The sequence below is a fragment of the Pan paniscus genome, chromosome 19 (genome assembly GCF_029289425.2).
Source record: "Pan paniscus chromosome 19, NHGRI_mPanPan1-v2.0_pri, whole genome shotgun sequence".
Classification (NCBI taxonomy): domain Eukaryota; kingdom Metazoa; phylum Chordata; class Mammalia; order Primates; family Hominidae; genus Pan; species Pan paniscus.
In genome coordinates, this window is record NC_073268.2 from 98,339,215 (window position 1) to 98,405,857 (window position 66,643).

The 66,643-nt window shown below is 59.0% G+C and overlaps 5 protein-coding genes across 19 annotated transcripts in view; 1 reads left to right on the forward strand and 4 right to left on the reverse strand.

Annotated features, from left to right (window-relative positions):
- Nucleotides 1–274: 274 nt before the first annotated feature.
- On the forward strand, nt 275–10,974 carry GCGR (glucagon receptor). Of its 4 annotated transcripts, XM_057300253.2 has the most exons (14): nt 287–635; nt 5,639–5,875; nt 6,659–6,761; nt 7,735–7,842; nt 7,920–8,041; nt 8,132–8,238; nt 8,314–8,470; nt 8,561–8,720; nt 8,796–8,856; nt 9,089–9,158; nt 9,483–9,571; nt 9,713–9,851; nt 9,922–9,963; nt 10,380–10,970. In XM_057300253.2, the coding sequence occupies exons 2-14, from the start codon at nt 5,816–5,818 to the stop codon at nt 10,593–10,595; spliced, it is 1,434 nt and encodes a 477-aa protein (XP_057156236.2). In that variant the 5' UTR covers nt 287–635; nt 5,639–5,815; the 3' UTR covers nt 10,596–10,970. The 4 variants fall into 4 exon arrangements, with proteins under 4 accessions (XP_063454882.1, XP_057156236.2, XP_063454884.1 ...); XM_063598812.1 differs by having other exon boundaries at nt 275–635; nt 5,639–6,761; nt 8,314–8,720; nt 10,380–10,973; XM_063598814.1 differs by lacking the exon at nt 287–635 and having other exon boundaries at nt 2,251–5,875; nt 8,314–8,720; nt 10,380–10,974.
- Nucleotides 10,975–18,766: 7,792 nt separating this feature from the next.
- MCRIP1 (MAPK regulated corepressor interacting protein 1) lies at nt 18,767–29,642 on the reverse strand. 7 transcript variants are annotated; one of them, XM_055101080.2, is made up of 7 exons: nt 29,567–29,633; nt 22,733–22,868; nt 20,846–20,901; nt 20,634–20,752; nt 19,762–19,863; nt 19,559–19,661; nt 18,767–19,257 (listed from the first exon to the last, which is right to left on the reverse strand). In XM_055101080.2, the coding sequence occupies exons 2-6, from the start codon at nt 22,745–22,747 to the stop codon at nt 19,597–19,599; spliced, it is 357 nt and encodes a 118-aa protein (XP_054957055.1). In that variant the 5' UTR covers nt 22,748–22,868; nt 29,567–29,633; the 3' UTR covers nt 18,767–19,257; nt 19,559–19,596. The 7 variants fall into 7 exon arrangements, with proteins under 7 accessions (XP_054957055.1, XP_034799016.1, XP_054957057.1 ...); XM_034943125.2 differs by lacking the exon at nt 22,733–22,868 and having other exon boundaries at nt 29,567–29,642; XM_055101082.2 differs by lacking the exon at nt 19,762–19,863 and having other exon boundaries at nt 29,567–29,638.
- On the reverse strand, nt 20,856–31,866 carry PPP1R27 (protein phosphatase 1 regulatory subunit 27). Its single transcript, XM_003831110.4, has 4 exons — nt 31,095–31,866; nt 30,834–30,984; nt 29,567–30,185; nt 20,856–20,901 (listed from the first exon to the last, which is right to left on the reverse strand). The coding sequence occupies exons 1-3, from the start codon at nt 31,282–31,284 to the stop codon at nt 30,062–30,064; spliced, it is 465 nt and encodes a 154-aa protein (XP_003831158.1). The 5' UTR covers nt 31,285–31,866; the 3' UTR covers nt 20,856–20,901; nt 29,567–30,061.
- Nucleotides 31,867–39,552: 7,686 nt separating this feature from the next.
- Nucleotides 39,553–57,702, reverse strand: P4HB (prolyl 4-hydroxylase subunit beta). 2 transcript variants are annotated; one of them, XM_003831108.5, is made up of 11 exons: nt 57,122–57,702; nt 55,976–56,182; nt 51,981–52,114; nt 51,670–51,807; nt 43,748–43,852; nt 43,444–43,569; nt 42,827–43,027; nt 42,270–42,390; nt 41,960–42,141; nt 41,543–41,629; nt 39,553–40,487 (listed from the first exon to the last, which is right to left on the reverse strand). In XM_003831108.5, exons 1-11 carry the CDS (start codon nt 57,264–57,266, stop codon nt 40,407–40,409), a joined length of 1,527 nt encoding a protein of 508 aa, XP_003831156.2. In that variant the 5' UTR covers nt 57,267–57,702; the 3' UTR covers nt 39,553–40,406. The 2 variants fall into 2 exon arrangements, with proteins under 2 accessions (XP_003831156.2, XP_063455561.1); XM_063599491.1 differs by having other exon boundaries at nt 39,553–41,629; nt 57,122–57,433.
- A 6,797-nt stretch (nt 57,703–64,499) lies between these two features.
- ARHGDIA (Rho GDP dissociation inhibitor alpha) overlaps nt 64,500–66,643 on the reverse strand; it is a 3,889-nt gene continuing 1,745 nt past the window's right edge. For 2 of the 5 annotated variants that reach the window (XM_034943147.3, XM_003831109.5), the window contains exons 2-6: nt 66,535–66,643; nt 66,336–66,419; nt 66,109–66,185; nt 65,951–66,014; nt 64,500–65,853 (exon numbers count right to left, since the gene is read on the reverse strand). The exon at nt 66,535–66,643 is cut by the window's right edge and continues 108 nt beyond it. In XM_034943147.3, coding sequence (XP_034799038.3) covers nt 65,654–65,853; nt 65,951–66,014; nt 66,109–66,185; nt 66,336–66,419; nt 66,535–66,643 — 534 coding nt within the window. In that variant the 3' untranslated portion in view covers nt 64,500–65,653. Of the gene's footprint in view, nt 65,854–65,950; nt 66,015–66,108; nt 66,420–66,534 lie in introns of all 5 variants that reach the window. The other 3 variants (XM_034943145.3, XM_008956492.4, XM_057300231.2) reach the window with 2 other exon arrangements.

Here is a 66,643-nt window from a genome sequence, read left to right on the forward strand (position 1 = left end):
GTGGGGGTGTCGGTCTTTCCAGAAAATCAGGCAGGCATCAGGAAAGAAGGGGCGAGAACCCGGGGACGCGAGAGGAAGGGGGCGAGGGGGCGCCCAGGGAGGCGGAGGGAGCGAGAGGAAGGGGGGCTGAGCCACGGCCGCCACGGCCCCCACGCCCGCCGCGCCCCTCCACGTCCCAGGGCGTCCCCTCCCGGAGCTGGGACCCACTGCGACCACCACCTGCTGGGCCAGGGTCCGCGGGCTCAGGGGTCTGCAGGATTAGGGTCTGCGGAACCAGGACCCGTGGGACAAAGGTCTGTGGGGCGCGGGTCCGCGGGGTGGAATTCAGCGCGCCGAGTCTGCGTATGGCCGGGGTACGAGGCGCTCGCCGGCGCTCCCTGCGCAGGGTGGGCAGGACCGAAGCTCGCCGGGAGGCTGCGCGGAGGGCGGGCGGGGACCCTCGGCTGCCGCTCCCACCCCCGCGGGGCCGCCCCCGAGCCCGCCCTCCGCCGCCGCCCTCGCCCTGCGTCGCCGCCGGAAAGTTTGCACCGACCCCGATCTGGCAGCGCCGCGAAGACGAGCGGTCACCGGCGCCCGACCCGAGCGCGCCCGGAGGACGGCGGGGAGCCAAGCCGACCCCCGAGCAGCGCCGCGCGGTGAGCACCTGGGCCGCGGCCCCGAGGGGACGTTCGGGAGTCGACCCGGTGGGGACAGAGACTGCGGGGCGGGCGCGGCGGGGCCGGGGGCGCGGGGAGCGGGGAGCCGGCCGGGCGGTCTCCGGGGTCCGGGCTGGTGCGCTCCTCAGTCCCGTCAGACACCCCCGTTCCCAACCCCGGCTCGGACACCACCCGGTCCTGCACCGTCGGGCAGGTCCAGGGGTCTCAGCCCCTCCCCCGTTCTCTGGTCCTGGGGGGCGCGGCTGGGGGCGGGGGTGTCGCTGGCCGCCTGGCGCCCTGCGGCGGCCACACTGCAGCAGCCACACTCCCCACTCAGGGCCCCGCCGCCCTGGGGAGCGCACAAAGCGCCGCGGAGGCGTCCCCGAGGCTCGGGGTCTCACCAGCGCTGTCTCCCCTCGGTGGGCTCCTGCCCCGAGGACTGCCCGGTGGCACCGGCGCGGCCCAGGATGGGGTGAGGGGTGTCTGCGCCCCGCCTGGCCGCTCCTCTTCCGCGGCCCACACTGGCGACTTTGACCCCGGCAAGCGGGTCACTGCCCTGCCCGGCTCCGGCCTCTCCGGCGCCCCACCACCCGGCCGACTCGGCCACCGGGCTTATGCTCCGACTCTGAACAGACTGACCCCGGCCCTCTCGGCGCCCGCATCCTCCAAGGACCGGCCAGGGCTGCTCTCTGCCCTTGGTATTGGGGACATCAGGGTTGGGGGGTCTGGGTGCACCCAGGCCGGCACCCAGGCCTGCCCCGCCCCCACGGGGTGAGGGCGCACGGATAGGGCTTTGTCAACAGCCTGTGGCCCCTGATCCCGCCCCGGTGCCCTGACCTTCCACTACCTTCTCTGGTTTCACAAAAACATCCCGGCTCCCATCCCGGAGCTCCTCAAAGCGTCTGAGAGGCCCCTTGCGGACGCCCTGGGAGCCCCGCTGCCTTCCAGGACCAGTGGCCGCTCCACCCATCCTGGGGGCCCAGCTCCAGGTCTGCGGGTCCCTCAGCCGCCCCCAGTGGGAATCGCTGGAGCCTGACGCAGCCAGGAGCGCCCAAGAGTCACGTGTTCTGCCAGGGAGGACATGGGACAGGACACGGGGTGCCAGCCCTGCAAAGCGGCCGGGGCAGTGGAGCTCAGGTGGCCCTAAGCCCTGGTGGTGGCTGGTGTGGCCCGGCAGGCAGCTGTGGGAGGGAGGAAGGGGGTGGCATGCGGTGGGGGTCTAGGGAAGGCGGGCAGGGCACCTCGGGAGCCCCCCCATTGGGCACCTCAGGAACCCCCCACATTGGGCACCTCGGGAACCCTCCCATTGGGCACCTCGGGAACCCCCCACATTGGGCACCTCGGGAACCCCCCACATTGGGCACCTCGGGAACCCCTGCATTGGGCACCTCGGGAACCCCTGCATTGGGCACCTCGGGAACCCTCCCATTGGGCACCTCGGGAACCCCCCACATTGGGCACCTCGGGAACCCCTGCATTGGGCACCTCGGGAACCCTCCCATTGGGCACCTCGGGAACCCCCCACATTGGGCACCTCGGGAACCCCCCACATTGGGCACCTCGGGAACCCCCGCATTGGGCACCTCGGGAACCCCTGCATTGGGCACCTCGGGAACCCTCCCATTGGGCACCTCGGGAACCCCCCACATTGGGCACCTCGGGAACCCCTGCATTGGGCACCTCGGGAACCCTCCCATTGGGCACCTCGGGAACCCCCCACATTGGGCACCTCGGGAACCCCCCACATTGGGCACCTCGGGAACCCCCGCATTGGGCACCTCGGGAACCCCTGCATTGGGCACCTCGGGAACCCTCCCATTGGGCACCTCGGGAACCCCCCCTATTGGGCACCTTGGGAACCCCTCCCGTAATTCTCAGCTGACTCCAAGGCCTGAGAAGGAGCTTGGTCACCTGGACTGTGAAGGTGGAGGGTGGGGTCCCTGGTGGGTCGTCCCACCTACCAGCTGTGTCGCCGGAAGGGTAATACGGAGCACTGTGGCCCCGGGGAGCCCCGAGTGGCAGCTCCACAGCTGGGAGTTTCTGTCCACTCCTTCAGTCAACATTGATCCTGGGCTGACCAGGGCCCGGGGGTGTCAGTGTCTCCTCTCGGGGGAGAGGGCTGGGTGAGATCAACAGAGGAGCCTCCCTTCTTCCCTTCAGGCTGGTGTCACCTTCAGTGATGGGGCAGGGTCCCCACTTGGGAAGTTAAATCGTCGTCCCCATCCCAGGACCACAGCAGCCTCAGCCGTGCTCTCCAGGCCAGGCTCTCTCATGGGTGCTCAGCTGGAAATTGGTCCCCCCCCGGCTCCACCCACCCCTGTTGGGATGAGGGGCTGGAGTTTCCCTACCCATATGGGACCCACCGCCCGCAGGGAACGGAGGACCCTCACACTTCTGCACCTCCTGCCTCACTATCAGAGACCCAGTGGAGAATTGCCCCCCACCTCACCTCTTGTATTCAGAGGCCCTGACCCCTAGGGATCCGGGACTAGGGGTGCCCTATGGGGAGCCCACCTGTGGCCTGTGGATGCTGAGCTGTCGGGGGAATCCTCCAGGATCTCCAGCCCCACCTTCCCAACCTTCTGTTGAGGCTGGGGGGACACAGAGCCCCACTCCCTCTTCCTCCCCACTCCTGGGTCCTGACTGTTTCAAAGAAAGGCCTGGGGGACTGGGCAGCCAACCCCTCCCTCGGCTCGCTGGGGTCTCCAGACTGGCTGCCCGGCTGGAAGGTGGGGCCCTGGCACGCCAGGACCTCATGTGTGGAGGCACTGGCTTGGGGGTTGCTCCCAGTGGCTCTAGAGTCAACATGACAGGCATTGAATGGCTCCTGTTTCTCTGGCAGAGTTGGGGCAGAGCCAGGCTTGGCCACGCTGGGCTCTAAGGGGCTGTCATTTTGCCCAGGGAGCTCCTGGCTGGGCGGTCCTCCCCCCAGGGTGAGCACGCGTCCCCCCAACCCCCACTTCGAGGCCCCCAGGCAGGGAACAGCTTATCAGCCAGTGTCCTTCCTCCTTGTCCCCTGCCTGCATCTCCATCTCCACCATCCACCCTGCTCCAGCTGCCCCTTGTCCCTCTCCCCGTCCCCTGCCCAGAGCCCCAGGTCTCTCCTGCACCCCTGAGCCTGCCCACCTAGCAGTGCCCCTCGTCCAGGGCCCCTCTGGGTTGGGGGTGCACACAGCCGGGAGAGGCGGCTCCTGCTGCTCCTCACCCAGCCCGGCTCAGTGGCCGGAGCCGCCCAGGGCAGTGGCAGCAGATGGGGCTGTTTGATCAGGATCAGGGAAGATAAGGCCCCTTGCATGACCCCAGAGCTGGGGACGCCAAAACTGCCCCTCCTCCCCCACCCGCCTGCCGCTGTCTCCGCCAGGGAGAGGCCCCTACTCTGTGGGTCCTTCGCCCCAGCACCAAGCCTGCATGGCTGCTCACCTGGCTCAGGAACTGGGGATCAGCGACACATGGGTCCTGCCTCCCATCGGCCCCTACATGAGCCCAGGGTCCAAGGGCTGCGGTTGGGAGCTCTTTAGCAGTCTGTGACGCAGGTGCCTGTCCCTGTCATTCAGCTGTCACACTGCTTGGGGCATCTCAGGCCCCGTTAGCGGGGCAGCCCCAGGTGGAGCTGGCCCCACGCGGGCTCACCCAGCCGCTACCTGGAGGAGGCTAAAATCCAGGCTGTCCCGTGGCAGCCAGCAGTCCAGCCCTGCCCGGAAACCCTCTGCTCCAGCCGCAGCCTTCGCCCATCTCCTTGCCCCTCTCCCCGGCTTCCCCCTGGCACTGCCTTCCAGCTGGCTGGCCCTCCATCTGCCCAGCCATCCATCCACACCTCTTATTCCATTTGAGGGTGCCCCAAAGAAGAGCCCGTCACAGCCCGGGGGCTCACAGCCAGCCACTCGCGGGACCCCACACATGCACGCGGACCCACGGGAAGACCCTCCCTGCTTCTCCCACAGAATTCAGTTGGTGCAGAAACTGGGCTCTGTAGCAACGAAAGGCCGATTTGTGTAGCTGTTGCCACCCCGAACTCCCAGCTCAGATGCTGGCTGTGGCGTGGGGACCAGGGGCTGTGACTCCCACAGCCCTGGCAGGCACCACGGGGGATGTCCTCCCCACCCTGTGCCCCCACCCTAGGCCAGCTCCTCCTCCGAGCCGACGCCCGCAGTGCTAATCTCAAAGGACTGTGCAGCCAGCCTGTGGCGTCCCATGGGATCCAGGAAGCCCAACCGAGCCTTGCACGGCACCCATGAGGCACCTAGGCACCCCGGTGCTGGGCAGGGGGCACGCATGTGACACAGACCCCTGAGTGTGGGCCCCACACACTTGGCCTGGCACAGCTGCAAGCCAGCCCAGCCACTTTGCTCGCCGTGGCACTGGGGCCAAGTGATGGAAGGTCCAGGCACCGCCACCCTCACGCTTGGCACATTGGCTCAGGTCAGCCTGGCAAGCCAGCTTTCCCAGGGGCTAAGAATAGGTGAGGAGGATGGTGAGGAAGCGGCCGGGGGCTGTCAACTGAGGGAGGAGGTCATCATCTGGGGAGGCTGGTCCCCCACCCAAGAGCATTGGGTCAACCTGCAGGAAGGTGGCTGCCACCAGCAATGAGACGAGGGGCTCTGCGACCCTCAGAGCTGCCAGCCAGCCAGCCCTGGGTGGCAAGAGTGACTCCTCCTGGGGTCTCCTCCCTATCGCCCTCTTTTTTTTTTTTTTTTTTTTTGAGACGGAGTCTCGCTCTGTCACCCAGGCTGGAGTGCAATGGCTTGATCTCGGCTCACTGCAAGCTCCGCCTCCTGGGTTCACGCCATTCTCCTGCCTCAGGCTCCCGAGTAGCTGGGACTACAGGCGCCCGCCACCACGCCTGGCTAATTTTTTGTATTTTTAGTAGAGACGGGGTTTCACTGTGTTAGCCAGGATGGTCTCGATCTCCAGACCTCGTGATCCACCCCCCTCGGCCTCCCAAAGTTCTGGGATTACAGGCGTGAGCCGCCGCACCCGGCCCCCAGCTCCCTCTTTATCCCTAGGACCCTGAGGCTCAGAGGGGCAGCTTCAGGGGAGGACACCCCACTGGCCAGGACGCCCCAGGCTCTGCTGCTCTGCCACTCAGCTGCCCTCGGAGGAGCGTGCACACCCACCAGGACTGCATTGCCCCAGCTGTGCAGCCCCTGCCAGATGTGGGAGGCAGCTAGCTGCCCAGAGGCATGCCCGCCTGCCAGCCACAGCGACCCCTGCTGCTGTTGCTGCTGCTGCTGGCCTGCCAGGTGAGGACTCACAGCACCCTCAGCACCCAGGGGCCCTCCTGTGAGGACTGCACACTGATGGCTCTCTGCCTGCCTGCCTGCCTGTCTGTCTGCCCGTCTGCCTGTCTGTCTGCCCGTCTGTTGGCCTGCCTGCCTGCCCGTCTGCCTGTCTGCCTGTCCGTCTGCCTGTCTGTCCATCTGTCCATCTGCCTATCCATCTGCCTGCCTGTCTGTCTGCCTGTCCGTCTGCCTGCCCGTCTGCCTGCCTGTCTGCCTGTCTGTGTGTCTGTCCACTGTCCATCTGCCTATCCATCTGCCTGCCTGTCGGCCTGCCTGCCTGCCTGTCTGTCTGCCTGCCTGTCTGTCTGCCTGTCTGTCTGCCTGTCCGTCTGCCTGTCTGCCTGTGTGTCCGTCTGTCCATCTGTCTGTCCATCTGCCTGTCCATCTGCCTGCCTGTCTGCCTGCCTGTCCGTCTGCCTGCCTGTCCGTCTGCCTGCCTGTCTGCCTGTCTGCCCGTCTGCCTGTCTGCCTGCCTGTCCGTCTGCCTGCCTGTCTGCCTGTCCGTCTGCCTGTCTGTCCGTCTGTCCATCTGCCTATCCATCTGCCTGCCTATCTGTCTGTCCGTCTGCCTGTCTGCCTGTCTGCCTGTCTGTCTGCCTGTCCGTCTGCCTGTCTGTCCATCTGTCCATCTGCCTGTCCATCTGCCTGTCCATCTGCCTGCCTGTCTGTCTGCCTGTCTGTCTGCTTGTCTGCCTGCCTGTCCGTCTGTCTGTCTGTCTGGTTGCTTGTGCATGTGTCCCCCAGCCACAGGTCCCCTCCGCTCAGGTGATGGACTTCCTGTTTGAGAAGTGGAAGCTCTACGGTGACCAGTGTCACCACAACCTGAGCCTGCTGCCCCCTCCCACGGGTGAGCCCCCCACCCAGAGCCTTTCAGCCTGTGCCTGGCCTCAGCACTTCCTGAGTTCTCTTCATGGGAAGGTTCCTGGGTGCTTATGCAGCCCTTGAGGACCCCACCAAGGGGCCCTGTCATTCCTCAGGCCCCCACCACCGTGGGCAGGTGAGGTAACGAGGTAACTGAGCCACAGAGCTGGGGACTTGCCCCAGGCTGCAGAGCCAGGAAATAACAGAACGGTGGCATTGCCCCAGAACCGGCTGCTGCTGCTGCCCCCAGGTCCACATGGGTAATACCACCTACAGCCCCGTGGAGTTTTCAGTGGGCAGACAGTGCCAGGGCATGGAAGGTGGGACCCAGGGGCCTGGGAGGGCTCGGGTGGAGAGTGTATATCATGGCCTGGACACTTGGGTTGCAGGGAGAGGATACGGCTGGAGGACTCACCCGGGAGGCAGTGCCTGGGTTCGGATGAGGGAGGCAGCCACCACTGGGCAGAGGGGGACAGGTGTGGCAGCCACCACTGGGCAGAGGGGGGCAGGTGTGGCAGCCTCCACTGGGCAGAGGGAGCAGATGTGGCAGCCACAGGTTTGGTGGTGCACCTGGGAAGGATGAAAATGGCATTGGGGTTCAGCCCCCAGAGAGGGAGGTGCTGAGAGAAGGTCACGGAGAATGGGGGACCCCAGTGTGGGTTTGGGGCACATTTGAGATGGGGGGTCTCCAAGGGAAGGTGTCCTGCAGAGCTGCAATTCAGGGCTGGGCTGGGCGTGCTAGCGGAGGCTGGTCCAGGGGAGGTGGATGGTCAGGTGAGGAAGGTGGAGGTCAGATGGGGGAGGTGGAGGTCAAGTGGGGGAGGGAGCAGCCCAGGCCATGTCCTGGGGGAGGTGACGGCCGAGCTCAGGCTTCCAGAGAGAGGAGAGAGGCCTGCTGAGGGAGCCCCTTCTCCCACCCTGCCCTGCCCTGCTCTGCCCTGCCCTACCCTACCCTGCAGAGCTGGTGTGCAACAGAACCTTCGACAAGTATTCCTGCTGGCCGGACACCCCCGCCAATACCACGGCCAACATCTCCTGCCCCTGGTACCTGCCTTGGCACCACAAAGGTACCCATAGAGGGGAGGAACTGTGGGAGGGGCGGGCCCGGGGTGGGGCTGACCCCAGCCTCCCCCCACACCCCCAGTGCAACACCGCTTCGTGTTCAAGAGATGCGGGCCCGACGGTCAGTGGGTGCGTGGACCCCGGGGGCAGCCTTGGCGTGACGCCTCCCAGTGCCAGATGGATGGCAAGGAGATTGAGGTCCAGGTCAGTGGGCGGCAGGCAGGCGCGGTGGGGCTGGATGGGAACGGGCATGGGGGCCCCCGCCTGGCCCTCACAGGCCACTGTAACTCGCAGAAGGAGGTGGCCAAGATGTACAGCAGCTTCCAGGTGATGTACACAGTGGGCTACAGCCTGTCCCTGGGGGCCCTGCTCCTCGCCTTGGCCATCCTGGGGGGCCTCAGGTAGGATTCCGCCAGCGCCCGGGGCGGCCGCAGAGGACAGGGAGGAGGACGGGCGCTGACTGGCTGTGCCCACAGCAAGCTGCACTGCACCCGCAATGCCATCCACGCGAATCTGTTTGCGTCCTTCGTGCTGAAAGCCAGCTCCGTGCTGGTCATTGATGGGCTGCTCAGGACCCGCTACAGCCAGAAGATTGGCGACGACCTCAGTGTCAGCACCTGGCTCAGTGATGGAGTGAGCCCCCCTCGGCGGCCCCAGGCAGGCGGGTGGGTGGGCAGCCAGGCAGGTGGCCACGTAGCCGCGCTCACACTGCACCTGTACCAGGCGGTGGCTGGCTGCCGTGTGGCCGCGGTGTTCATGCAATATGGCATCGTGGCCAACTACTGCTGGCTGCTGGTGGAGGGCCTGTACCTGCACAACCTGCTGGGCCTGGCCACCCTCCCCGAGAGGAGCTTCTTCAGCCTCTACCTGGGCATCGGCTGGGGTGAGTGGGCTGGCATGAGAGGGGGTTAAGGCAGGCTGACCAAGCCTTTGGGACCACAGCTGCTGCCCCCCACAGGTGCCCCCATGCTGTTCGTCGTCCCCTGGGCAGTGGTCAAATGTCTGTTCGAGAACGTCCAGTGAGTATGAGCGGCTGGACAGCCTGGGGGAGGGACCGGGGGACTGGGGTGCGGGGCTCTGGCCTGAGGCAGGGAGGGGCCGGGGATGAGCCTGGTGCCTGGGGAGGGGGTCATTTGTGACCTTCTCCTTTCCTGAGACCCGAATTAGATCCTGGCAAAATCGGGACGGGGGTGCTGAGGGGTGGAGGGGCTGGGGGCTGTGTCCCAGTATGTGAGTGGCCTGGCCTCACAGGTGCTGGACCAGCAATGACAACATGGGCTTCTGGTGGATCCTGCGGTTCCCCGTCTTCCTGGCCATCCTGGTGAGGAAATGAAGAGCCAGGAGCGCACCCCAGGCCCCTCCTCCCTTGGCGTCCTGAGGCTGCCCCAGGAGACAGCAGCATCCTGTCTGAGAGCGCTGGGAGGGAGCCGGCACCCAGACAGGACACCAGGACACTGGCCAGCACCCTGGACACTGAGCCAGGCTGTTCCTCCCTGGCTGTGTGCCCACCAGCCCCAGGGCTATGTGGCCCAGGGCCTATCTTGCTGCCAGGCCCACCTGCAGGAGGGTCAGGTGGGGCCTTCCAAGGGCACAGAGCTGTCCCCTGGGGCTCGGGATGCCCCTGACTCGCACCCTTCTCACACAGATCAACTTCTTCATCTTCGTCCGCATCGTTCACCTGCTCGTGGCCAAGCTGCGGGCGCGGCAGATGCACCACACAGACTACAAGTTCCGGTGGGTGCCGCGGCGGCTGGCGTCTGGAGAGCTGGAGACCCTCAGGGCCAGAGGGCAGCTGGGGGTGGGGACTCCAAGCTCCACGTGGATGGTGCGGGCCAAGGGTGGGAGCGGTGGGTGACTCAGGCGCTGCCTCTGCAGGCTGGCCAAGTCCACGCTGACCCTCATCCCTCTGCTGGGCGTCCACGAAGTGGTCTTCGCCTTCGTGACGGACGAGCACGCCCAGGGCACCCTGCGCTCCGCCAAGCTCTTCTTCGACCTCTTCCTCAGCTCCTTCCAGGTGCCCGCCCGCCCGCCGGCTCCCCCGCCCGGGGCGCAGTGTGCCACCCCTGACCACCCTGTCTCTCCAGGGCCTGCTGGTGGCTGTCCTCTACTGCTTCCTCAACAAGGAGGTAGGTGGGAATGGGGGCATCTGAGACCATCAGCACTGGCCGTCAGGGTCAGGGGCAGAGAGAGGCACAGGGATGCCAGCCCCACCCCTGCCCGGGGGTTGGAACACGTGGGGCCCAAGCCTTTCCCTCCCCCTGCTCTTATTGGGTGCAGTTGCCATGGCGCTGGGTGTCAGGCCCCCAGGACAGGTTGGCCTCAGCCCCATCGCTACGGTGTCCACCGTGGGGGTCCCCAGGTGTCTGCAGACTGCTTTCCGTGGCGATGCTGGGTGGCATAGCTGTGCCCAGCAGGGAGCTTGTGTCGCTCTGCACCCCTCAGAGCGGAGACTGGGCATCTCCGATGAGGCCCCCAGCAGGTCCCGGTGGGGTGGAGAGGACAGGCAGGCCCTAGGACTGGCCTGCCCCGTCCCCCTCCCCAGGTGCAGTCGGAGCTGCGGCGGCGTTGGCACCGCTGGCGCCTGGGCAAAGTGCTATGGGAGGAGCAGAACAGCAGCAACCACAAGGCCTCGTCTTCGCCCGGCCGCGGCCCTCCCAGCAAGGAGCTGCAGTTTGGGAGGGGTGGTGGCAGCCAGGATTCATCTGCGGAGACCCCCTTGGCTGGTGGCCTCCCTGGATTGGCTGAGAGCCCCTTCTGAACCCTGCTGGGACCCCAGCTAGGGCTGGACTCTGGCACCCAGAGGGCGTCGCTGGACAACCCAGAACTGGACGCCCAGCTGAGGCTGGGGGCGGGGGAGCCAACAGCAGCCCCCATCTACCCCCCACCCCCAGTGTGGCTGTCTGCGAGACTGGGCCTCCTCTCCCTGCACCTGCCTTGTCCCTGGTGCAGAGGTGAGCAGAGGAGTCCAGGGCGGGAGTGGGGGCTGTGCCGTGAACTGCGTGCCAGTGTCCCCACGTATGTCGGCACGTCCCATGTGCGTGGAAATGTCCTCCAACAATAAAGAGCTCAAGTGGTCACCGTGCATGTCCTGGAAAGCAGGGCTGGAAATGCTGGGGCCAAAGCAGTGGGGGATGGAACAGCGGTGGGTGGTCAGCGCCAGTGCGGGCTGTTGAAGGGTCCCCCTGCTGTCCCAGTTCACACAGAGTTGGCACTGGAACCCCAGAGGATCCCGAAGGCAGCCAGCCTGTGCCCATCTGAGCAGGCCCTGGCCACCTTCCCATCCTGGTTCTGGCGGGCAGTGCCCCTGGACGCTTTGGCCACCAGAGGGTCACCATTCACCAGCAGAGACGTGAGGGGCACAGTGGCTTAGGCGGCATGAGGCATCACAGTCCCCTGACCGACCCCATCAGCACTGGATTCACCCGAGGGCGTCTTCTCCCTGGAGGCCGTGAGGACACTGGCACCTGGCTCATCGGCCCGCCCTTCCTCTGAGCCTCCTGGCCTCCGCTTCATCTCAGCTCCAGCCCCCTCGGGCAATTTGCAGGCCACGTAGCAGATTGAAGCGGGAAGAAATGGGCCTGAACACTGCCGCGGGTCCAGACGACGGAGGAGCGCAGGTTGCCCAACCTCTGCACAGGACCCGGGGTGCGCCACACAGAGAGGTCCGGCCTACGCCAGTCCTCGTGCCACACAGAGAGGTCCAGCCTACGCCAGTCCTCTTGCCACCTCGTGGTGGGTGGGCGCCCTGCTTGCCAGCCAGGGAGCACCAGGAAAGAGCTGCCTCCTGCGTGCTGGACACAGGAGGTGCTTCAGGGTGGGGTCTCCCATTGTGTGGGGCCCAATCTGAGTCTAAGGGCCCAGGGACCACACAGCGGGGGTGGAGACAAATTCAGGGTAGAAACTGTGAGGGGCCTGTGGTCAGCCCCCGGGGGGTCCCTGCAGCAGGCACTGTGAGACCTGCTGATGTGTGTGCATGGGCTGGGGAAGGAGCCAGTCAGGTGCCCCTGCTCTGAGGAGCTGCTGGGAGGTGCTGCTGGGCCCTGGGGGAAGGGGTGCTCACAGCCCCTGCCTGGGCCACGTGGGCTGGAGCCGCTCAGGCAGAGCCGGACTAATTGGGGCAAATGAGGGGACAGGAGGCCTCTGAGGAAAGGTAAATAGAATTACTCACCCGCCAGGCACTGGGGCCCTCCTGGGGGGGCCCTCACCCTGCCACCCACCACAGGGCCTGCATGCAGCAGGGAGGGAAGTGAGCTGATTAGGCAAGGCTGGATCCTTCTGGGGCCCTGGGGTTGCTGTGATTGGGACGGCAAGGCCAGGAGACGGTCCCCTGAGCTGCACCTGCTGGAGGCCTGTGATCTCAGACCTTAAGGCTTCAGGCCAGCTCTACGCCCCTCCGGCCTCAGGTCCTGGCTCTCCTCCGAGCCCTGGATGCCCGGGTGCCTGTGTGGGCACGAGGCTGCTCCGAGTCAGCACACGGAGGTGGACATTCTCCTTCATGCCAGCTGAGCTCAGGGCTGGTGACTGCCCTGGGGAAACTGCCCCTCACCTGGGACCTCCTGACAGCCCTCCCCGTTCCCGAGTCCCTCTGCCCTTGTCCTCTTTCACCCCTGTCCCACCCTCATCCCTAAGGGAACTGGAGCAGGCTGGTGGAGTTGGGCGGAGTTGGGGACTGGCAGGGGGTGGACTCACCCAGGCAATAAACACTGGCCCTAACCAGGCAGTCCTGAAGGCAGGTAGGTGGAGGGACTGTTTTTTTTTTTTTCTTTTTTGGAGATAGAGTCTCACTCTGTTGCCCAGGTTGGAGTGCAGTGGCAGGATCTTGGCTCACTGCAAACTCCGCCTCCCAGGTTCAAGTGATTCTCTGCCTCAGCCTCCCGAGTAGCTGGGATTATAGGCGTGTGCCACGACACCTGGCTAATTTTTTTTTTTTTTTTTTTTTTTTTTGAGACGGAGTTTCGCTCTCGTTGCCCAGGCTGGAGCTCAATGGCGCGATCTCAGCTCACCGCAACCTCCGCCTCCCAGGTTCAAGCGATTCTCCTGCCTTAGCCTCCCTAGTAGCTGGGATTACAGGCAGGTATGTGATGCCCGGCATCCCAAAGGGGTATCTGCAAGAGTTGGGTGCTGTGTGTGCCTGGCTGGGAGGGAGATGACCTTGATCCCCTGGAATCTGGTGTCTGTGGACACAAAAATACTACTAAAATGAGAGTGGAGACCAGGAAAAAGGAAGACACGAACTACATGAAGGACCAAATGTAGGAGAGTCAGGGGTGCGTCACAGGAATAGGGGAACTTGAGCCAGACAGAAGGCTCAGCAGAGACACCCTCAAGGGGATGAAAGGGATTGAGTGCACTAATATTTAGAGGAGAGGGTTCAGGACTTGATTAGTGACTAGTACATAGAAAACTAAACAAATGAGGCTGGGTGCAGTGGCTCATGCCTGTAATCCCAGCACTTTGGGAGGCCAAGGCGGGCGAATCACCTGAGGTCAGGAGTTCGAGACCAGCCTGGCCAACATGGTGAAACCTCGTCTCTACTAAAAATACAAAAATTAGCCAGGCGTGGTGGCGGGCGCCTGTAGACCCAGCTACTTGGGAGCCTGAGGCAGGAGAATCGCTTGAACCTGGGAGGCGGAGGCTGCTGTGAGCCAAGATGGCGCCATTGCACTCCACCCTGGGTGACACAGCAAGACTCCGTCTCAAAAAAAAAAAAAAAGAAAAGAAAAAAAAAGAAAAAACCAAGCAAATGAAAAAAGAAGGCAATTAATAATTCTAAAGAAAAGAAAAATTTGGGCAGAAAAGAACAAAACAAGCAGAATTTACCACGACTCAGCTCTGAATACAAACACAGACATCATAATGTAAACACCAACACTGATACAACCAGAATCATGGGAGAAAAAAGATCTAGGGAGGGTGGTGGACGGGAATATCATGTATGTACTGGGGGTAGGGGAGAGAATAAATGGGAAAAATCAAGAATAATTCACGTTAGAAATAAAAATACAGAGCAAAATTTAAAAATGCAAAGAATGAGGTGGAGTTCAAAGTGGTCACCTCGGGGCCGGGCGCAGTGGCTCACGCCTGTGATCCCAGCACTTTGGGAGGCTGAGGCGGGCGGATCACAAGGCCAGGAGTTTGAGATCATCCTGGCTAACAAGGAGAAACCCCATCTCTACTAAAAATTAGCCGGGCGTGGTGGTGGGTGCCTGTAGTCCCAGCTACTCGGGAGGCTGAGGCAGGAGAATGGCGTGAACCCCGGAGGCGCAGCTTGCAGTGAGCCGAGATCGCGCCACTGCACTCCAGCTTGGGCGACAGAGTGAGACTCCGCCTCAAACAAAACAAAACAAAACAAAACAAAACAAAAAAACAAAGTGGTCATCTCTAGGCAAGGTGGGTGGGAGATGGCTAGGGCTGCAGGTCCACTACGTGAGCTGGCTCAGCCTATCCCCAGACACCCTGGCAGTACTCAGCCCCGGGTCCTCCCCCCGCACTCACTCAGCCCCGGGTCCTCCCCTGCCTGCTCTTTCTCTGACCTTGCCCTCCACTGTTCCTTTTTCTTCTTTCTCTCCCTGTTGTGTCCAGGAACCAGGCACCACCCTCATTTCTTCTGGATCAATCTTTAAAAACCAGCAGTGCTCAGCTAACTCTTCATCTATCTCCCCCGACTTGGGGCCCTGCTGAATCCACGCTTTAGACCCAGCTATCAGCTCGGCATGTACAGCTGGATGTCCACACCGAGCTGCTCACCCTGTACCCAGCTTCTTCCTCCCACTGTCCACTGCAGAAGCCTCCTAACAGGACCCCTGCTGCTACCCCGGACCCTGCAACCCATTCCCACACAGCAGCCAGCTGCTTTGACACCCGGAGTCTCCTATGAATCCGATGAGGCCTCTGCACCACACCTCATTCTACAGAAGCACAGGGGAGACAGGGGTCTGTTGACACCACAGAGATGCAGCTGGCCAAAGGCAGAAGGTGGGGTATACGACTGTCAAACGCCAGGGGTCCTTACACGAATGGTGGAAAAAGAGGGGCACGTTACGGATAGAGGCTCAGGACACATGGGCGCCGCCTTCCCATGCTGCCGGCAACCCACCAGGAACCTATTAATTTAGTCATTTGGGAAATGTGAGCTGGGTGTATCGGCTATTAGGAAATTGTTCATGCTCAATAAGTATTAATTACAATTTTCATAAGAGCTTAACCCCCCTGAAAGAGGTCACTGTTTCCTCACTTGTAAATTGGGATACTAAAACCTGCCCCATGGAGTTGCCAGAGTGACATGTGTGTGCGTGCACACCAACAGTACACAGCAGATAGTGACATATGTGTGCACGCCAACACTACACAGCATAGTGACTTGTGTGTGCACGCCAACACTACACAGCATAGTGACTTGTGCGTGCACGCCAACACTACACAGCAGATAGTGACACGTGCGTGCACGCCAACAGTACACAGCAGATAGTGACATGTGCGTGCACGCCAACACTACACAGCAGATAGTGACATGTGCGTGCACGCCAACACTACACAGCAGATAGTGACTTGTGTGTGCACGCCAACACTACACGGCAGATAGTGACTTGTGTGTGCACGCCAACACTACACGGCAGATAGTGACTTGTGTGTGCACGCCAACACTACACGGCAGATAGTGACATATGTGTGCACGCCAACACTACACGGCAGATAGTGACATGCGCGTGCACACCAACACTACACAGCAGATAGTGATGTGTGCACACCAACACTACACAGCAGATAGTGACATGCACGTGCACACCAACAGTACACAGCAGATAGTGACTTGTGTGTGCACACCAACAGTACACAGCAGATAGTGATGTGTGTGCACACCAACAGTACACAGCAGATAGTGATGTGTGTGCACACCAACAGTACACAGCAGATTGTGACGTGTGTATGCACGCCAACGGTACAACACGCAACAGTTGCAGTTGCCTCATTTCCCCAAGTCGCCCTCACTGCAGAAAGGGGAGTGTCTCCAGCTGCCTAGTCCAGCAGCCTCCAGGATTGGGTGAGGGTCGGAGGGCCCCGGTGTCCTGCATGGACAAGGCAGTGGCAGCAGGGCTGAAGGACAGGCTGGGGTGGGAGGACCGCAACCCTCTGGGATCGGGCCCCACGGTCAGCTCCCGCAGCCCAGGGGAGAGGTGCCCACTCTAGCAGCCCTTTATGTGCTCCTCAAGCTGATAGTAGAGACCCCGTTTTGTGACTACACTGAGTTCTCACGCCATTAGGCGAACTGCTGGGGTAAGACCACGCTGTGGCCCCTGCAGAGCTGACCTCACTGGGTGGTCCACCGAAGAGGGGATGGGAGGGCAAGTTTGCTTCAGGGTCAGAGGTCCGGTCGCGGTGGGTGCACCTCCCCAGCCCTCAGGTAGGTTAGGCCCCCTCTCCCACGTCCCCTCCCCCTCCTCACCCCAATCCCCATCCCCCATGCGGTGCATCGGGCTGGAGCGTGAAGGGGTGGGGCCTCCAGCAACACCGAGGGCTCAGCGCTCCCCACAGGCTCCTACCCTCCTGCCCAGCATGTGCCTGGCCAGGCCGGACCCTTCCTCTGAAGGGTTCTTGGCAGAAAGATCTCCAAATTGAAGGTTTCTGGTGGCACGCCCAGGTGCTGGGGCCATACCTGGGGGAGCTCCACCCCCCGGCTGTAGGTAGGGAAGGCCCGGATTCCAGGGCCCAGTGTAAGATGACCCAGGTGAGCCCAAATCAGGTCCATCTCTTAACACAAGGAGCTCCCTCGGCACCTCCTGTGTGCTACACAGGGGTCCCAGCACCCATGCAGGGGAGAGGCCTTTGGATCACCACAGCCCACACTCTGTACAGAGGGATAAACTACTGCTTTGCCTGTAGAGTAGCCATTCTTTTATTTATTTTTTTCTTTTTCTTTTTTTTTTTTTGAGACAGAGTCTTGCTCTGTTGCCCAGGCCGGAGTGCAGTAGCGCAATCTCAGCTCACTGCAACCTCCGCCTCCCGGGTTCAAGTGATTCTCCTGCCTCAGCTTCCCGAGTAGCTGGGATGATAGGTGCCTGCCACCACACCCAGCTAATTTTTATGTTTTTAATAGAGACGGGGTTTCACTGTGTTAGCCAGGATAGTCTCAATCTCCTGACCTTGTGATCCACCCGCCTCAGCCTCCCAAAGCGATGGAATCACAGGCGTGAACCACCGCACCCAGCCCTAACTTTTCTATTTTTAGTAGAAATGGGGTTTCACCATATTGGCCAGGTTGGTCTCAAACTCCTGACCTTGTGATCCGCCCGCCTCAGCCTCCCAAAGTGCTGGAATTACAGGCGTGAACCACCGCACCTGGCCCCTTTTCTTTAATAAATTTGCTTAAAGAAAAAAAGAACCCAAAGGCTGGGCACGGTGGCTCACGCCTGTAATCCCAGCACTTTGGGAGGCCGAGGAGGGTGGATCACAAGGTCAGGAGATTGAGACCATCCTGGCTAACACGGTGAAACCCTGTCTCTACTAAAAATACAAAAAGTCGGCCGGGCATGGTGGCACTCGCCTGTAGTCTCAGCTACTCGGGAGGTTGAGGCAGGAGAATCGCTTGAACCCAGGAGGTGGAAGTTGCAGTAAGCCAAGCTCACGCCATTGCACTCCAGCCTGGGTGACAAAGCAAGACTCCGTCTCAAAAACAAACAAACAAAAACACCAAAAACCAGAAAACCCGGAGGGGTAAATTGAGGCAGGCTGGCCGCGTGCCAGGCCCCAGACTGCAGAGCCCAGGCTCCCCACCGAAGGCTGAGGGTCGCGCTTGCTGTGTGAGGCTCAGCACCTTGTCAAGTGCACCCACACGGTGACTCCTGGGGGTAGCAGCACCAAGCACTGTGCCACCCGGGATGTAGTCATCACCACCTGAAGAAACCAAGGCTGACTCCAACCTGCTCACAGCCACGGTGTAGCAATGGCCTGGCCAGGGCTCAAGCCCACCCCTCCTCCTCCTGGGAATCTGGGAACCCCATGTTTGAGTGGGCCCCCCACTGCAGGACCTCTGCTGGCCCTTGCAGCTACCACTGTACAGAAGGTGCACAGGGCAGGGCCTTGTCCCCAAGAGGCTCGGTGAGTGGAGAGCACATGGCATGAGGACCGCTGTGAGCCGCCTGCCCCTCATCCCCGTGGTGGTGTCCCCCAAGCTGCATCGGCTCGACAGGGGGAGGCAGCCTGGGTCACCCTAGCCTGGTGGGCACTCGAAACGCTCCTCGAAGGACTCACAGGCCCCACGGGGGCCAGGTAAGGCCGTGTGTTTACAGGGAGTTGGCTCGGGGCTGGGTACTGCTGTGCACACTGGCTGCCAGGCAGCAGCTGGGCTGGTTTATTACTGGAACACCCTCCCCTGCTCCTCCTCCCCAGGGAGGCCAGCCCTGCGCCAGCATCTCCTGCACCAGCCCACCCACCAGGAGGCGCCTGTGGGGCCACTCTTCTGGTAAAGCGTGCTCCTGGAATAAATTCTGGTTTCGCTTCCAACAGGAACAGGAATAGAGCTCCCTGTCTGGCCTGCCAGGGCAGCTTGCAGGTTTGAAGGTCAAGTGCACGTGGCTCTCTCCTGGGCCCAGCGGCACCCCCTTCTTCTGGACAGGGGAGGAGCCAGCTCCTAGAGGGGCCACAGTGCCCCAGAGGGTGGGCTCAGGGTGGCGCCTACTACCTCTGCGGCCCCCTGGGGAGCCCCTGTGGCAGAACAAGGGTAGTGGTATCAGGCAGCCCAGCCTCTCCCTCCAGAATGCCCTCCCTGCCACCACCTGCCCTAGGAGACCTGAGCACGCCCAGTGGCTTAGACTGAGAATTTCTGGGCTTGAGAAGCCTTCGCCATGATCTGGGGTTTCCAGCCCTGCCCGGGAGCTGGCTGTGCATGTGTGCCGCAGGGGCAGAGGCCTGACAGACCACCAAGAGGCCACGCCCAGTGCCGCCGCCTTTATTCACAGACCCTCGAGCTCCACAGCCACACAGACACTTGGCTTTCAGAGGGCACAGGAAGAAAAAGGGACCTGGTGACCTTCCCAGCACACCCCAGAGCCAAGACAGACCCAGCAGCAGCACCTCAGGGTCAGCCTGGGTGCCCCTGCGCAGGGGCCACTGTGACCGCAGACACCAGGAGGCCAGGCCTGGTTGCTGGGGACCCCCTTGGGGGGCCCGGCAGTATCCTAGGCCCAAAGAGCTGGTGCCATCTTGAAGCTGATTCAGGGAAGAGGCCAGGCTGGACGGTAGGGGTAGGTGTGAGAAGCTCCCCAGCGTGTCCAGGCCACGGGAGCAGCAAGGGTCTGCGGGGAGCCCAGGCTGGATGGGGTGGGGCTGCCCTTGTCCTGTATCCTGACCACTTCAAGGACAAAACCAGCCCAGTCCCAGCAGCCTGGGAGGCAGCAGAGGCTCCTTCTTCTCCCCTCCTGATCCTGCAGTGGCCAGGGGCAGGAGGGTGAGGGGAGAGGAGAGAGGTCAGGTCAGGGCCCCTGGGGGCCAGGCAGCTTCAAAAATGCAGCCAGGTGGCTGGGGGAGGGCAGGAGGGTGGGCAGGGCCCAGACCCCCATGATGGGGGCAGCCTGAGACCCCCAAGGATGAAGGAAGGGGGCTTGGGAAGGAGAGGCAGGCCTCAGCCGTCAGTCACGCCAGTGCTGGGGTCTGCAGCCCGCTGGAGCAAGGCACCCCCATCCCAGGGGCAGGGCCACAGGACAGGAGGGAACCAACACCTCGCACCCTGATCTTCCGGAGGCCGGGGAGGGGTGCCGGGCGCTCTAGGACTTCTTGGCATCCTGCGTGCTCCGGCGCTTCAGGTCACTCAGGTCGATGGGCTTGAAGGCTGCCAGGGGACAACGCGGTAGGTGGTGGGCACAGGCCCCTCCTGCCCATGAGGCCCGGCCTGCCGGCCCAGCCCTGCCCCCAGGTCAGCCCCCACTCACTCTTCAGGCTGGGGTTAGGGACCTTCTCCACATACTCCTCCACCAGGCCCCGCTCGCCACCCGGCACCTGGCCTCGCAGGTCTCGCTCCACACCCTGCCAGGCTGCAGAGGCAGAGAGTGGTGTGCTCAGGGCCCCCTGCCCCAGGGGGTGGCATCCACGTCACGAGAGTGCCTGCCCTCAGCTCCTGCCCTCCCAGATCCTCTTCTCCCTCAGAAGTGTCCTCCATGCTCCCCCACAGCCCTCTGCCCACCCCAGCCTCACTCACCTGCAGACCCCGTCCCTGCTCCTCTGGCAGGCCTGTCCCTTCCCCGCAAGATGACCAGGACTGTGGTCAGAGGGACCGCTATGACCCCACCCCAGGCTTCCCTGCGCCTCGGAGGCAGCGCATCCTCCTCAGCTAGGCCTCTATCTTTCCCACCTCATCCACGCACCTCCCCAGCCCCAGCACATGGCACACTCCCCAGTCCCAGACAACCACCTCCCGGCCACTTCTGCAACACGCCCGTTCATGGCTGGATGCGTGCCTGTCTGTCTTCAAAGGCCCCTCCCTTTCCCCAGCAAACTCCTCCAGTGCTGCTAGCATGGATGACTGGCTCCCAATGCGGCCTCTATCTGCGGCATGGCCCACCCCCAGCCCCTCCTCCCGGGCTCCCCCCATGATCAGAACCAGGTCTCCTCTCTACACAAGGTCCCCTCGGCCACCCCTACCCGCCTGGGCCCTGAAGGCTGTGGACACAGTGATGGGGCTATCTGTGCCCTGGAGGGGCAGGGGCAGGGGCCGCCGGAGGTTCCTCGGAGCGTGGGTCCTGGGCTGGGGGCAGAGCTGACTCCGTCAAGGACAGGGCAGGAGCTGTGTGGCAGGCGCACCCACCTTCATAAATGAAGCGGACGTTCTCCTCGTGGGCTGGGGTGAAGATCTCGCTGCTGCTGGGTGGGGAGCGGGGGCTGCTGGTCCTCTTGCCGTTGTACACGACTCTGGAGACGGGGGAGCTGGGGGAGCCTGGCGCATGAGACAGGGCACACAGCAGGGTGGGAGCCCACACCCCGCCCCGGTGGAGACCAGCCCACCTGCCTGAGACCCACCTGGTCATCGCGGGGGCGTCTGATCCTAGCGCTCCACCGCCAGATCCCCTCAGCCTCTGAAACAGAAGCCAGCGCAGGCGTGGGACGCAGGGCCACCCTCTCCATCCCAGAAGGAGCGGGAGGCGCAGGGCACACCTGCCTCCTCCCTTCAGATGTGAACAAAGTGCATGGTCCCTCTGCCTACCAGGGTGTCCCCCACAGGCTGGGGTCCAGCCACAGGCAGCCAGTGGGCTCCAGGCAACCCTACGAGGTAGCAGAGAGCTGGCCAGACGAGCCAGACACACACACGACTTGAAGCGATCAAGCCCGCTCAGCGGCCTTGATCCTCCACGTCTCAGGCTCAGACGTGGAGGCCTCAGCCCCAGCACTGGGAGCACCGTGGCCAGAGCCCCTCCCCACGTGGGCTGGTGGGGCCGTCAGCATCTCTGATGTCCGGCTGCCTCTCACTGCAGCAGAGGGCCTGCAGCCCCTCAGGAAACTGACCCTGCTCTCCCTGGTGCAGGGCTGGGCACACGGCTTCTGCTGAGCCTTGATTTCCTTTCTGTAAAACGGGGATGAGCTTCCTAAAGGTGATCCCAGCTCCCCGGCACCTACCCAGGTCCAGCTTCCTGGTTCCCTAGAGCATGAGCCACATCAGTACCCTGGAGATGGAACCAAACTCCAGCTCCCCTGGTGGGCAGAGAGGGTGGCCCTGGAGGAAGCTGCTGGGCCTGACCTGGTGACCAAGACACTGGGCTGCCGCCCGTTTATGGCCTCTCAGCCCAGGGGAATCCACGGCTCTGGAAAAACGGAGTCTATTTTGAGGCTCAGGCGCTCACATTGGCAGGCTGGACAGTGTCCCCACTCCAGCTGAGGACACACAACCCCAAGGTGGGGAAGCCGACAGGGCTGGTCTCCAGCCTGCCCTGCTCCAGAGGGGGCAACTCCAGGTTCTGGGGGAGGGGAGTCCCAGGATTCCCAGGAGGGGGCTTTGAGCACAAGCAACTCCCCTGCCCACCCAGAGGCCCAAGGCTGCAGATACTCCAGGGCACACGGCTGCAGCCCTCACAAAGGGCCAGGAGCACTGAGGCTTCGAGTCCTCTCTGGCTCGTTCCACCTCATGTCAATGGTCCAGCCTTCAAACACCACGTGATAAGAATCCCACGGCTCAAGGGCAAAATCAGCAAAGAGCAGAAAACCAGCTCCCAGCCCTGGAACTCTGTGCCCCATCCCAGGCCAGGAGTGGGGTCCAAAAAGGGCCAGGGGCTCCCCACCCACGGCAGCACCCAGTTTGCTCACAAAGTCACCTCTCCTTTCTTGGACTCTGGGATCTCTCTGCCCAGTCCTCCTGCCAGGGACTCCAGCCCACGAACACCAGAGCACGGAGGGAAAGGCCTGTTTGGGTTGAGGGTCCCACAGGGACATGCTGCCTGCTGGGAAGCTCCCGTTACAGAGAAAGGCAGAGCTCAGGTAACAGGTAGACTGGCCAGCCCCCTGCCTCGCCCCCTGCTGGCTCTCACCACTGACCGACTGCTGCTTTAGGGGTACCTGCCTCCCAGCCTGCCCTCTCCCGTGGCTCTTCTCCCCATGCATCCTCTGCCTCCAGTGGCCACTTGGCCTTTATGCAGCCACACCTTTGGCCTGGGGTCCCCCTGCTGGGTTCGGTTGTCACTCCTGCCCCAGATCCCACTGATTGCCCCACATCCTCCCAAGCAACTACCCTTCCGGGGCTCCCTTTGCCTTGTGTGCGCGCACACACACACACACACACACCTGCCCACACATACCTACCTGCACACACCTTAGCTGAATACATCTGCCACACACATGCATACACACAACCGCCCGCACACACCTGTCTGTACACACCTGCCCACACACATGCGGCACACACCCATATGAACACACCTGGTGTGGCAGCATGCACTTGTAGTCCCAGCTACTCAGAGGCTAGGGTGGGAGGACTGCTTGAGCCCAGAAGGTCAAGGCTGCAGTGAGCCAAGATCGTGGCACTGCACTCCAGCCCAGGCAACGGAGCAAGACCCTGTGTCAAAAAAAAAAAAAAAAAGCCCAGGCACGGCGGCTCCCGCTTGTAATCCCAACACTTTGGGAGGCTGAGGCGGGTGGATCAGCTGAGGTCAGGAGTTTGAGAGCAGCCTGGCGAACATGGTGAAACCCTGTCTCTACTAAAAATACAAAATTAGTCGGGCGTGGTGGCAGGCGCCCGTAATCCCAGCTACTCGGGAGGCTGAAACAGGAGAATCGCTTGAACCCGGGAGGTGGAGGTGCAGTGAGCCAAGATCGCGCCAACGCACTCCAGCCTGGGCGACAGAGCAAGACTCCATCTCAAAAAAAAAAAAAAAAAAGGCCAGGCGCGGTGGCTCATGCCTGTAATCCCAGCACTTTGGGAGGCCAAGGTGGCTGGATCACAAGGTCAGGAGTTCAAGACCAGCCTGGCCAATATGGTGAAACCCTGTCTCTACTAAAAATACAAAAATTAGCCGGATGTGGTGGCGGGCACCTGTGGTCCCAGCTACTCGGGAGGCTGAGGCAGGAGAAGTGCTTGAACCTGGGAGGCGGAGGTTGCAGTGAGCCGAGATCGTGCCACTGCACTCCAGCTTGGGCGACAGAGCAAGACTCCGTCTTAAAAAAAAAAAAAAAAAAGCCAGGTACGGTTGCTGTCCTATTAAAATAGGCCTGTAATCCCAACACTTTGGGAGGCTAAAGAGGGCAGATCACTTGAGCCCAAGAGTTCAAAACCAGCCTGGGCAACATGGCAAAATCCCATTTCTTTTATTTATTAATTTATTTATTTGAGATGGAGTCTCGCTCTGCTGCCCAGGCTGGAGTGCAGTGGTGCCATCTTGGCTCACTGCAAGCTCCGCCTCCCGGGTTCACGCCATTCTCCCACCTCAGCCTCCCAAGTGGCTGGGACTACAGAAGCCCGCCACCACGCCCAGCTAATTTTTTGTATTATTAGTAGAGACGGGATTTCATCCTGTTAGCCAGGATGGTCTCGATCTCCTGACCTTGTGATCCACCCACCTGGGCCTCCCAAAGTGCTGGGATTACAGTCGTGAGCCACCATGCCCGGCCGGCAAAATCCCATTTCTACAAAAATATAAAAACTTTGGCAGAAGTGATGGCTGAGGTGGTAGGATTGCTTGAGCCTGGGAGGTGGAGGCTGTGGTGAGCCATGATCATACCATGGCACTCCAGCCTGGGAGACAGAGGGAGACTCTGTCTCTAAGTAAATAAATTTAAAACCCCATAAATATATACACCTATTGTGCACCCATACATTTTTTTTTTTTTTGAGACGGAGTCTCGCTCTGTCGTCCAGGGTGGAGTGCAGTGGCGCGATCTTGGCTCACTGCAAGCTCCGCCTCCCGGGTTGACGCCATTCTCCTGCCTCAGCCTCTCGAGTCGCTGGTACTACAGGCGCCCACCACCACGCCCAGCTAATTTTTTCTATTTTTAGTGGAGATGGGGTTTCACTGTGTTAGTCAGGATGGTCTCGATCTCCTGACCTCGTGATCCACCTGCCTCGGCCTCTCAAAGTGCTGGGATTACAGGTGTGAGCTACCACGCCCAGCCGCACCCATACAGTGTTTTAAGTCAACAAGGAGTCCCGTTTGCCTCCTGTTAGGAAAAGAAATGTACCCACACCCTCAACACCACAGGCTGTGTCCTCTACGTCTTCCCAGACACGAAGAGCCTTCTTCTTCCAGCTCAGGGACCCCCAGGGCCTCACACTGCCCCCCCACCCCCCGACCCTGCACACATAGCCCCAGGCTTTCCTGGATGTGCCAGCAGTTCCAAGAGGCCAGGGGCCTGCTGTCCCCCTGGAAGCACAAGAAACGGTTCTGCAGCTCATTCAGCCTCACTGCCTCCTGGGGCCCTGCCAAGGAGCTGGGTGCCCAATTCTGACCCAGAAGGAATTTTCCATTAAAAATCAAGTATCTGTGCACAACCTATGACCCAGCCATTCTGCTCCTAGGTACACACACCCAAGATGTGTACAAGGACAGCTGGAGAATTTCACTTGTAATTACCCAAAGGGAAGAGCCACCACAGAAGGGTAGCAATGCACACCTGGCCTATTCCCATAAGGGAATCAGCAGCCAGAGGGGGCACCACAGCCCCCACGCAGAGACGGACACCAAGCACAAGAGGCAGGACCTGAGGGGCCACAGACAGGCCCTGGGACACATGGCATGGGAGGAAGCTGCAGAGGGCCGAGGCATGGACATAACTGGAGCCGGGGCCAGGACGGTGTCTGTGAGGGCAGGAAGGAGCCATCCACGGAGAGGGCTGGAGGTCAAGCGAGCTCTGAACCAAGAGGTCACCATGGAGCCACAATAAGGCCTCCAACAACCTCAGCGGGGCGGCCTAGCATAGTGAGGCACACAGCTGAGGGGGGAGGGCAGGAAGTGTGGCTGGCAGGCAGCTCAGCCCTAGCTCAGGCCCGGTGGGCAGCAGGCTGGTGTCTGGCTAAGCAGAGGGGACCCTGAGGCACAACATCCATGCATGGGGTCCCTGAGGTGGTGGATGTGGAGGGACCCAGGACCATAATGGGTGAGAGTGAGCAGGGGACAATGGCACAGGCCCAGAGAAGCGCCGGGGGCAGCCGGAAAAGACCCAGCACACGGCAGACGGCCACCTGAGGTGGCAGCCCCTGAGCCAGCAGGAGACTGACACCTCAGCTGCCCAGGTAAAGGGGAGTGGCGGCCTGACCGAGGCCGACCACAGGTGAAGGGTGGGAGGGAGGGGCTCCATTCAGCCCAGAGAGACAGCCCCACTTCAGAGGTCTCGAGACCCCACCCAGCCCGGCCCCCTGGCCTTCATCCCACCTGGGCCACCACCAGGGTGAGAGCAGCGAGGGAGGGTCAGGCGATGCCTCGGTCCCGTTTTCCTTCCCTCTTTCTGTCAGAATCAAGACCGAGCATGCCGACGTCCCGGCCACGGCCCCGTACTCCTCAGTCGCTACACCACACCCCAATGCCTCTGAGAGTTTTCTTTCATAGTTTTCATATTTTAATATCTTTGAAACTGGGCTGCGCCTGACAATTGCTAACACGTCAGAATTTAACCAATGGTGGTTTTTATTTCTCAATGTACTGTAAAATATAGCGCAGCTCACGATGGCTGGGGTCTCACATGGGAGGACCCTCGATGACACTCTCCTGGCCCAGGACCACCCTTCCAGAGCCCCTCAGGCTACATGGTCTTTAGGTATTTTCTCCCCTTCCCCTCAAAGTCTTCCACATCCCACGCCACCCCACCCCACCCAGTGCTGGGACAACCTCCAGTTCCAGACACCCAGCATCAGGACAGGTGGACACAGATGTCTACATGATCTTCCTGAAACCCTATCCCCAAGTCACTTACCACCAGGGTGTCACCCAGGCCCTCTGCTGCCAGCAAGCCCACTGTCCAGTCCCAGCTTGTTTTATCAGGTGTCACCTGCTGCTCCACTCCTGCCCCAACAGCCTTTGCCACAGGACTACCTGCCACCAGCCACACAGAGCGCAGGCAACCTGCAAGTCTGTGCCTTCTGCAGGACCTGACTGCCTGCTTCCGTGGCTGTCCAGCCTACAGGGCCTGGCCTACTGGGCTGCAGGTATTCCCCTGCTCTGGGGCCCCGGGCAAGCTCCTCTGAGCCTCAGCATCCTCATTCAAAGTGATGCAGCCCACAGGTAGGCTCGCCTGCTCCAATAGGGACGGAAGCACAGCGATGGAAAGCCGGCAGCTCAGTGAGGTCTCTGTGGCTCCTTATCCAATACGATGATGGACAGGACAAGCATGTGCCGTATGGTTCAACTGGATGCTGTTAAGAATGAAAGGGGCTGGGGCCAGGCGTGGTGGCTCACGCCTGTAATCCCAGCACGTTGGGAGGCTGAGGTGGGCAGATCACCTAAGGTCAGGAGTTCGAGACCAGCCTGGCCAGCATGGTGAAACCCCGTCTCTACTAAAAATACAAAAAGTAGCCAGGCGTGGTGGCAGTCGCCTGTAATCCCAGCTACTCAGGAGGCTGTGGCAGGAGAATCGCTTGAACCTGGGAGGCAGAGGTTGCAGTGAGCCGAGATCACGCCATTGCACTCCAGCTTAGGGGACAAGAGTGAGACTTCGTCTCAAAAAAAGAAAAAAGAAAGGGGCTAGATGTGGTGGTAATCCTAGCACTTTGGGAGGTCAGGAGTTCAAGACTGGCCTGGGCAACATAGAAAGAGCCCCATCTCGACCAGGTGCGGTGACTCACGCCTGTAATCCTGGCACTCTGGGAGGCTGAGGTGGGCAGATCATAGGAGGTCAGGAGTTTGAGACCAGCCTGGGCAACATGGCGAAACCCCATCGCTACTAAAAAAAAAAAATACAAAAATTAGGCCAGGCGCAGTGGCTCATGCCTGTAATCCCAGCACTTTGGGAGGCCAAGGTGGAAGGATCATCTGAGGTCAGGAGTTCGAGACCAGCCTGGCCAACATACAGTGAAATCCCATCTCTACTAAAAAAAAATACAGAAATTAGCTGGGCGTGGTGGCACATGCCTGTAGTCCCAGCTACTTGGGAAGCTAAAGCAGGAGAATCGCTTGAACCCAGGAAGCAGAGGTTACAGTGAGCCGAGATTGTGCCGCTGCACTCCAGCCTGGGCAACAGAGCAAGACTCTGTCTCTCAAAAAAAAAAAAACAAAAAAATTAGCCAGGCATGGTGGTATGCACCTGTAATTCCAGCTTCTCAGGAATCTGAGGCAGGAGAATCGCTTTATACCCAGGAGGCGCAGGTTGCAGTGAGCAGAGACCCTGTCACTGCACTCCAGCTTGGGAAACAGAGACAGAGCAAGACTCTATCTCAAAACAAACAACAAACAAACAAAAAAGGGCCCCATCTCTGCTCTCTGCCCTCAAAAAAAAAAAAAAAAAAAAAGAACGAAAGGGATGCTGTTGATTATCAAGAATGAAACAACTCTTCTGGGTAAACTGGAATGTAGAGTCAGCCAACTCTTAGGGAGGTGGAGGCCCAGAAAAGCACTGGGGACTGAAAGAAGAGACTGCCACCAGCCACAGCAAACACTTGTTGGGCTAAGGGCAGGGCAGCCACCACGCTGGGCCCTTACACACACTGCCCACATCCCCACAGCTGGACCAGAAAGATACCCTGAGAACTTCCAGTTCAGCGCTGAAGGAGCCTGCCACCAAGCAGCGGTGCCCCACCCAGGGCCTCCGGGGCCACAGCAGTTGGGGCTCAGCCCGAATGCTGCAGCTGGCCTGAGCCTCCCAAAGTCTGCCTCCACTCTGCCTGCACCCTACAGCAGGTTTCTGGACTCCCTGAAAGACCCACTCCCTACTGATACCCATGTGGCTTTGCTCAGAGACTGGCCCTCCCTCCAGATAGGAAGGGGAGTCGCATTGGGTAGAACTATGTAGAACCTTCCTCCTCCAGGGGACCCAAGGGCTTTAAAGACTTCCTGGTGGGGAGGGGACAGAACCCCAGTCTCTGGCCTCCCAGTCTCAAATTCTTTCCCCCACACAGCCACATGCCTAAGAACAGGCCATGAAGTAACACTCCAGCAACGTGACAATAGTGAGGTTCCAGAGTTAGAATCAGTGACGCCATCGCTAGTCACCATGCTCCTCCGGAGTTTCTGAGATTCAAAGTTTCTAAGACTCCACTTTCTCTTCGTGTTCTGTGTCTTTTTCAGCCAACGAGGCTAGAAAACGATCTACTGCCCAAGCAGGCGCACGAGGATACGGCTGTCACAGCCGCCACACTGGCACCTCGTGGTCCCTTGAAGACTGCCCAGGGAAAGCCTCTAAGCGCTGCACCACCTCCTCACCCTCTCCCCTGGGTGGTGGCAGCAACAGCCTGAGCGTGTGCGCCCTCCTCCCCATCCTGATCCCACTCAAACCACAACCTCCCCTGACTCGCCCCAAATCCAGCCGTGTCCTTTAGGAAGAGTTGGCTCTTACTTCACGTCCCACTTCCCACCCTCTCTACACGTTCTCGCCACATCCCACCCAAAGTCCACTCACTGGTCCCTGTTTACACCTCAGGGCCTTTGGTCAAGCTGTCTTCTCTGCCCAAAACTATCCTACTCATCCTTGGGGATCCAGCTGAAAGACCACCTTCCTGCGACGGCTACCCAGGGGCAGGAGGGAGAGAAGCACAGCCCGTGCCCCGTATGGCTCCCGCCCCCGCGGTCACAACCACCGCCCAGTGAGTGCCTAGAAGGCAGGCGGAGGCCCCGTTCTCCCCGTTAGGCCCAGCATCACCGCCCGGGGAGACGGGAAAGAGGGCAAGGCCGAAAAATGGACAGAAGAATGCGGACGGCCGGGCCCGCGGCGCTCCGAGAATCGGAGGCATCCTCAGGCACGGTCCCTCCAGGAGACCGGGAAAGCGGGGCTCTGTCAGCCCCAAAGCCCCGACGGCGGCAGAAGGCTGGCCCGCTGCGAGCGTCCGGCGGCGCTGGGTCCCCGGCACCTGCCCCGGCCTGGGCGGGAAAGGCGCTCAGTCCGAGCCGCGCCCTCCCCACGAGCGCTCCCAGGCGCCCCGCGGGCCGCGCCCTCCTGCAGGTGCCGGGCAGGGAACGCGGGCCCCTCCCTCGGACCCCGGCTGCCCGGCCACTCCCCCGCGCCCGGCCCCGCCCGGCCCTGCAGGGCACCCGCGGCCGCGCGGCGACACCAGGGCGGGGCCCAGCCGCGCCCGCCCCGCCCCGTCCCCGCCGCCCGGCGCCGCACCCGCCTCACCTCGCCCCGACCCGCCGCCACCGCCTCTTCCAGCTGGGAGGCCCCGCCGGAAGTGACGCCACCGCTGGCTGCACAGGCGCAGGCGCAGCGCGCTCTCACGTGACCGCCCGGCTGGCGGAGGGCGGGGGCGGCCGGCCGGGATTTCAGTGCGGGGTTGGGGCTCGTGGCGGAAGCTCCGGACCTCCCTGGCCTGAACGGTGAGCGCCGCCGGCCACTGGGAGCGGCCAGAGCCCAGTAATCAGGACACCACCACAGGCACCACGTGTGTAGACCCAGGCCCCCTCACCTGGGAGTCACGTTTATTGAAAAAGTAAAAAGTGTCACAGTAAAAAATTCACCTGGAGACAAAGCCAGGCCTAGGAGGGGTGGCGGGGTCGTGGAGGGACGGGTCCGGCCGCCCCTGGCCCACGGGTGGGGCACGTGCTGGCCCATGGGCGACGCGCGGCTTCTCCAGGGAGGCGGCCCTGGGCGCGGGGGCGGGCGGGCAGAGCTGGCTCAGTCCATCGTGGTCCCTTTGAAGAGCTCCACCAGCTCCTTGTAGTCCGGGTCGATGAGGTCGGAGGGCAGGTCGCCATCGTCGTTGGTTGCATCCCTGTCCGCTCCCAGGGAGATAAGGTACCTGGAGTGTAAAGGTCGCTCTGGCTGAAGCGGGGAGGAGCCAGGAGAGTGCTCGCCCCAACCCGGGTCAGAGGGCCAGAGTCCTGGGGTCACCTGTGTGTCCCCCACCTTGGGGTCCTAAGGTCCGGGTAGGGTGAGGAGGAAGAAACCTGACCCTTTGGAAGCTGTGGCCAGCTTTTCAAGTTGGTTCTATTGAGGACAAAGGCAGAAACAGGATTCCAGAAGCCTCTAGGGTTTGCAGGGTTCTTTTTTTGTTTTTTTGTTTTTTGAGACAGAATTTCGCTCTTATCACCCAGGCTGGAGTGCAATGGCATGATCTCGACTCACGGCAACCTCCACTTCCCGGGTTCAAGTGATTCTCCTGCCTCAGCCTTGAGTAGCTGGGATTACAGGCGCGCGCCACCACGCGTGGCTAATTTTGTATTTTTAGTACTGAGGGGGTTCTTGTCACGAACTCCTGACCTCAGGTGATCCGCCCACCTCGGCCTCCCAAAGTGCTGGGATTACAGGCGCAGGCGTGAGCCACCGCCCCCAGCCTCTAGGGTTCTTGCCGACACCACCCGGGCTACATTTTGGGGCCCCCATCCTGGGGACCCACTGAGGCCCGGAGGGGTCGGGTTCAAGCCTGTGTAGACCCAGGCCCCCTCACCTGGCTATGTCAGGGTACCCATCGCTGCAGGCAATGTGCAGGGGTGTCCAGCCCGCCTCATCTCGCTGGTGAATGTCAGCCCCGTATTTGACCAGCAGCTTCACGCATTCCAGGTTTCCAGAGAGCACGGCTTCATGCAAGGCGGCCAGGCCTGGGCAGGGAGGACGGGAGGGGTCAAGACTGAGCCCCAGGTCGGGTCCTCCTTGCTGGCCTCCCCCACCACCCCACAGGCCCTGGCCAGCTCTTCCAGGCCTTGCTCACCTGAGGGGTGGATGGTGGCCAGGGAGACTTTCCGAGTCCGGATGAAGCGCCCCACCTGCTCCAGGTCACCCTGCCGGATGTGGTCCAAGAACAGGACATCATTAGGGAAACGCACGCTGCGATCAGCCAGCATCCGCCGCCGCCGCTGCCGTGGGCTGTAGCGGGCATAGCGGGCAGTTCTGCTAGGCATCTTGGGCGCTGTGGGGCAGGTTGCCCCTGCGGACGCTACTGCACTGGGGTTAATAATGTATCCGGTCCCGACCAGATCAGCTTGAGGGCTCCTGTCGGACGAGCCCCGGCCTCTGACTTGCTTATATAGGGCTCAGGGGCTATATAAAGCTGCACGGTCATCCTCCCCGGCGCGAGGGGCTGAAACTGAGCTGCACCCCCGCCCCGCGCCCCAGATCATGTTTAGTGACTCATCTTTCAGCCCATCTGTCACCGTGCCCGGCCAAAGGGGTTAGATCATTCCTGCCTGTCGCTCCCTGCCCCACAGCTGGACCTAGAAGGTGCCTTACCGAGGGCAGGAGGAGGCACCGGTGCAGAACCCATGAGATAGCTAGGAACGCGAGATCAAGGGCACAGTAGGTACCAAGGTCATTGGAAGGGCTTTTGCTCTCTACCTCCTGGAAAGTGAGGGGCGGCCACCCCCTCCACATCTGCAGAAGCACAGGTCCACCGTGCTGTGGGGAAACAGGCCTGAGCCCCTCCATCTCCCTACCTGTCAGTTTTCACCTTCCAGCGTGGCTTGCCTCACTCTCAATGGTTTTCCCAAAACTACTCTGATGGCCTAGGCAGGCGGATCATGAGGTCAGGAGATCAAGACCATCCTGGCTAACACGGTGAAACCCCGTCTCTACTAAATATACAAAAAATTAGCCGGGCGTGGTGGTGGGCGCCTATAGTCCCAGCTACTCGGGAGGCTGGGGCAGGAGAATGGCGTGAACCCGGGAGGCGGAGGTTGCAGTGAGCCGAGATCGTGCCACTGCACTCCAGCCTGGGCGACAGAGCGAGACTCTGTCACAAAAAAAAAAAAAAAAAAATGACTCTGATGGTGCTGCCTCCTGCTCAGAAACCCCGCAGGCATCCTTGGCTGGGATCTCAGTGCCTCAGGCTCCTGCTCAGTCAGTCCTGCGACTTTTCCTCCACGTGCCTGGCTCCCCTGCCTCACACACCTGCAGGGGACAGGGTATTCCCTACACACTCATGGGTTCACCTGCATAGTGTCTCTGCATTCCAGGTTTGACACACATACTCACACTTAAGGTGGTGTCCAGTTTGCTCTCCATGTTCAGGGACCATCACACCCTGGGTGGTGTGCTCTCTCTGCCCCGGCCCCCGTGATCTTACCTCTAGAAGCACAGCCAAGGGAATTTTTTTGTTTGTTTGTTTGAATCAGAGTCTCACTCTGTCGCCCAAGCTGGACTACATTGGTGCAACCTCGGTTCACTGCAACCTCTGCGTCCCGGGTTCAAGCGATTCTTTTGCCTCACCTTCTCAAGTAGCTGGGACTACAGGGGCATGCACCACCACGTCTGGCTAATTTTTGTATTTTTAGTAGAGACGGGGTTTCACCATATTGGCCAGGCTGGTCTCAAACTCCTGGCCTTGTGATCCGCCTGCCTCGGCCTCCCAAAGTGCTGGGATTACAGACGTGAGCCACTGCGCCCAGCCAAGGGAATTTTTAAAACTCGTGTTCCAACAGGCTCTTCATTGCTGGCTGCCTTTACTTTTGCAACAGCCCCAGTGGAGGTCCAAAGTAGGGCTTGGACTACAGGACATGAGCAAGTGGATGGGACGGGACACAGACACAGAGTTGACCAGGGAGGTCTTTGTTGTCAGGGACAGCCATCGATTGTGCTGGGAGCACTGCAGCACTTGAAGCTGGATGGATGAGTCTGCTGGGGCTGTCTTCACAGTGGCTCAACCCTGTAATCCCAGCACTTTGGGAGGCTGAGGCGGGTGGATCACCTGAGGTCAGGTGTTCGAGACCAGTCTGACCAACAAGGTGAAACCCCTTCTCTACTAAAAAATACAAAAATTAGGCCGGGCACGGTGGCTCACGCCTGTAATCCCAGCACTTTGAGAAGCCGAGGCGGGTGGATCACCTGAGGTCAGGTGTTCGAGACCAGCCTGACCAACAAGGTGAAACCCCTTCTCTACTAAAAAATACAAAAATTAGGCTGGGCACGGTGGCTCACGCCTGTAATCCCAGCACTTTGAGAAGCCGAGGCGGGTGGATCACGAGGTCAGGAGATTGAGACCATCCTGGCTAACACAGTGAAACCCCATCTCTACTAAAAATACAAAAAAAGAAAAAAAATTAGCCGGGCGTGGTGGTGGGCGCCTGTAGTCCCAGCTACTCAGGAGGCTGAAGCAGGAGAATGGCGTGAACCCGGGAGGTGGAGCTTGCAGTGAGCCGAGATCGTGCCGCTGCACTCCAGCCTGGGTGACAGAGCAGGACTCCATCTCAAAAAAAAAAGGCCAAGCGCGGTGGCTTACGCCTGTAATCCCAGCACTTTGGGAGGCCAAGGCAGGTGGATCATGAGGTCAGGAGATCAAGACCATCTGGCTAACACGGTGAAACCCCATCTCTACTAAAAAATACAAAAAAATTTCTGGGCATGGTGGCAGGCGCCTGTAGTCCCAGCTACTTGGGAGGCTGAGGCAGGAGAATGGCGTGAACCTGGGAGGCAGAGCTTGCAGTGAGCCAAGATCGCGCCACTGCACTCCAGCCTGGGCGACAGAGCGAGACTCTGTCTCGGGAAAAAAAATATATAAAAATTAGCTGGGTGTGGTGGCAGGCGCCTCTAGTCCCAGCTACTCGGGAGGCTGAGGCAGGAGAATTGCTTGAACCCAGGAGGTGGAGGTTGCAGTGAACTGACATCACACCACTGCACTACAGCCTGGGCGATGGAGCAAGACTCCGTCTCAAAAAAAAAAAATGACGGTCCGTCCCAGAGCTCTGGAGGCTGAAATCTGGGATCTGGGTTTCAGCAGGGCAGGTTCCTCCTGAGGCTCTGAGGAGCGTCTGTCGCAAGCCTCTCCCCAGCTTCTGGTGCCGCCAGCAATCCTGGTGTCCTTGGCCCTAGCAGCATCGCCACGGTCTCGGCCTTCATCTCCATGGTGTTCTCCCAGCCTTTGTCACTGTTCACATCACCCCCTTGTGTAAGGACACCAGTTATAGTTGGGTATTGCCTCATCTTAACCAGTGACATCTGCAAGCATCCTGTTTCCAAACAACGGTCACATTCTGAGGTCTTGAGGGCTAGGACTTCAACGTTAATTAAGGAGACACATGAGTCAACCCATAATGCTGGTAAAACCCTGCAGGTGGTCACTAAAGGCCTGAATGAGGACAGAACCAAGACTGGACAGCAGCTCTTTGCAGGGGCAGAGGAGAGCTGGGCCACCAACAGCCTCGCATCATTAGGCTGATCTGCATCCAACGAAATCAAATCAGCAAACATATTAGACACCTCTAGGTGCAAAGCCTTGGCCAAATGCTATGGGAGGGCTGGGCACAGTGGCTCATGCCTGTAATCCCAGCACTTTGGGAAGCCAAGGCTGGAGGGTCAGTTGAAGCGAGGGGTTTAAGCAGCCTGGGCAACATAGTGAGACTCCTTTGCTTTAAAAAAATTTAAAACTGGCCGGGTGCAGTGGCTCACACCTGTAATCCCAGCACTTTGGGAGGCCGAGGAGGGTGGATCACATGAGGCCAGGAGTTCGAGATCAGTCTGGGCAACAGGGAGAAACCCCCTGTCTCTGCTAAAAATACAAAAATTAGCTGGGCGTGGCGGCGTGCGCCTGTAATCCCAGCTACTCAGGAGGCTGAGGCAGTAGAATCTCTTGAACCCGGGAGGCGGAGGTTGCAGTGAGCCGAGATCACGCGACTGCACTCCAGCCTGGGCAACAGAGCAAGACTCCATCTTAAAAATAATAATAATAAAAAAATTTTTTTAATAAAATAAAAAAGAGTAAAAGGAAAAATGCTGCTGGAGAAGCGGCGCTGACGGAGGGTCCCTGCCTGGAGAAATTTCCTGGACCTGCGCTGGTAGCCAGGTGCACCCCCTGCCCCCTCCCCTGCCCCCTGGGCCCCTCGCCTCGGGTACACCACCTCTCCAGTCACACACTGGAGTGGCCCTGGAGCCTCTAGCCAGGCCCGGGCCTGCAGACACCCTGAGGGGGGTTGGCTCCCAGTGTGGCTGCATTTCTAGGGACTCAGGGAAAGGTATGGACAGTTGGAATTCCAGGTCACTTGGGAGGAGCCAGGCCATTTTTTCTGGCTTGTTTACGTGAAGCCTGGAGACGAAACGTTGTACACTGGAGACAGGCTCTCCTCTGATGTGAAGATTGCCTTTTCTCATGTTGTGGAAAGTTCTGTCTGCCCTCCCCCCTCAGAGGATCAGATGAAAGCACGCTGGATGAAGCTGCCACCAACAGTGTGACAAGAAGGAACGCCCTTTCCAGGAGTGACCGGGCCTCAGGCTAGAGACGCGGTGGGGGCAAGACCACCCGGTGAGCCTGTTTGGCGACCCCAAGCAAGCCCCTGTGTCCCTCCTGCTGGAGGTGAGCTGGGAGCGTGCAGAGCGTTTGGCTTTGGGGTTTCTATCTGGATCACCCGAGGGACTGGTGCCTGAAGCCTCGCCAGTCACAACAGATTTCCTTGAAAGGTATTTATGTGCCTTCTATTCTAATAAGGATGTGGGAACCGTGTGTTCTACGCCATGATGGACACTCCCTGGAGCTCCTCACCCTTGAAACGTTCCATCAGAAGCCGGCCGTCAGCAGTCGTGCCTGCTCCGCCGTGGGCGAAGCGTGCTGTTCATGCAGCGTGACGTCAGAGCCAAACCTGTCTTCATGGAGTTTTGTCCCTGATTCTTCTTGGTCCATATGAACTTGCAAATTGACCTAGTTTGCATGACTTTAAGTTTCTGCCTTCTGGAGGACGAACTAGAACATCTAATGCACAAGGTTTACCATCTCACTTTTTTAATTTTTTTTTGAGATGGAGTCTCGCTCCGTCGCCCAGGCTGGAGTGCAGTGGCGCGATCTGGGCTCACAGCAAGCTTCGCCTCCCGGGTTCACGCCATTCTCCCGCCTCAGCCTCCGGAGTAGCTGGGACTACAGGCGCCCGCCACCACGCCCAGCTAATTTTTTGTATTTTTAGTAGAGACGGGGTTTCACTGTGTTAGCCAGGATGGTCTCTATCTCCTGACCCCGTGATCCGCCCGCGTCGGCCTCCCAAAGTGCTGGGATTACAGGCGTGAGCCACCGCGCCCGGCCTACCATCCAACTTTTAAAAGTCCAGTGAGGCCTGGCTGGGCTCAGAAGCTCACACCTGTAATCCCAGCACTTTGGGAGGCTAAGGTGGAAGGATCACTTGAAGCCAGGAGTTGAAGACCAGCCTGGGCAACATAGGGAGACCCCCTTCCCTTCAAAAAATTTAAAAATTAGCCAGGCATGGTACTGGGTGCCTATGGTCCCAGCTACTTAGAATGCTGAGGTGCAAAAGATTGCTTGAGCCCAGGAGTTTGAGGCTGCAGTGAGCTACAGTCACACCACTGCACCCCAGCCTGGGCAACAGAGCAAGACCCTGTCTCAAAAAAAAAAAAATGTCCAGTGAATGCAACCAGCAGTGCTCTGCAAAAGCACCCGGGAGACCCTGTTAGTAAAGTCAGCTGAGGCCAGGCGCAGTGGCTCACGCCTGTAATCCCAGTACTCTGGGAGGCCAAGGTGGGTGGATCACCCGAGGTCAGGAGTTCGCGACCAGCCTGGCCAACATGGTGAAACCCCATCTCTACTGAAAATACAAAGATTAGCCAGGCATGGTGGTGCATGCTTGTAATCGCAGCTACTCAGGAGGCTGAGGCAGGAGAATCACCTGAGCCCAGGAGGCAGAGGTTGTAGGGAGCTGAGATCGCAGCACTCAACTCCAGCCTGGGCAACAGAGTGAGACTCTGTCTCAAAAAAAAAAAAAAAAGGAAAAGTCAGCGCAGGTCGCACTGCAGTCTGGCAGGAGGGCCAGCCTAGGGCCAGAAGGGCCCTTCCCTCCCTGAGGTCAGAGGACCCCTGGGGTGTAGTACATAGGCCCAGCAATCACTGTTTTAGGCTCCAGGCCGGTGGCTTCCTGGCATCTGGAGAGACAGAGGATTGGGAAGTCCCAGGCTGCTAAGCCCTAACCACCTCCCCCCAGAGCCTTCAAAGTCTCCCCACTAATCCAGCAGCCCAGTCAGAGAAGTTTTGGACACTGCCCCACCACCTCCCAGCCACAGCCGAGCCCAGGAATGTGCTCATCAGCTGCCTCTGCAAAACGGGAAAGGTATCAGTGACTCCCTCCCCTTTCCAGAGCACATGACACCAGTGCTGCGGCAGCTGCGCCGTGTCCCAGCGTTCTCTCCAGAGGGCCGGCTCCCCGCACAGCTGGTCCACAGGGTCACTGCACCCCATCCCACGGCCAGGGAGCACAGGCAGAAATACAGCCCACCCCTTTAGCTGTGACTCGGGACAGCCTCCCTCCTCAGAGACCCTGCAAGGAGCCACAGCCCTTGGGCCTCTGCCCACATCCTCCCACGGCACCTCCAGATGCCGTTGCCCACTTTTCCGTGAGTACGCGGCTCACTGTGTCGCAGGACCCAGGCATGGCACACAAACCCTGCTGAGGCCCTGGAGCTGAACTAGCCAGAAACCAGCCCCAGCACGGGCTGTCTCCAAGACCCACGGAGCTGGGGGCCAGGGCAGACGGCAGCACCCAGACTGCCGAGCTGGTGTGAGCCGTGTGGGGCCAAGGACATGTGGGCAAACCGGGCTGGCTGGTGCTGGCGACGTGTTGACACAGGTCCTCGCGGCATGCTGGCCGGATACTCCACAGCCTGGAGCGGAGGCAGGAGCCGGAGCGGCCGAGTTTGTGAGGGCCTGTGGGGCCGGCAAGGGAGGTAGCGGGGAGAACGGGAGAACCGCACCCCCGGCGAGGCCTGGTCTGGCTTGAGAGCCGTCTCTGGCTCCAGCAGCTGCAGCCAGCCCGCAAGCTCGGGAACTGGGACACCCGGGAATCTCGGCAGTGCAGAAGCTCCTACTCTAGGAAGCACATCAGGATGTGAAGTTGGCGGGGCTCACAGAGTCACAGGCAGGGCTCCTCAAGGCAGCCTGGTGAGGGTCGACTGTTCCGTCCGACCTTCTGAGGGCCAAGCAGCCTCCCTAGAGCTGCAGCTCCACCCCCACCTGCACCCTTGGGCTCCTTCCTCCTGCCTCACCGCCCTCAGACCACCATGAGCCCTGCTGGATCCTCAGGGCCTCTGCCGTTGCCCTCAGGGGGACCCACAGACACCACAGAGCTCCTGTTGCCTCCCCTGCAGAAAAGCAGCAAATCCAGGCTCAGCAGAGCCATCGCCCCGCCCTGCACAGGCCGCGGCTTGCCGTCTGCAGAAAAATTGACTTTCAGCCTGGCGCGGTGGCTCATGCCTATAATCCCAGCACTTTGGGAGGCCGAGGTGGGCAGATCATGAGGTCAGCCAGCAGATCCTGGCTAACACGGTGAAACCCCGTCTCTACTAAAAATACAAAAAATTAGCCGGGCGTGGTGGCGGATGTCTGTAATCCCAGCTACTCAGGAGGCTCAGGCAGGAGAATCACTTGAACCAGGGAGGCGGAGGTTGCAGTGAGCCAAGACAGCACCATTGCACTCCAGCCTGGGCCACAGAGCAAGACTCCGTCTCAAAAAAAATCGAGTGTGTGTTTTTTCTGCATGTGAAGCACAGGAGTGCTGAGGTTAAGCCAAATTACAACTTCAAGACCAGGAGATCCTTATTTTTAGAGACAGCTCTGTCACCCAGCTGGAGTGCAGTGGCGTGATCTCCGCTCACTGCAGTGTTGACCTCCTGGGATCAAGTGATCCTCCTGCCTCAGCCTCCCGAGTAGCTGGGACTGTAGGTGCAAACCATGCCCAGCTAATTTCTAATTTTTCCTAGAGACGGGGTCTCCCCGTGTTGCCCCAGCACTGGGATTCCAGGCGCGCGTCCCTGCGCCCAGCCCGGCCCGTTATCGTGTGAAGGGTTAGTGATAAGCAGGGCCCCCCGTTCCTCTCACCCTTCCTTGAAGCCTGAGTCCACGTGATTTCTCGTCACTCCACGGCAGGGATGGGAGGGAATGACCAGGAGTCTGAGCATCACGTGGGGCTGGGTGGCTCCACCCGTGTCCACATCCGGGGTCCAGAATCACAGAAGCCCCATCAGAGTCCAGGTAAAGCAGCCTACAGGCAGGGAAGGCATCCTCCCCGGGAATCGCAAGCCTGCACAGCTCTGCTGGGGAGACTGGGGCCTGTTTCTGCATCTGCACCTTGTCCCAGGGGCGAGGCCTCTCAGCACCAGTAACCCCACTAAGGCCTGGCAGATGGCCTTGGCATCCGCATTCCAGCCCAGCTCTCCGGGCTTGGTGAGATCACAAACCCGAGGCAAGGACAGGTGGTAAAATTTCAACTTTATTTGGCCAATGTGTTCAATTCGATTATGAAATAGAAATGCCTGAAGAACTGTCAGCGTCTGATGCAGCTCCAGCATCCTTGGCCACCTCCCCACCCGGGAGTCAAGGGTCCTGGTTCTGCCTCGAACAGGCCACAGGCCATGCTGTAGAGAGGCCAGTGGTCACAATGAGCCCACGACAGGAGGAGGAGCCCTGGCTTGAGGGAAGGGGAAGGCCCAGGCCTGTGCTGGGCCCCAGGGCTGGCAGCCACCAGCTCCTCTTCCAGGCATGGGGGACACCCTGACAGGATCTGAAAGTCTCCATTTACCCAAAAAATGCAAGAGCCATGATCAGTCATGGCGACACTGCAGGCGGTACTGAGTGACCATGTCCAGTCCGGCTCCGTCCCTCCCACACAGGGGACAAGCTTCTCCGAGGAGGCCTGGCCAAGGTGGAACAAATACCCTGATGTCGAAAAATGTCTAAAAATCCCACAAACGGAATTTTCAAAAAGAGGAGAAACCTCCCGCGGGAGGGAGGCAGCGAGACTCCGAACACTCTAGCAAGCACTCTGGACAGACCCATGTATGAAAAAGTACATCATGGTTTCAGGAAACAAGCCCCACCAGGGTGGGCTGCCTGGAGATGGATCCCTTTCCAAAAACCGAAAAGCAGAAGGAAGAGACGGGGGTGAACGGACGGTGTGTAGGGGTGAGGTGTCACTTCAGAGAGGTTCCCTGGGTTTCCGGCGACGCCCTCCTTCAAGCGAGGGCCGCAGGCTTCGGAGGCGTGCGCTGCTGCTGGGTGTGCAGCCCCCGAGGGGTCTCGGCGGCGCCCGGGTCTGGCTTTTGCGTATTACAGTTCATCTTTCACAGCTTTCTGATCATCATCTTCCTCCATGTCTGGCTCCTCTGCTTCTTCCAGGTCCTCGAGATCCTGGGATACAGGAAAAGGGGCGGGGCGGGGGGGGCAGGTTGGCTGCAACAGCTGAGGCTGCCGGCCCCCAGCACCCCACACTGCTCACACCGGGGACTAGCCGGCCACGGTGGACATGGCCACCGGCCACTGGAGCAGCCAACCCTGGTCTTTACGAGCTACACAGGGGTCTTCCCAGGAAGAGTGACGCCTGGGGGATTTCTGCCTATAGCAGGATGAATCAGAGCCCCCACTGTGTCAGGAACCCTGGGAATCCCAGCTCAGCCTTGGACCCTTCCACTGGGCATGGAAGGCGTATGTGTGTCTCCCAGCTTGGCACCATGGAGTCTACAGAGGGTCCACATCTCGGCAGGGACAACAGCCCCAGCATGAAGTCCAGGCACAGTCACCACTGGGGTGTGACCATTCTACTTCCAACCCTTGGGCTCTGGCCAATGACAGGCCACAGGCAGCACCAGGGTCCGGCCCTCCATCCCCAGCCTGGGCAGAGTGTTCCCACCTCCCACTGTGCACCAGCACTCCCAGCAGGCCCTGCCAGCCTGGGCTGACCACGCCCTCATCTCCTTCACCAGGGTCAAGCACCCCGCCCCTGCCGCATCCTCCCAACACCAGCCTTCCTGCTTGCCCGGCAGAGTCACCACTGCTGCTGGCCACGCACTGACGGGCAGGACTAAACTCCCGAGGGCAGACCCATGTCTGCGCCCTTGTGCCCGGCCCCACCAGGGGGCTGGGGATGGACCTCTGAGTCCAAGTTAGCAGCATGTGAGGAACCGGTGCCATGTGTCTGAAAAGGTTTTCTAAGCAAAATCTGGTTTTTAAAGATGCCTTCAACCTCGTCCCCTAAAGAAGTGCTGGCCAGGGAGAGCTGTTTCAGCCGAGCACTGGGAGCACATCCCTTGCCCTGCTGGGCGAAGGTGTGGGGCCCCAGAGCCCTGGACGCACAGACGTGCCTCCAACGGCACCATTCCCATCACAAGCCAAGCCCAAGTGGGCATGTCCCATGGGGCCAAGGGGCTGAATCCCAGAGACCAGCCCAGGGCTGTGACCCCACTCACATCATCATCCCCTGCCCCATCCTGGCCACCGCTCTCCAGGAACTTCTTAAAACCATCCAGCGTGCGTTCCCCGTTGTAATCGATGACCTGTGGAAGACAGGGGTGAGTGCAGGGGCTGGTCCCGGCCCAGAGCCAACCTCCTGGCATTGGCTCCTCCTCCCTAGAGAAAGGCAGAGCAGGCCCGGTCCGGTGGCTCACACCCGGAATCCAGCACTTTGGGAGTTCAAAAACAGCCTAGGCAACATAGTGAGATCCCATCTCTCTCAAAAAACAAAGGTGGGTGCTTCTGAAGGAGCTCCCACAGCTCTTCTCCCACCCGACTAGCCCCAGGCTCCTTCCAGAGAGGCACCCAGGCTGGCGTGGGGACCACTGCTCTTCCCAGAGCCCGCCCCAGCCCCGTCTGGAGGGAAGGCGCACCGTCCTGTCAGCACTGGCAGGAAAGAACTTGAGTGTGGGGAAGCTGTGCACTTTGACGGCCTCCACCTCGTTGGCAGTCGAGTCCATCTTGGCGATGACGATGTTCTCATGGTCCTTGTACGTCTCTCCCAGTTTATCCCAAATGGGAGCCAACTGTTTGCAGTGACCACACCATGGGGCATCTGAAAAGAAAGCAGTTCTAGGGTGTGTCCCGGACACAAAGCCACCGGCAGACGCTTCCCCAGGAGTCTGCCTACCTCGCGCGTGCCCTGGTGGCACGGACCTGGGGAGCTGAAAGGGCAACACTTACAGAACTCCACAAAGACGTTTTTTTTCTCATCAAAAGCCACGTCTTCAAAGTTCTTCCCAACAAGCACCTTGACAGGCTGCTTGTCCCAGTCCTCCGGCAGCTCCTGGCTCATCAGGTGGGGCTGGAGGGCAGGCAGGGCACGGTGAGGGGCGGCGATGTCTGGGGGACCACAGAGCTCCCCAACCCTCACCCTGCCCGGGACTGAGGTGCGTGGCTGCCCTGGGCACACCAGGGTGGCAGCCGCAGACACCAACAGTGCCAAGAATCCAGAAAGAGAAGGCTGGGCCAGTGGGCTGGGCCCAATGAGCCCACGCAGGCCGCACCCTCGCCGGCCAGGAGGTTTCCCTGAGGAGCATCTGGGCCAGCCGTGTGGACAAGAGGGCTCCGACAGGTCCCCAAAGGTGTGACAAGAATGGTGGTCTTCACACCATCTTGGGCTCCGTCCTCTTACTCTGAAGATCTTACTTTGAGGACGAAGCCCAGGACACTGAGAGCCCAGAGACCCCAAGGTGGTGGCTCTACCCGGGAAGCAGCCCTGGCCCGGGACGCGCCCGCACCTTGATTTTGCCCTCCAGGAAGCGGTGGCAGAACTCTGCGATCCTCTCTGCCGTCAGCTCCTCCGATTCGGGCTTGTACTTGGTCATCTCCTCCTCCAGGGTGATGAGGCGCACGGCCGGGCACTCTTCCTTCTTCAGGCCAAAGAACTCAAGGATGCGCTGGTTGTCGGTGTGGTCGCTGTCGATGAAGATGAACAGGATCTGGGGGAGAAAAGGAGGTTGCACAGGTGCAGGAGACGGCTGGCCTCTGCCTCCAGCCCTGACTTCGCTCGGAAGGTGCGGGAGACGGCTGGCCTCTGACTCCAGCCCTGACTTTGCTCGGAAGGTGCGGGAGATGGCTGGCCTCTGCCTCCAGCCCTGACTTCGCTCGGAAGCAGACCGTGCTCCTGGTGCCTTTTTCCTCCAACCTGGATTCCAGGGTTGCCCAACCATACCAGCAGGTGACTGGGAGCAGAGGTCTGGCCTGGCTGGCCCCTCGCCTACATCCAGGCTGTCCTGAATCAGGTGCCCGATCCGGTCCAGCAGGCAGCCTCAGGAAGGCCCCACACTTGTCACCTCGGGAAGAGTTGTACTGCTCCCTGGCACTGCCCCACGAGCCACCCAGAAGAGCAGCTCACCTTGCCCTTGAAGCTCTCGGCTGCTGTTTTGAAGTTGCTCAGTTTGCTGTCATAGTCAGACACACTCTTGGGCAAGAACAGCAGGATGTGAGTCTTGATTTCACCTCCAAAAATCTTCGGGGCTGTCTGTGTTATAAACTTAAGTTACTGGGTCTGAGTCACACACTATTAATGCAGAAGGTTCTCCCAACGGCCTCCAATGTCAGACGCTGGACAGCAGTGGTGACCGGGAGCCTCATGCCACCCCCAACCCACTCCTCCCCATCCCCAGCCTGGGGGCTGCAGGGCAGCAGGGAAGCCGCACCTGCTCGGTGAACTCGATGACAAGGGGCAACTGGTTGTGTTTGATAAAGTCCAGCAGGTTCTCCTTGGTGACCTCCCCTTCAAAGTTGTTCCGGCCTTCATCAAACTGTGGACAGAAAGAGGGCCCTGACTGAGCATTGCTGCTGGGAGCACAGCCCCTGGGCCCGGGTCTCCCTGGACGTGGGAAGTCACAGCAGCCAGCAGCCCTGCCCTCCCGTGGGGTTTCGAGCCACAGGTCCAGCAATGGGTACAGGACATGGCTGTTCCTCGACAGCAAGACTGGCTCCGGTCACGGCCTTATGGCTGCCCGTGAATTCAACAGCTGGCTTCACATCCAAAACTCAAGCCTGGCGCACGTGGTCCTCCAGCAACCCTTGAAGTGTGGCCCATCCCCAGGGCCCCCAACCTTTTCAGGGCACCCATGTGGTCAAAGCTATTTTCTTTTTTATTTGTTTTTGAGACAGTCTCGCTCTGTTGTCCAGGCTGGAGTGCAGTGGCACGATCTTGGCTCACTGCAACCTCTGCCTCCCAGGTTCAAGTGATTTTCCTGCCTTAGCCTCCCGAGTAGCTAGGACTACAGGCGCCTGCCACCACGCCTGGCTAATTTTTTTTTGTATTTTTAGTCGAGATGCGGTATTACCATGTTGTCCACGAAGGTCTTGATCTTTTTTTTTTTTTTTTTTTTTGTGACGGAGTCTTGCTGTGTCTCCCAGGCTGGAGTGCAGTGGCGTGATCCCCATTCACTGCAAGCTCCACCTCCCGGATTCAAGCCATTCTCCTGCCTCAGCCTCCCAAGTAGCTGGGACTATAGGCGCCCGCCACCACCAGCTAATTTTTGGTATTTTTAGTAGAGACGGGTTTCACCGTGTTAGCCAGGATGGTCTCTCAATCTCCTTACCTCGTGATCTGCCCGCCTCGGCCTCCCAAAGTGCTGGGATTATAGGCGTGAGCCACCGCGCCCGGCTGGTCAAAGCTATTTTCACACTCACACTTCTCTGGCCTCTGCCTTTTCACTCTCCCTCTCACGTGCTGCGGCACAGACCCACAGAGGCTGTTGGGCGCAAGGTGTCGCAAGAGCAGGAGGGCAGGAGAGGAGAATCCTGCTGGAGGAATCTAAAACATCACTCAGCACTAAATTGTTTTTGTCTGGGACAAACTAGTTTCCGTAAAGATGTGATTTATGATAACATGTAAGGGGATTATTATTCTTTTAAAATAAATTTGGCCACAGTGGCTCAGGCCTGTAAGCCCAGCATTTTGGGAGGCCAAGATGGGTGGATCGCTTGAGACCAGGAGTTCGAGACCAGCCTGGCCAACATGGTAAAACCCCATCTCTACTAAAAATACAAAAATAAGCTGGGCATGGTGGCGGGCACCTGTAATCCCAGGTACTTGGGAGGCTGAGGCAGGAGAATCACTTGGACCCAGGAGGCGGAGGTTGCGGTGAGCCGAGATCGCACCACTGCACTCCAGCCTGGGCAACAAGAGCGAAACTCTGTCTCGGAAAAAAAAAAAAAAAAAAAAAAAAAAGGCCGGGTGCAGTGGCTCACACCTGTAATCCTAGCAGTTTGGGAGGCTGAGGCAGGTGGATCACTTGAGTTCACGAGTTTGGGACCAGCCTGGCCAACATGGTGAAACCTCGACTCTACCAAAAATACAAAAAATTAGCTGGGTGTGGTGGTGCACACCTGTAATCCCAGCTGTTCGGGAGACTGAGGCAGAAGAATCACTTGAACCCGGGAGGCAGAGGTTGCAGTGAGCCAAGATCGTGCCACTGCACTCCAGCCTGGGCAACAGAGCAAGACTCTGTCTCAAAAAAAAAAAAAATACAAAAATACAAAAATCAGTTGGGTGTGGTGGCACCTGCCTGTAATCCCAGCTACTTGGGAGGCTGAGGCAGGAGGATTGCTTGAGTCTGGGAGGTAGACATTGCAGTGAGATCGCACCACTGCACTCCAGCCTGGGTGACAAGAGTGAAACAGGCCAGGCGTGGTGGCTCACGCCTGTAATCCTAGTACTTTGGGAGGCTGAGGCAGGCGGATCACCTGAAGCCAGGAGTTTCAGAGCAGCCTAGTCCAACATGGTAAAACGTCATCTTTACTAGAAATACAAAAATTAGCTGGGTGTGGTGGTGGGCGCCTGTAATCCCAGCTACTTGGGAGGCTGAGGCAGGAGAATGGCTTGAATCCGGGAGGCGGAGGTTGCAGTGAGCCCAGATCGTGCCACTGCATTCGAGCCTGGCAACAGAGCAAGACTTCATCTCAAAAAATAAAAAATAAAAATAAATAAAGAGAAAAAAACGATTTTTTACATTCTTAGTTCTAGTTTCTAATACAACAGATCCCGAAAGGCGCAATCCACGTGCCCGTAAGGCCCTGGGGACCCCTAATGATGCACGGCAGCTTCAGGGAGTCCTAAGGCCACAAGATGGAGAGGCTGTGGCGCCCCAACCACGAGGGGTCAGCCTGCAGCTGAGGATGCGGCCTCGGCTCAGGCTCAGAGAGGCGCCCCTGTGCTGAGGCTCTTCAAGTGAGAATTTTGGGTGAGCCTTCCATCATTCCCCCGAACTACTTTTTTATTTATTTTTTAAATTTTTTTTTTTTTTTTTTTTTTGAGATGGAGTTTTGCTATTGTCACCCAGGCTGGAGTGCAATGGCGTGATCTCAGCTCACTGCAACCTCCACCTCCCGAGCTCCAGCGATTCTCCTTCCTTAGCCTCCCGAGTAGCTGGGATCACAGGCACCCGCCACCACGCCTGGCTAATTTTTGTATTTTTAGTAGAGACAGGGTTTTACCATGTTGGCCAGGCTGGTCTTGAACTCCTGACCCCAGGTGATCCACTTGCCTCGGCCTCCTAAAGTGCTGGGATTATAAGTGTGAGCCACTGAGCCCGGCCCAAACTATTTTATTTTATTTTTTTTGAGACGGAGTTTCACTCTTGTTGCCCAGGCTAGAGTGCAGTGGCAGGATCTTGGCTCACTGCAACCTCTGCCTCCCGGGTTAAAGCAATTCTCCTGCCTCTGCCTCCCAAGTAGCTGGGATTACAGGTACGTGCCACCACGCCTGGCTAATTTTGTTTTTTTAGTAGAGATGGAGTTTCTTTCTCCATGTTGGTCAGGCTGGTCTTGAACTCCCGACCTCAGGTGATCGGCCTGCTTCGGCCTCCCAAAGTGCTGGAATTACAGGCGTGAGCCACTGCACCTGGACAGAACTACTTTTTAAAATATTTATTTATTTATTTTAATTTATTTTATTTTATTTTATCTATTTTGAGACTGAGTTTTGCTCTTGTTTCCCTGGCTAGAGTGCAATGGCACGATCTCGATCTTGCCTCATTGCAATCTCCGCCTCCTGGGTTCAAGTAATTCTCCTGCCTCAGCCTCGCAAGTAGCTGGGATTATAGGCATGTGCCAACACGCCTGGCAAATTTTGTATTTTTATTAGAGATGGGGTTTCTCCATGTTGGTCAGGCTGGTCTCAAGCTCCTGACTTCAGGTGATCTGCCCGCCTTGGCCTCCCAAAGTGCTGAGATTACAGGTGTGAGCCAGGGCGTCCAGCCAAAAAAATTTATTTTATTTTTATTTTTTGTAGAGACAGTCTTACTATGTTGCCCAGGCTGGTCTCAGACTCCTGGCCTCAAGCAGTCCTCTTGTCCTGGCCTCCCTGAGTGCTGGGATCACAGGTGTGAGCCACCAAGCCTGGTCCCCTTGAACCTTTTCTTTTTTTTTTGAGACAGAGTCTTGCTCTGTCGCCTACGCTGGAGTGCAGTGGTGCTTCTCGGCTCACTGCAAGCTCCGCCTCCTGAGTTCACGCCATTCTCCTGCCTCAGCCTCCTGAGTAGCTGGGACTACAGGTGCCCGCCACCACGCCCAGCTAATTTTTTGTATTTTTAGTAGAGACGGGGTTTCACCGTGTTAGCCGGGATGGTCTCCATCTCCTGACCTCGTGACCCGCCCACCTCAGCCTCCCAAAGTGCTGGGATTACAGGCATGAGCCACTGCGCCCGGCCTCCTCAAACTTCTTAAATGAGACTTGGGGAAATAAATCACGCATCCTTTCTTACTGGCCGTTTCCATGTATGCATCTACAGAGTAACTTGGAGACCGGGTGCCACTTCCTGCTCTTGTGCATGCTGTGCCTGGGCCACCCTGACCTGGCCTGACTGCCAATGAGCTGATGCTAAACCAGGACACAAGCACCAACCACCCTGCCCGAGCCCGAGGGGCAGAGGCTTCTAAGCCTGCTACCTCTTCCCCAGAGGGGCAAAGGTGGATAAGGAGAGGCAGAAAAGCCAAGTTCAGGAGGCCCTTAGAAGGAATCCTTTGGAACATGAGCTGCTGATCACAGCCGTGCTCCCAGTGGCACGGGTGGGCTCGCACTGTGCTCAGGAGTAACGCCGGGCCGCAACTGCAGGCAAACGAAATCCCCCCACCCCTGCAGAACAATGTCTCTGACTCCCTCCAGAGTGTCAGGCGCCACCTACACCATCTCATGCCAAGAAGCCAGGAGGAGACACTGCCGCAGCTGTCCCAGGGCTGCCATCGTTTCAGCAGAGATGCTACACCACACTCAATCACGGTCTACTGCGGTAAGGGAAACTGGTCCACTGAGCAGGGCACAGCAGCAGGAGGCCAGCCCTGCCAGGCCACGGTGACAAACAGCATAGAAACGCCCAATGCAGGCCGGGTGATATGGCTCACGCCTGTAACCCCAATGTTTACAGGCTGAGGCAGGAGGATTGCTTGAGCTCAGAAGTTCGAGAGCAGCCTGGGCAACACGGTGAAACCCCATTTCCACAGAAGTATTAAAAAATAGCCAGGTGCGGTGGTGCACACCTGTGGTCCCAGCTACTCAGCAGGCTGGGGTGGGAGGACTGCTTGAGCCCAGGAGGTCGAAGCTGCAGTGAAGTGTGACTGTGCCACCGCACTCCAGCCTGGTAACAGAGCGAGACCCTTTCTCAAACAACAATAACAGGCCCAGTGCTGCCGACTGGGGGAGAAGAAAAAGTGAAATATCAGAAGCTCTCACACCCACGGTGCCAGTGACCAGCAGCCCCCGCAGAGGTTTTCCTGGGTTGCAGTGCCTGCCAGGGAAGGAAGGGAAGAGCAGGCAAGAGCGGGCCACACAAGAGCACCCGACTCAGCCAGGGTGCCCACTGCGGCCACTGCACACACAGGAAGGCCTCACTCACTTTGAGGGATGGGGGTTAACAGCCTGGTGGAAAAGGAACAAGTTGGACTCATCCTCTCAGCTGCGGGGTGAGCTCTGACTTCCAGGGCAGCCCCTACCACGTGCACCGGACAGGGGGCCGGGCTTCTGCCCGGAGCTGCCTGCAACGACCACGTTCGCCATCACAGACACCTGGGCCACCTTCAGTGGGCAAGAAAGCGCCACCCACCAACTGGCATCAAACCCAAGTGGGTTTGTCTGTGCCCAGCTCTAGTGGACTCCAGAGAATGGAGACAGAACGTTAACCTGTGGGGAGCCCACATGGATGGCCACGTGTGAGCCTTTGCAGGCAAGAGCAACGAAACCACCCTCCCGGCCTTCGCGGACACATGTCACCAAACTGTCCATAGAGTCACAGCGGCCACTGCGGACATCCAGGGCACTGAAGGAGCTGTGGGCTGTGTGACAAACAGGGCTCGCGAGTTTCGTGGGCTCTGGAGCAAGTCTCTGCCCCAGAACCCAAGGTTCAGGACAAGACGTGGAACTTTCTCTTTAATAAAAGCTCTAAAAAGACCTTTGGTTCCCTCAACTTTATCCAACACTTCACTGGCTTTTTCTAGTCAGAGGTTTCATTTCCTGGGCACCTTGCAATGGCAATAGACTAATTTAGCAACTCTCTTCCCTTCAGGGGACATCAAGAGAATGTCTCCTGGTAAAGAGCATCTACTGTCTTGAGTTATCTTGAGGAAGTGGCTGCAAAAACAGCTAAATGACAAGAACAAGAACATGGAAGCAAGCCATCCTGACCCACCCGCACCACCGCGCTCCAGGAAGCTGGCTCTACCCTCCCTCCTACCTGGTCCCGGGGAGTGCTGGAAGCTCAGTGCTTACTACAGAAAGTGAATGGGTCGGTGGCTCACACCTGTAATCCCAGCACTTTGGGAGGCCAAGGCAGGCGGATCATGAAGTCAGGAGTTCGAGACCACCGTGGCTAACATGGTGAAAACCCGTCTCTACTAAAAATACAAAAAAATTAGCTGGGTGTGGTGGCGGGTGCCCTGTAGTCCCAGCTACTCGGGAGGCTGAGGCAGGAGAATGGCATGAACCCGTGAGGCGGAGCTTGCAGTGAGCCGAGATCGCGCCACTGCACTCCAGCCTGGGCGACAGAGACAGACTCTGTCTCAAAAAAAGAAAAAGAAAAAAAAAAGACAGTGAATGGGTTCCTCGTGTCCAAAACCACTCAGCCCCAATCCCAGAGGCTGCCCGTCTGACCGTTTGGCTTATGATGCTGCTATCTAAAAGGTTCTTCTTCTCCCCTCTGGAAACGACACAGGACAGGAGCTGAAGGTCCGATCGCCCCCGGCCGCCCTCCTGCCCCTCACTCCCCAGGTCCCTCCTCTCCCGAGACTTTCTCTCCTATCCACACTACCCTGGCTCTGAGCGGCACAAACCCACGATCACCCACATCCAGGTTCAGCTGTCCCTAGAGCACAAGTGTGCAGCCCCAGCCCCACCTGCCTGGTGACCGAGAAAAGAGACAATAGAAACCCACAGGCCCCATCTTGACACTGTGCAAACAAGGACCCTGCTGTGTCCTGGTAACGGGGAGAGGCGGCTAAGAGGCCACAATGTCCAGGAGCCCTTCCCCAGGAGAAGGACAGCAGGATCAGGATGGCAGTTTTCACAGTGGATCCTTAGGGGTCGTAATGCCCTTGGGGCTGAGGGGCATACGAAGTGTGGGTGCCACCTGGGTGGGAACACGCCCAGAGCGCCAATACTCCAGACCTCTGGGTAAGGAAAACGTTCTGGAAATAGGGATGCTGCAGGACGCTCTGAATGTAGTTAATACTTTAGAATAGTTAAAACGTGGCCGGGCGCGGTGGCTCACGCCTGTAATCCCACCATTTTGGGAGGCTGAGGCAGGCAGACCACTCGGAGCTCAGGAGTTCAAGACCAGCCTGGACAACACAGCAAAACCCCATGTCTACCAAAAAATACAAAAACTCAGCCCGGCGTGGTGGCACGCGCCTGTAGTTCCAGCTGCTCGGGAGGCTGAGGTTAGAGGATCACTTGAGCCTGGGAAGCAGAAGTTGCAGTGAGCTAAGAATGCACCACCGCACTCCAGCCTGGGCGGCAGAGTGAGAAACCCTATCTCAAAAAAAAAAAGGCAAATGGGGCCGGGCGCGGTGGCTCACATCTGTAATCCCAGCACTTTGGGAGGCTGAGGTGGGTGGATCACGAGGTCAAGAGATTGATACCATCCTGGCCAAAATGGTGAAATCTCATCTCTACTAAAACAAAGATTAGCTGGGCATGGTAATGCATGCCTGTAGTCCCAGCTACTCGGGAGGCCAAGGCAGGAGAATCACTTGAACCCAGGAGGCGGAGGGTGCAGTGAGCCGAGATCACACAACTGCACTCCAGCATGGGTGACAGAGCAAGACTCCGTCTCCCAAAAAAAGAAAAAGGGCAAATGTTGTTACATGTTTTATCATAATTGAAAAAAAAAAAAGCTAACAGTCAAAAGCAGTTCTGAGGCGGCTGTGGCAGGAGAGTGGCCAGAAGGCCCACAGCTGAATGCGAAGACCAGGCCACAGGCATCAGCGCAACACCCCAACTTGGCAAAGCTGCAGAACATACCTATTGGGCCAAAGGTGCCAGGAGCAAGGTTCCCTTAACGATAAGGAGAGCAACGCCACCCTCTGCAGACCAACCCCAGAACTAACCTGGGCAGAGCTGCCTGGGGCCACTCACCTTCTTAAAGAGGACAACCCCATCTTTGTCGAGCTGGTATTTGGAGAACACGTCACTGTTGGAAGTGATCCCAAATGGTATGTCATCGATGGCCTCTGCTGCCTGCAAAAACTGCTTGGCAGAGTCCGACTCCACGTCCTGAATGAGGAGGGAGAAGCAGAGGTCGTCACGATCCCGCGGCACCAAGCAGTAGGGCAGACCCTGTAGAGCCCAGGCCAGGGGGGACACGTGCAGAACTGCCAGCCGCAGGCTGTGGACCCCTCCTCAATGGATGACGGAAGGAAGGCAGACTGGAATGCTCTGGTCTGTACCTTGAAGAAGCCGATGACAGCCACCTCGCTGGACTCCACCAAGGACTCTGCAGCTGCGCCGTCAGGCAGGGTGGTGGCAGCCGGGCCCGTGCGCTTCTTCAGCCAGTTCACGATGTCATCAGCCTCTCTGCCAGCTAACCCCAAACAAATGTAGGTTCTACTCTCAAACAGGGAGTGCCGCCTGCCCTGCCGGGCCTGTTCCCGTCTCTGCTCTCTGCCAGCCAGGCTGAGGACACCTGAATCAACCTAAGTAAGATGTTCTCCCACCATGGAAGAGGCCCGGTGTCGTCCGCCCGCCTCCTAAACCCCAGTGTACGTGAGACTGTGGTTGTGTTTATGGGGAGTGGGGAGGGAAGAGGGTGATTCTGTCTCTGAATAACAGCATCACAAACCCATTTTTTTTCTCTGATCTCTCAGCATTTTCTTTTGACACAGGGGCTCACTCTGTTACCCAGCTGGAGGGTAGTGGCAGAATCTTGGCTCACTGCAGCCTCCACCCACTGGGCTCAAGCAATCTTCCCAACCTCAGCCTCCCGAGTATCTGGGGTACAGATGCACGCTACCACACTCAGCTCATTTTTGTATTTATTGTAGAGATGGGGTTTTGCCATGTTGCCCAGGCTGGTCTTTAACTCCTGTGCTCAAGCAGTTTGCCCACCACGACTTCCCAAAGTGCTGGGATTACAGGCATGAGCCACCAATCCCAGCCCTTTTTTTTTTTCTTGGAAGACAGGGTCTTGCTCTGTCACCCAGGTTAGAGTGCAGTGGCATGATCATGGCTCACTGCAACCTCGAACTTCTGGGCTCAAGCAATCCTCCTACCTCAGGCTCCCAAGTAGCTGGGACCACAGGCATGTGCCACCACACCCAACTAACTTTTTTTTTCTTTTTTTTTTTTGAGGCGGAGTTTTGCTCTTGTTGCTCAGGCTGGAGTGCAATAGTGTGATCTCGGCTCACTGCAACCTCCACCTCCCGGGTTCAAGCAATTCTCCTGCCTGACCCTCCCGAGTAGCTAGGATTATAGGTGCCCGCCACCACACCCAGCTAATTTTTGTATGTTTAGCAGAGACAGGGTTCCCCATCCATGTTGGCCAGGCTGGTCTCGCTCCTGACCTCAGGTGATACACCTGCCTCAGCGGTCTCCCAAAGTGCTAGGATTACAGAGGTGAGCCACTGCGCCCAGCAATGTTTCTTCTTTTTTTTTTTTTTTTTGAGACAGAATCTACCTCTGTCGTCCAGGCTGGAGAATGCAGTGGCGCCATCTTGGCTCACTGCAACCTCCATCTCCCAGGTTCAAGTGATTCTCCTGCCTCGGCCTCCCGAATAGCTGGTATTACAGGCGCCCGCCACCATGCCCAGCTAATTTTTGTATTTTTAGTAGAGACGGGGTTTCACTGTGTTGGCCAGGCTGGTCTTGAACTCCTGACCTCGTGAGCCGCCCGCCTCAGCCTCCCAAAGTGCTGGGATTACACGCGTGAGCCACCATGCCCGGCCAATTTTTCTATTTTTTGTAGAGATGGGGTTTCGCCACGTTGCCTAGGATGGTCTCAAACTCCTGGGATTAAGCAATCCGCCCACCTCGGCCTTCCAAAGTGCTGGGATTACTGGGATGAACCACTGTGCCCAGACCTAGCTAATTTTTGTATTTTTTGTAGACAGGGTTTCACCATGTTGCCCAGGATGGCCCTCTGCGTTTTTAAAATTTTATTTTTTGAAACGAAGTCTCACTCTGTCACCCAGGCTGGAGTGCGGTGGCACGATCTCAGCTCACTGCAACCTTACCTCCCGGGTTCAAGGGATTCTCCTGTGTCAGCCTCCCAAGTAGCTGGGATTACAGACGCGCACCACCATGCCCGGCTAATTTTTGTATTTTTAGTAGAGACGGGGTTTCACCATATTGGCCATGCTGGCCTCGAACTCCTGACCTCAGGTGATCCACCCGTCTCAGCCTCCCAAAGTGCTGGGATTACAGGCATGAGCCACCGCACCCAGCCTGTCCTCTGCATTATCTAAATTTTCTTTGACATGTACATCCATCAAACACACGTTCTCACCCAGGAGTCTGACAGCAGGCCTCATCTTAGAGAGGTGGACAGTAACTCAAAACTCAGTGCCAGTTTTCTACTTCTGGGAACAGGCTGACGCCCCGCCCACCTGACTCCCGCACCTCCTAACTTATCCCAGGCGTTTCGGGAGTTCTCGCCAATGGCCCACCCTCCATGCCTCCCAGACCAGGAAGAAGATGACACACTTTTATGCCACCAAAGGCGGTCAACTGACAGGAAAGAAACTTCCTCCTCCTGGGAGACTGAGGCTAAGGAATGATGCCTCTCCTCTTTCCCTCCTAGAACTTGACTCCCTGGTCCGAATCAGGAAAACCCCATTCAGATGTAGAAGGATTCCACCAGTGCTAACAAGACGGTCACCAGTGACAAGTGGATTTAGGAGTGCTCATCTCATCTGCAAACCTGAGTGTTAGTGACAGAACCACGGTGACTTTGGACAGAGCACTTTCCGTTCCAAAAGTGAACATGAGTAAAAAATGAGAACATCGATCACGCCTGTAATCCTAGCACTCTAGGAGGCCGAGGCGGGCGGATCATGAGGTCACGATCGAGACCATCCTGGCCAACATGGTGAAACCCCGTCTCTACTAAAAATACAAAAATTAGCCAGGCATGGTGGTGCACATCTGTAGCCCCAGCTACTCAGGAGGCTGAGGCAGGAGAATCACTTGTACCCGGGAGGCAGAGGTTACAGTGAGCAGAGATCGCACCACTGCACTTCAGCCTGGGACAGAGCGAGACTGTCTCAAAAAAAAAAAAAAAAAAAAAGGAAACATCAAAACAGCCAAGTGAGAGGCAACCACAGAGCTGCTGCCACTGGAACAGGACAGGGCACACCTGCTTAAGGGGACAAAAGGAAACATCAAAACAGCCAAGTGAGAGGCAACCACAGAGCTGCTGCCACTAGAACAGGACAGGGCACACCTGCTTAAGGGGACAAAAGGAAACATCAAAACAGCCAAGTGAGAGGCAACCACAGAGCTGCTGCCACTAGAACAGGACAGGGCACACCTGCTTAAGGGGACAAAAGGAAACATCAAAACAGCCAAGTGAGAGGCAACCACGGAGTTGCTGCCACTAGAACAGGACAGGGCACACCTGCTTAAGGGGACAAAAGGAAACATCAAAACAGCCAAGTGAGAGGCAACCACAGAGTTGCTGCCACTAGAACAGGACAGGGAACACCTGCTTAAGGGGAGAACCCTGCTAACACTGGAATGAGCTGCTTTCGGGCTACCCACCGTGTGCATCTGACATGCCACAGAACCGGTTTTATAGACGAGTTTTCTTTTGCCACCGTCACTGATCTGGCTACACAGGGGCTCGGCCTCCACTACGGCAGCTTCAGAGGCGGCAGACGAGCAGCTGAGGGCCCGTGCTACAGACGGAGCGGGGCGGGCTTGGATTCGAGGTCTGCTACCGACAGGCGCGATGCTGTTACTCAGCTGCTCTAAGCTTCAGCCCTTTGTCTGGGAAAAGCCCACCTCACAGAGAGGATGCGAGGAGAAATCACGCAAGCACGTGACGCAGCAGCTGGCACGCTACACACAACAGCTAGCAGGTGTCACCCCGAGAGCTACAGCCATGCTGCTGCTCCTAGGAACAGGGGGCAGCACAAACAGCCCATGTGGCCAGAAAGGCACCAGTCTCCCTCTCCTCGCTGGTCAGTCTCCAAACAGACCTCAGCCAGCCGCCCCCAGGATGGCACCAGACAAGATAGGTTCTCCATTTGAAGGTTCTTACAGGATGAAAACTTTCCTCACAGGACCCTCAGGGCACAAGTGGACAGAGAACCAGGCCTGAGGAACGGGATCCCTCCAAGCCTCTGGAACCCGGCCTCCCCACCGCTCAGACAGCTGCCCCTGCCCTTCCAAGTCGGCAGGCCAGTCCCTCTCTAAAGAGGGTTCAAGGGCAGTGCCACAGCCACACCTGTATATTCCTTGGGGGAAGCCGTGTCTCCATTCCTGAAGAACTTGATGGTGGGATAGCCGCGCACGCCGTACTGCTGGGCCAGGTCAGACTCCTCCGTGGCGTCCACCTTGGCCAACCTGATCTCGGAACCTTCTGCCTTCAGCTTCCCAGCGGCTTTGGCATACTCAGGGGCCAGAGCCTTGCAGTGGCCACACCAAGGGGCATCTGAAAGCGGAAATGAGATGCTAGAAAGCAGCCTTGATCCCTAAAGCAGCCTTGATCCCTCAGCAGTGCTTCCCTTTTTCCTCTGGCATTTCCCTTCATAAAAACCTTATCTACTCACCAAGATAACCCCCCCTAACGCACAAGGCTGAGCTGATAGCCTGGTGTTCTTGGGCAATATCAGGACAGAGGCCGTGAACGACAAACTACCACCAACCAACACCAGCCCCCACTCTGCTATGTCACCATCAGCACAGCCAGACAAACCTTTCAATGGTTGCTGACTTCTTATTCCCCACAGGCAACTAAGGCAAGGATCTCCCCTAGACTTTCCCTTTAAGACTACAGACAAAAGTGAAGAAGTGAACGTGGCGGCCTGTACCAGCACTGGCTGTGAGTATGAGATGCACATCCGTGCACACAGGCCCTGAGTTGCTTAGGGTGAGAATAAGACGATCTGTCAATAGAGTTAGCAGCTGTGTCAGGCACAAGGTTCCCACCCCAGGGACAGAGCTCAAATCCTTATGGACATGAGGAAGGCTTGGGATTCTCCTCTGAGACACCATCGGAAGGACTGCTGTGGCAAGCTGAAGGTGGGGTGGGCAGGACCGGGGCGCCTTCCGGGTCGGCCCCCGGGGAGGACTCGGCAAGGCTGGACACTGGCTTGCTCTGTTTGCTCACACAGGTCGATCCTGTTCTTCTCGCACTAACAGGAAGATCCTGCCGTGCGCAGGGCGGGCATCGGGACGGCCCCCCGGCTCCCAGCCCGGCTCTCACCCCCAGGGAGCCCCGGACATGGCCCCCAAGGCGGGCAGCAAGGGAGCCCTTCAGTTCCGGGCGCGCCGGGGGTCCCGACCCCGGGGGCTGCCGGGCCGTGCCTGCGTCCCAAGAGCCTGGCCCAGCGGCCCCGAGCCCCGCCCGCCCGCCAGGCCCGGCGCTCACAGAACTCCACCAGCAGGTACTTGTGGGCCGCCAGCGCCTCCGCGAAGTTGCTTTTCCGCAGCACCAGGACGTGGTCCTCCTCCTCGGGGGCGTCGGCGCGCACCAGGGCGGCCACGGCCAGGCACAGCAGAGCGCGGCGCAGCATGTCGGACACGGAGCAGGCGGGGCGCTTCGGTTGGCGCCGCCGGGACAGCGGGGGCGACGAGAGCGCGCGCCGGTCCCGGCCTCGCCTTTATAAATCCTGGGTCCGGGGCGCGCCTGCCCCCCCGCCCGCGCGCGCTGGCCGCGGCGCGCACGCGCCCCTGGGGCCCGCCTTCGATTGGCCGGCGGACTTCGAGGCTCGTCTTTGCCGCTCTCGGATTGGACACTCACACCAGGCCTGGCCCCGGATTCGGAAACGCTCCTGAGGGCTCCCTGGCCTTCGTCCGGGATTGGCCGAGGACCTCGCGCTCGCTGTCTTTCTTAGCCTCTCATTGGCTCCCGACAAGAACTTTTTCTGCCTTGGCTTCTAATTGGTGGCTTTCGCCTGCACCTTCCACGGGTCTGGAATGGCTGCCCCTTTCGGTAGCCCGGGCTCTGCGCCTCCTGATTGGCCAAGGGATGCGCGCACTCTGCGCGTTCCTTCGTCGAACGTGGCAGTGGGGAGGAGTTCCCAGTCTAGGGGCGGAGCTGCGGCTGCGCCTCCGAAACCCCTCGTGTTGCATTCTGACTGGACCGCGTACCCAACTGGCACGCCCCCCGGACCCCGGACCGGAAGTTGGGGTGACGCAATTTCCGGCGCGCGTGTCAAGCGTGCGGCGGTGGCCGTGGAAGGTGGGGTTGGCAGCCTAGGGTCGGCGGTGGGCTCGGTGTGGGATAGCCGGCCCGGTCCGACGCGCTCCGCGAGGTCACGCGAGACACTCACCGAGGCATGGCGGCAGGGCCTGGGCATGGGAATCGTGCGCACAGTGCGAGGAAGCCTCGGAGGGGATACGAGCACAGGGCGGGTGGTTAGGAGAATAGGGCTGGAGAGACGGGCGGGAGGGGCGGGACCTGGGCCCCGGGGACCTGCCGGCTCCCAGGCCCCAGGAAGACGCTGCTCATGCGTGGAGCGGCCGCAGGAAAGGTACTCCCCGCTAAGGCCTTCAGGGAGCGGCCCTTTGCCCTGTGCGATCTCTTCCTTCCTTTCCCACGGGTTGCCAAATCCTGTGACGCTGCCCCTACTCTGGTGCTTCTCAGATGCTCTGGTCGGCTCAGGAGACCTCGCAGCTGTTACACAGCTGTGGAAATACCCTGGGCGCTGCTTCACTCCGAAGGCAGCAGCTGGGTTTGCCTCCCGACTCGACCCGCCACCGAGGCTCCTGAGCACTTGAAATATGGCCAGTCCACCTGAGACGGGCTGTGAGTGCGCAATGCACATCAAACTTCTAAGACTGAGTGTGCGGGGCCGAGTGCGGTGGCTCACGCCTGTAATCCCAGCACTTTGGAAGGCCGAGGCGGGCGGATCACGAGGTCAGGAGTTCGAGACCAGCCTGATCAACATGGTGAAACCCCCTCACCTCCCGTCTCTACTAAAAATACAAAAATTAACCGGGCCTGGTGGCGCGCGCCTGTAATCCCAGCTACTCGGGAGGCTGAGGCAAGAGAATCGCTTGAACCCAGGAGGCAGAGGTTGCAGTGAGCCGAGATCGCGCCATTGCACTCCAGCCTGGGCAACAGAGCGAGACTCCATCTCAAAAAAAAAAAAAAAGTGTGCGTGTAGGGGCTGGGGGACAGAAGGTACAGTATTTCGTTAATAACTTTACATTGACTACTACATGTTGAAATATTCTGTATGCATATGTTGGATTACATAATAATATTGAGGCCAGGTGCTGTGTGGCTCACTCCTGTAATCCCACCACTTTTGGAGACCGAGGCAGGAGGATCCCTTCAGCCCAGGAGTTCGAGACCAGCCTGGGCAACATAGTGAGACTCCCGTCTCTACAAAAAATAAATTAAAAAAATTAGCCAGGCGCGGTGGTGTGCACCTGTGGTCCCAGCTACTTGGGAGGCGGAGGTGGGAGAATCACTTGAGCCCCGGAGGCTGAGGCTGCGGTGAGCCATGATCCTACCACTGCACTCCAGCCTGGGCGACAGATCGACACCCTATCTCAAAAAATAATAAAAAATGTCCTTTTTTTAAAATTTTTATTTTTTATTTTTTTGAGACAGAATCTCACTTTGATGACAAAGTGGGCGATCTCGGCTCACTCCACCTCCCGGATTCAAGCGATTCTCCTGCCTCAGCCTCCCGAGTAGCTGGGATTACAGGCATGCACCACCATGCCCAGCTAATTTTTGTATTTTTAGTAGAGACAGGGTTTTACCATGTTGGCCAGGCTGGTCTCGAACTCCTGACGTCAGGTGATCCACCCGCCTTGGCCTCCCAAAGTGTTGGGATTATAGGCGTGAGCCACCGCACCAGGCCTCCTCTTTTATCTTTTAACGTGGCTTTAAGAAACTTTAAAATTACATAGATGGTCTGCATTTTGTTAGTGTTGGACACTGGCAGCCCTCCGTCTCCCTCACTGCCTGGAATCTGCCGCTCTCCTTTTCCCCAGGTGCCTGCCCTCTCCATTCCTCCTCACTTTCCTCCGCTGGGAATCGGCACCGCCACTGATTTTAAAGTTGAAACTTGGCAGGCAAAAGGGAGGTACTCCCATGTTAAATGTGTACACATTGACTGCAATAGTATCCTGACTTTTGAAATGGTAAAACGTAGAGCAAGTTGCTTTTGTACTTTGAGAGTTTCTGTTTGTTGATCAGTTGTTCCTGAGAACATGCTTCTCCTTCCGACAGGGAACTCCCTCCACTAGAATATGAGCTCCTTGTGGTCAAGACTGGGTCCCCTGTTCCCTTCCCCCCAGTGCCAGCGGAGCGAAGGTCAGTCAGCGGCATAAGTTGTACCTGCTGGGAGAACTGTCTGCTTCCTCCGGGTGACTTTTCTGGCCAAGAAGGAATATGAGTATGTGCCTCCCTGAGCACTGGCCTGGAGCCCACTCAGGAAACACCATCTCTTCATAAATGGTTTTGATTGCAGGCATTGTCCCTTCTGCTCTCTGGATGATGGAAATTGCTTCAGGTCACTGCACTATCTTCCAACGTTTTTGTGGTTGCCATGAGCTGTTGTACAGACCACAGTTTGGGGCCTGAGACAAGCTGGGCATGGTGTTGCATGCCTATAATCTCAGCTACTTTGGAGGGTGAGGCAGGAGAATAGCTTGGGCCCAGGAGGTCGAGGCTGCAGTGAGCCGTGATCATACCACTGCACTTCTGTCTGCGTGACAGAGACCCTGTATCTTACATAAAACCCCAGCCCATATTTGTACCACATCTAGATACGAGGTCAGAGTTCAGATGCCTAAATATTGTAGCTTGTGTTTTGTCCACTGTTGGGGGAAGAGTGAAGAGATTTGACATACCATAATGTTGATTAGCTTGTGATGGTTTGGCGGCAGCTTAGGCCAGAGCATAAAGTAAAAAGGAAAAGTGTTCACAGACAATGAAAACTGGGACCAAGTGGAGAATACTCAAGGCACACAGACCAGGCAAGGATCCCAGTGGCCGTGGATGAGTCTCAGGCTGGCTCTGGGCCAGTGGAACACACCTCAGTGTGGGTGAAGGCCTAGCCAGGGTAGCAGAGGGCAGGGCTACAGAACAGCAGCCCAGGTGGCTGTGGCCGACCTGACATTCTATGAAAATCAGGTGCCCAACCAGCACTAACCTAGATAGATGGCAGCATTTTTTTTCTTTAAAGACAGGATCTTGCTATGTTGCTCAGGCTGGTCTTGAACTCCTGACCTCAAAGGATCCTCCCCTCTTCAGCTTCCCAAAGCACTGGGGTTACAGATGTGAGCCAGCACGCCCAGCCGAATCATAGTATCTTAGACAGATGCCATGGCTGCCCATAGGGTCCTCTCAAGGTGCCTCTGCCCTTGGACTGGCTTCCTACACCAACCTGACAGGTGCAGCAAAGGTGGACTTTCTGGTAAGGCTGGAGGAGGAAGCCTGGTCTGCGATGGCCTGAGATGCCCTCTATGGGGGTTGTTGAGTGGATGGAAATGTGCAGGGCATGGGTCCTGCCCCCAAGAATGCAGGCTGGTTCCGCTGGGCACCTGCAGAGGGCTGATGTCCTTTTCCTGAGGCCTGCTCCTGTGCCTTCTAACCCTAGGGTGAGAAGATGGGCTGTGTTCACCTCATGCCCAGGCCCTTCGAGGAGTGTGCCCTTGGGGGTCAGAGCCCCACTGTGGCTGGTATTTCTTTGGATCATCACAGGTGCTCCAGACGTCCTTTAGGGAGTCTCAGGCTTGGTGAAGGGATCCATTAAATGTTGCTTAGTTGGTTTTTGTTTGTTTTTTGTTTTTTCGAGACAGAGTCTCTCTCTGTTGCCCAGGCTGGAGTGCGGTGGCGTGATCTTGGCTCACTGCAACCTCCACCTCCCAGGTTCAAGCGATTCTCCTGCAACCTCCGCCTCCCAGGTTCAAGCGATTCTCCTGCCTTGGCCTCCTGAGTAGCTGGAATTATAAGCGTGTACCACCAACCCTGGCTGATTTTTGTATTTTTAGTAGAGACAGGGTTTCACCATGTTTGTCAGGCTGGTCTTGAACTCCTGACCTCATGATCCTCCTGCCTCGGCCTCCCAAAGTGCTGGGATTACAGGCGTGAGCCATCATGCCCAGCCAACTGGTTTGTGATTAAATGTTTTGATTGATGCAGTTTTTGAAATGTACTGTGTGTACAATATTACTGTTTTGAGACAGGGTCTCACTCTGTCACCTAGGCTGGAGCACAGTGGTGCAGTCATGGCCCACTGCAGCCTCTGCCTTGTAGCCTCAAGTGATCCTCCTGCTTCAGCCTCCTGAGTAGCTGGGACTACAGTTGTGCACCACCATGCCCACCTAATTTTTATTTTTTTAAAGATGGGGTCTCCTGTGTTGCCCAGGCTGGTTTTGAACTGCTGAGCTCAAGTGATCTGCTTCTGGCCAGCTACTACTCTTAAAAGTAGAGTTCTCAGAGCAAAACAGCTCCCTTTCAACCTTCAGTCCGGTCGAAGGTGTGGTGGGGGTAACAGCAGGCTCATGGATACCTGGGCAGTGCTCCGAGGTCCCTCCTGTGTTCCCACTGAGCAGCAGCCTGCTGTGCCCGGAGTGGAGGTGAGAAATCCAGCAGCAGCGCGGTGGTGAGTGTGGGCCCTGCAGAGTGTGGCAGGCGCTCATTATGGTGCAGGGCAGTGTTGGGCACAGAGAAGGTTCTCAGAAACCACAGTAACCCATGGTTAGTTGGTCACATCCCAGACCCTGACCTAGCACTGGCTGGCACTGTGACTTGTCACCCTCCTGAATGGAAGAAGTGTCCACCTGGGGGTGGCTGAGGAGGTGGATGCTAGGGGACTGCTGGGAGCCACGGACCTGTGGAGGTTGGGAGAGGAGACTGCAGGCGCAGGCTGCTGGAGGCGAGGAGGCCTCTCTGGAGCGCCAGGCCGTACAAACAGGTCCCAGGTGGGGCCACGAGGATCAGGTTAGACTTGGGACCCGAGAGACACGTCATGCCCACTGTGCAGGTGCCACCTCATGTTATCCTGCACCAGGGGAGGGGCCAGCCCAAAGTCCTGGCTGCTGGCAGCATGCCCGTACAGCTTGGCACCTGGGTCTGAGTTCACATGTCTAGCAAAGCTGGGAAAATCCAGGAGCAAGAAGGTGAAGCCCTTTGGCTCAGCCCAAGCTCAGAAGGCCCTTGCCCGATGAGCCGAACTGCTGACAACACCCTAGCACTGGGCTTGGGGACTCCCCTGGAGCATGTAAGAAGTGAACTGGGAGTGTGGGGGAAACTGTCTGGCAGGGGCTGCTGCCTCGGAGCTCATCCTCCCTGGCTGTGCTGGTGTCTGTCCAGTGGGATTAGCCTCCATCCTGTGGTTTCACCACCCCACCGCCTCTCTCCCCCACAGCACAGGCAGAAGCAGCAATGCAACACGAGACCACCTCGCTTGGGGCTAGTAGCAGTTCTGGGAAAGCCTTGGTAGGGTCTTTGCTCCCTGCGGAATCAAGGGCTGGGGGCTGACCCAGGCTTTCTCTATAGCTGCTCCCAGATCTGGGTCTGGACCAGCTTCTGCAGGAAGGCACCATTCTGTTGGGGTGTCTGACACAGGGTCAGCTCTAGGCTCAGCCTCTGCGGCCCCCACAAAGGCCTAGCAAGGATGGGGCAAGGTGGCAGTGGTGCCCGCACGCACTGCCCTGGCACAGGTGTGTGGTTAGTGACCTGAAGCATGAGGGCATCTCCCTGCCCACCCCAGCTGGAGATAAGCCCCTTGCGGGGCCCACCCTGCTGATAAACCCCAGAGCAGTGTGGCCTGTGTCAGAATGACCAGTAGGAGGGCCCCGGGGTAGCAGCTGCCCACCCCAGCTGCGTGTGTGTGTGAAGTATTTTCCTCAACACCTTATACCACAGAAGGCAGATTTTGAAACTCGCATCAGGCCAGAAAAAGAATTTCTGAATGGACACTTCTAAGGGGTGCCTGGTTACTCATCTGCCTCTTCCCCCTGCAGGGTAGAGGGGCATGGGTTTGAAGTTCCCGGGGGCTCTTGGAGACTGCAGACACGGACGAGCTGGGGGTTCCTGGATGCTGCAGCAGTTGGGGCCCCTGGCTGAGCGCACCTGCCCCAGGAGGCCCTGCATGGTTCCCCTAGTAGCCCCTTTGCACCACACCACAGTGAGGATGCCCTCAGTCTCCTGCCGATCCCATCACACCAAGCCTTTTCGCTGTTGGGCTCCTGGCACTGCCCGATCCTGGAGGGCACTTGGCTGCGGCTGTGGCTGTGAAGGGCTGGTGCTCTAGGTGCCTCCGTGGCCCCCGTTGCCTGGGCACCTACTTCCTGCCTTAGCCACCCCTGCACCCACGTGCGCCAGGGGCCACAAGGCCAACCCTGGCTTGGGCCTGTTCCTCCCTGGGTTTCCTTGGGATCCAGTCATTGGAGGGCCCGCGCACAGCTGGGCCAACTCGACACCTCCAAGCCCGGCCAGGGAATCAAGCAGCTCTCCCTCTGGCAGCATCTGAGCTACACAAGCCAGGCCCGTCTTCCCATTCCCTTAGCAAGGACGGGCAACCCCAGCCAAGGCCTTCTGCACTGTTCTAGGGTGTTGCTGCCTAGGGCTACTGTAGCTGGGAGTCACATTCCTTTCTCCCCAGATGTTGCAAGGGGCCCAGCAGCCACAGCACTTCAAGGGGGCCCTGCCCTTCCCCTGCCACCACCCCACCAGGGTCCCCATCTTCCCTTTTGTCTCCTAAAGCCCGTGAGGCAGTAGAGGAGCCAGGCCCTCCCCTGCCACACCCTGGAGAAGTCAAGCAGCAGACACCCCCAGCTCCTTCAGGGGCATTTATTTCCCGGTCAGAAAAGCAGGGACAGGCGCCTCTGCCTGAGCCTGGCAGACACAACACGAAGACCGGGGATGGGGCGGGGGAGGCACAGGAGACGGCTCTCAGCAATGTGTGCACTTGGTCCCTTGTTTGTTCCTGGCTGGGTCAGGGAAGGCCTGCCGGGGGTGGTGGCACTGAGAGCCTGGGGGAACAGGCGGCAGGCCAGTGGCCCAGGGACGGCATGGACGGAGGCAATAAATACTGATGGCCAGGCGGGGCTCCTGGCTGGGCCCAGGTGGGGTGGGTGAGGCTGTCCATCGAGGGCTCTTGGGGGGGGTGTGGGCTCTGGGCACTGCCCGCTGAGACAGAAAAGGCAGAGGCAGGACAATACCCAGCCTCCTGGATGGTACTGAGGTGACTTGAGTTTTGGCAATTTGGCTTTCCCCAAGCCGCCGGAGCCATCTCCACAGCCCTGTCCAGGGAAGGGGGCAGGCTGCCCAGGCACTGGTGGGCTGGGGAGCAGCAGCAGCACACCCCACGTGTCCCTGGGTCACTGGGTTCGCCACCGGGGAAGGGACGGGGAGGCCACATGCTCATGCAGACACAGGGAGTTAGAGGCTAGTGAGGCCCCACGGTACACTCCACATGTTAAGGCATCATGGTTAGACAGGACTGACAGCGACAAGGGGGCTGGCCAGGGAGCAGCGTGGCTGGAGGACGGCCCGGCCCCCACGAGGCCGTGCATCCCACACCCCAGCTCCACCCCGGAACAGCAGACGCACACGTCCAGGGGGCAACCACGGGGCCTGGAGAATGGCTGCTCCGCTCCCTCCTGAAGCCAGGCCTCGGGTGTGACGGGGAGATAGAACCTGGGGGGCACAGAAAGGGCAGCAGAGGCCTGGCTGCGGCCTCTCTCCCCCACAGCACAGGCAGAAGCAGCAACGAGACAGGAGACCGAGGAGGCTGGGCCTGTGGGTGGGGGAGGGCTGAGGAGGGGGGTCGGAGGCACTCGGTTGAGCCAGGCCAGGGAGGCGGACCAGGGTGGGAGGGGCACGGAGGGCCTGTCAGCACTTTGGTATGGGGAGGGGAGGGGCTGGGGGGGACACATCCGCCTGTCCGTCGTCCGTCCGTCAGTCTGCCCTGCCCGCCTCTGGCTGGGCTCAGTCCTTCCAGTCCTTCTTGATGGTGAGATTCCACTCCCAGGACAGGTGGTCGGTCTTGTCGTCGTCTGTGAAGCGGGACTTGATGCTGTAGCTGCCCCGGGCCAGCATACCCTTGGGTGCCTCCTCCACGGGGGTCAGGAACTCGTACTCCTCGGCCCGGGGCCCATAGCTGCCTACCATGTAGTCAGTCTTGTCAACTGCGGCACAAGGAAGAGGGCGGTCAGCGGCCCTGCTTCCCCGCCTGGCAGCACGCACCCAAGCGGCCCCCTCTGCCCTGCCCGGGGCCCCACTCACTCTTGACGCCTTTCCTGTACGTATGCTGGATGTACTTCATGCCGGACACTATCTCTCTGTTAACCTGCAGGACCCGAAGCGAAGATCAGGGACGGTCGGCCCGGAACCCCAGCCCTAGCCCCGCCTCCATTCCCTGGCCACAGCAGCCTGTAGCTTACCCGGAAAGAGATTTTTATCCGGTACTCCACACCCTCTTTCAGCACAAACGACTGCTTCTTGAAGCTCTCCAGGTCGCCTGTTGGGGGGACCTCCCCCTCAATGACTGCCCAGCAGCCCTGGGGCCCCCAGCCCTGCGCGAAGCCCCCGCCCTGCACGGCCCCCTGGCTGCACTTCCCGAGATCCCCACCAGGGGCCGCCCGAACCCCCGCGGCCGCAGGGCACTCACCCGTCAGGTCCAGCTCCAGGGGGCCCGGGGCCGAGCTGCACACCAGGGTCAGGCCAGTCACGACGACGTTGGGGACGTTGGGGTCTGGGGAGTGACAGCAGGTGAGGGCCCCACCCCCACCAGTGGAAGTAGGGGCTGGGGAGCGGCAAGACAGCTGGAGTGAACGGGCGGCCACCCGGCTCCCGCAGCCCAGACTCACCTGCGGAAACGGCCACGCGGCCCAGCAGGGCCTCCTTGTACTTTCGCAGGCTCTCGTCGTCCTTGTCCAGCTCCTGGATCTCCTGAATGCTCTTCTGGGCCGGGGGCTT

Coding starts and splice junctions, on each gene's coding strand:
- GCGR (XM_063598812.1), top strand. CDS start 5,816: ATGCCCGCCTGCCAGCCACAGCGACCCCTGCTGCTGTTGCTGCTGCTG. Junction 7,843..7,919: donor CCTGCCTTGGCACCACAAAG/GTACCCATAGAG, acceptor CCACACCCCCAG/TGCAACACCGCTTCGTGTTC. Junction 9,964..10,379: donor ACTGCTTCCTCAACAAGGAG/GTAGGTGGGAAT, acceptor CCCCCTCCCCAG/GTGCAGTCGGAGCTGCGGCG.
- MCRIP1 (XM_055101080.2), bottom strand. Junction 20,753..20,845: donor GACGCCCCCGCGATGACCAG/GTGGGTCTCAGG, acceptor AGGCTCCCCCAG/CTCCCCCGTCTCCAGAGTCG. Junction 19,864..20,633: donor CGTCCGCTTCATTTATGAAG/GTGGGTGCGCCT, acceptor CTGCCTCTGCAG/CCTGGCAGGGTGTGGAGCGA.
- PPP1R27 (XM_003831110.4), bottom strand. CDS start 31,284: ATGCCTAGCAGAACTGCCCGCTATGCCCGCTACAGCCCACGGCAGCGG. Junction 30,985..31,094: donor GGCCACCATCCACCCCTCAG/GTGAGCAAGGCC, acceptor CTCCCTGCCCAG/GCCTGGCCGCCTTGCATGAA. Junction 30,186..30,833: donor GGGTACCCTGACATAGCCAG/GTGAGGGGGCCT, acceptor TTTACACTCCAG/GTACCTTATCTCCCTGGGAG.
- P4HB (XM_063599491.1), bottom strand. CDS start 57,266: ATGCTGCGCCGCGCTCTGCTGTGCCTGGCCGTGGCCGCCCTGGTGCGC. Junction 52,115..55,975: donor TTCCCCCAAGGAATATACAG/GTGTGGCTGTGG, acceptor GTTTGGGGTTAG/CTGGCAGAGAGGCTGATGAC. Junction 51,808..51,980: donor CTGTCATCGGCTTCTTCAAG/GTACAGACCAGA, acceptor CTCCTCATTCAG/GACGTGGAGTCGGACTCTGC.